Source organism: Psammomys obesus, unplaced genomic scaffold (assembly GCF_907164565.1).
Source record: "Psammomys obesus unplaced genomic scaffold, mPsaObe1.curated_primary_1811, whole genome shotgun sequence".
Taxonomy (NCBI): domain Eukaryota; kingdom Metazoa; phylum Chordata; class Mammalia; order Rodentia; family Muridae; genus Psammomys; species Psammomys obesus.
The window spans coordinates 5,451,045-5,523,133 of NW_026594083.1; the positions used below are offsets into that span (position 1 = coordinate 5,451,045).

At 38.6% G+C, this 72,089-nt stretch overlaps 2 pseudogenes; one reads left to right on the forward strand and one right to left on the reverse strand.

Moving 5' to 3' along the window:
• The first annotated feature begins 9,788 nt into the window (after window positions 1-9,788).
• LOC129684630 (alpha-enolase-like) lies at window positions 9,789-10,861 on the forward strand (annotated as a pseudogene).
• A 58,841-nt stretch (window positions 10,862-69,702) lies between these two features.
• The window catches only part of LOC129684631 (stress-induced-phosphoprotein 1-like), an 8,178-nt pseudogene continuing 5,791 nt past the window's right edge, over window positions 69,703-72,089 (reverse strand).

Consider the following 72,089-nt stretch of genomic DNA (forward strand, 5'->3'; position numbering starts at 1 on the left):
TATATATATATATATATATATATATATATATATGGAGGTGAGAATGGGGCTATATAGAAATTAGTATCCAGAGGATGAGTTTTAGAGTTTTAAATTTTTTATTCTCTGCTTTAAGATAACATTATAAATCTGTGCTGATGCTACATATTTTCTGTCTCAGTTCTTCTAATACATTTGTACATCCTCAGTTCTAATCTTGCCCATCTAGCATTAAACCGTTTTGTAAAATTTTGAGTAGCTATTTAAGCAGAATCCTGACCACAACACAGGGTAACTTAGACAGTAAACAATTCAGGAATAAAATTTAATTTGTTATTGTGTCCTATCACTCTGAATTACTTCACAGATCACTCATTATTGTGAGATGCATTAACTCTTCTTTAGTTGGCATTGTATATAGAGCATGCAGAAAAGCAACATTTTAGATGCAAGGACTTTATGAAATTGACATTGGAAAGACCAAAAATACAAATGAATTACCTTATCACAGCCCCTGCTGTGAGACTCACTGATGAATACACATTTAAACACGGGTGTGTTTTTTTTTTCTGCTTTATGAACAGTGAAAGGATTTTTACAGTATTTAAATACATTCTCATAACCAATTACAGAAATCTAAATGGGAAACCAGTCTCCTCTAGGTTGTAAGATGGCAATCAGCAGCTTTATACAGAAGTTGGACATAACTAATTCAATCTAACCTCTATTCCAGCCCTGGCTTTGAGGAAGAAAAGGTGATAATACTTCTGGAACCAAAATTACTATCACAATTCTGAAGAAGTGATGATATTAGCCAATCATATTTAAATCATGACTCTACAACAAGGATTAGCCCATTCATGCTCTGTGTTCTGCTTTATCAGACTCTGGCACCTGTTTTAGAAGAAAGTCATGAGATAGTTCTGTCCTGTTAGACACAAGACAGAGGCTGCTACCCATCAGTAGCCAAAAAAAAAAAAAAAAGGTGCGCTATTAACTTCACCCTCTCTTTCTTCTTATAAATGCAAGTTAAAAGTTCATGACATCCCGTGAAGTCAGGACTATGTTCACTTCTGACACTAATGTCAAGTGTGGAGGATGCAAAGATCAACCTCAAAACTGAAAAGACATCATGTTCAGTGATGGATGATTAAATCACAGATGGAAATCAACAGAGACCGAGGGGAACTGGAGGAGGTCTGGGAGACACCACATAGGCAACTTGCAGTTGCCTGAGTCCAGTGCAGTGGTACAGACAATGCCTGTTTCTTCCACTACCTACGAGTAACCAAAGCTATTGGGTAATGCCAATCAGATACATTTAGCATCCCCTGTGTCTTGTGTCCTGAGTTTAATTGGGGCTCAGTTCTGTGAATACTACTGATTTAGCACATGGGTGTTCTCTTTCTCCAGCTCTTGCAGTGGCAAACTAATAACATGTTTCCCATGAATCTCCTCTACAAATCACTGGCATACATGATCTGGCCTGGTACAAGACCTCCAGATGGACAAAAATACATATCTAAATTAGCACAATCCAAAGGCTTAAAAGTTACGTTCAAGGTACCCAGGGAAAAAGCCCAATCTGTTTTTTTTTTTTTAACATATTTATTTATTTATTTATTTATTTATTTATTTATTTATTTATTTATTTATTTTATTTTTTTATTATTTTTTTTTCTTTTTAGTTACATTTTGTTAACTCTGTGTCCCAGCTGTATCCCGCTCCCTCTTTCCCTCCCCAACCCCTCACTCCCTCCCTGGTCTCCTCCCTGCCCCTTTCCAAGTCCACTGGTAGGGGAGGACCTCCTCCCCTTTCATCTGACCCTGTTTTATCAGGTATCTTCAGGGCTGGCTGCAAAGTCCTCCTCTGTGGCCTAACAGACTGCTCCTCCCCGGCGGGGGGGGGGGGCGTCAAACAGCCTGCCCTTGAAATCCTGTTAGAAATAGTCCGTGTTCCCCTTACTTTGGAAAACTACTTGGTTACTGAGCTACCATGGGCCACATCCGAGCAGAAGTTCTAGGTTATATCCATAGATGGTCCTTGGTTGAGTGTCAGTCTCAGAAAAGACCCTGTGCCCAGATATGTTTGGTCCTTGTAGAGCTCCTATCCTTTCCACATCATACTAACTTCTCTTCTTTCATATGATTCCCTGCACTCTGCCGAGGGTTTGGTTATGAGTCTTAGTGTCTGCTTTGAAACACTGCTAGGTAGAGTCTTTCAGATGCCTTTTGTGGTAGACTCCTGTCATAAGTTCAATGCACATCCCATTTGTCTTTCTAAATGAGGATTAATCACCTTCACCTGTGTCCACTTTCTTGATTATCTTCTTTAGGTGTGTAGATTTCATTATGTTTATCATATCTTGTAGGTCTATATAAGCGAGTATATACCAAGTTTGTCTTTCTCCTTCTGGGATACTTCACCCAGAATGATCTTTTCTAGATCCCACCACTTGCCTGCAAATTTCATGATTTCCTCCTTTTTGATTGCTGAGTAGTATTCCATTGTGTAAAAATACCACAATTTCTGTATCCATTCCTCCGTTGATGGACATCTGGGTTGTTTCCAAGTTCTGGCTATTACAAATAAAGCTGCTACGAACATGGTTGAACAAATGTCCTTGTTGTGTACTTGAGCAAATTTTGGGTATATACCTAGGAGTGGTATAGCTGGGTCTTGAGGTAGCACTACTCCTAGTTGTCTGAGAAAGCGCCAGATTGACTTCCAAAGTGGTTGAACCAGTTTACGTTCCCACCAGCAATGGAGGAGGGTTCCCTTTTCTCCACAACCTCTCCAGCATGTGCTATCACTTGAGTTTTTCATCTTGGCCATTCTGATGGGTGTAAGGTGAAATCTCAGGGTCGTTTTGATTTGCATTTCCCTAATGGCTAATGAGGTTGAGCATTTCTTTAAGTGCTTCTCTGCCATTCGATGTTCCTCTTTCGAGAATTCTCTGTTTAGCTCTGTTCCCCATTTTTTAATTGGATTACTTGGTTTGTTGCTTTTCTGCTTCTTTAGTTCTTTATATATACTGGATATTAGCCCTCTGTCAGATAAAGGGTTGGTGAAGATTCTTTCCCAATCTGTAGGCTGTCTATTTGTTTTGATGACAGTGTCTTTTGCTTTACAGAAGCTTTTCAGTTTCATGAGGTCCCATTTATTGATTGTTGCTCTTAGAGCCTGTGCTGTTGGTGTTCTGTTCAGGAAGTTGTCTCCTGTGCCAATGAGTTCTAGGCTGTTTCCCACTTTTTTTCCAACTGATTTAGAGTATCTGGTTTTATGTTGAGGTCCTTGATCCACTTGGACTTTAATTTTGTGCAGGGTGATAAATATGGATCTATTTTCATTTTTCTGCATGTAGACATCCAGTTGGTCCAGCACCATTTGTTGAAGATGCTGTCTTTTTTCCATTGAATGGATTTGGCTTCTTTGTCAAATATTGAGTATTCAAAGGTGTGTGGGTTTATTTCTGGGTCTTCTATGTGATTCCATTGATCCTCCTTTCTGTTTCTATGCCAATACCATACAGTTTTTATTACTGTTGCTCTGTAGTACAGCTTGAGATCGGGAATGGAGATACCTCCAGATGATCTGTTGTTGTACAGGATCGTTTTGGAGATTCTGGGTTTTTTGTTTCTCCATATGAAGCTGAGAATCTTTTTTTCAAGGTCTGTAAAGAATTGAGTTGGTATTTTGATGGGAATTGCATTGAATCTGTAGATTGCTTTTGGCAGGATGGCCATTTTCACAATGTTAATCCTACCAATCCATGAGCACGGGAGATCTTTCCATCTTCTGAGATCTTCTTCAATTTCTTTCTTCAGAGACTTGAAGTTTTTCTCAAACAGGTCTTTCACTTGCTTGGTTAGAGTCACACCAAGGTACTTTATGTTATTAGTGGCTATTGTGAAGGGTGTTGTTTCCCTAATTTCTTTCTCAGCCTTTTTGTCTTTGGTATACAAGAGGGCTTCTGATTTTTTTGAGTTGATTTTGTATCCTGCCACTTTGCTGAAGGTGTTAATCAGCTGAAGAAGTTCTCTGGTTGAATCTTTGGGGTCGCTCATGTATACTATCATATCATCTGCAAATAGTGACACTTTGACCTCTTCCTTTCCGATTTGTATCCCCTTGATCTCCTTTAGTTGTCTTATTGCTCTGGCTAGGACTTCAAGTACTATGTTGAAGAGGTAGGGAGAGAGTGGGCAGCCTTGTCTTGTCCCTGATTTCAGTGGGATTGATTTAAGTTTCTCTCCATTGAGTTTGATGTTGGCTATAGGCTTGCTGTATATTGCCTTTACTATCTTTAGGTATGTGCCTTGTATCCATGATCTCTCCAAGACTTTAAACATAAATGGGTGTTGGACTTTGTCAAATGCTTTTTCAGCATCTAAGGAGATGATCATGTGTTTTTTCTCCTTCATTTTGTTTATGTGGTGGATTACATTGATGGATTTCCGTATGTTGAACCACCCTTTCATTCCTGGGATGAAGCCTACTTGGTCATGGTGGATGATATCTTTGATGTGTTCTTGGATTCGGTTTGCAAGTATTTTATTGAGTATTTTTGCATCAATGTTCATAAGAGAGATAGGTCTGAAGTTCTCTTTTTTTTGTTGGATCTTTGTGTGGTTTAGTTATCAAAGTGACTATGGCTTCATAGAATGAGTTTGGTAGTGTTCCTTCTATTTCTATTTTGTGGAATAGTTTGAGGAGAATTGGTGTTAGTACTTCTTTGAAGGTCTTGTAGAATTCTGCGCTGAAGCCATCTGGTCCAGGGCTTTTTTTGGAGGGGAGACTGTTAATGACTGCTTCAATTTCCTTGGGAGATATAGGGCTATTCAGTCTTTCTACCTGATCTTGACTTAATTTTGGTAGATGGAATCTGTCAAGAAAGTTATCCATTTCATTTAGATTTTCAAATTTTGTGCCATATAGGCTTTTGTAGTATGACCTAATAATCGTTTGGATTTCCTCAGTGTCTGTAGTTATGTCCCCATTTTCCTTTCTGATTTTGCTGATTTGTATGGTTTCTCTCTGCTTTTTAGTTAGTTTGGCTAAGGGTTTGTCTATCTTGTTGATTTTCTCAAAGAACCAGCTTTTTGTTTCATTGATTCTTTGGATAATTTTATTTGTTTCTAATTGATTGATTTCTGCCCTTAGTTTGACTATTTGCCCAATCTGTTTTTAAGGAAAGATTAATTATATACTGTATACTAGCCGAGATAATTTTTTTTTCAGGCATGAACATCTTTAGATCCTTCAAATACCCTATCAATAGTTCCAGGACCTTAACTCTTGCTGACATCTGTCTAAGAAAATCTGACATCTGTGCAGCCACACATTCAGACAGAATTTGAAGACATGGCCAGGACTTCTACTACCCTCATTTTATCATATGATGGCACTGGATACAATTCTGAACAAAACTCCCTTTCCCTTCCATACCTCACCACCTGCCCTTGTTGCATCAGCTTCTTTGTTTAATGTACTATGCTGATTTTTGCTTGAATGTAAAAATTACTCTCTCCAGGACATGTTTTTACTGACTGGATTCCTTAGCTTGGGTTGTCTCAGGAGTAGAGCCTGAGGGAAGGATTGTATGCAGTAGTGCACTGGAGATAGAGATGATTCCATGACCAGAAGGGAGCTTGCAGGAGTGGAATTTGGATAAGAGGGGAATCCAACATGCAAATGTGTCTGTAGGTTTGCTACTATGCACGCCATGTACTGCTACTCTAGGGCGGTGGTTCTCAACCTTCCCGATGCTGCTACTCTTTAAAACAGTTCCACGAGTTGTGGTGACCCCCAACCATAAAATTATTTTCATCGTTACATCATGATTTTCATTTAGCTACTGTTTTGGATCATAATGTAAATATCTGAGTTTTCTGATGGTCTTTGGTGACCTTTGTGAAAAGGTATGACCCGCAAGTTGAAAAACACTGCTCTAGGGACTCTCGGGAAGTCCACGCAATCTTCTCAGCATTTCCCACTTGATATTATAGAGGGGTACTTGATATACTTGCTTACATACCGATTTGGTCCAGCATCCCATTATTGAAATTCTCTCTGATTACAATCTAACAACAAAGGAGATCTGTGGCATAAGTCAGACAGCGACTTAGAAAACTGAAGGTGTTGTGGAGCTCAAGGGACCTCAGCTACAACTGTCGTTTATACCAACTGTGGTTCTCAAGTGCTGGAGAATAACAACCACACCTGGAGGGCAGGTACCATTTCCTAGCTATTGTGAATAACACATCAATAAATATGGTTGTACAAATATCTCTGCGGTAGGAGATAAAGCCTTTTGTGTTCATGTCTATGAGTGGCATATTTTGGTCATAAGACAGTCTATTCTTTAGCTCTTTGAGAAACCTCCACAGTGATTTCCATAGAGGACTCACAAATTTGCATTCCCAATAGAGCTAAGTAAAAGCCCTTTCCACGGACACCCATAGCAATACTTGTTGTCATTTGTTTTCTCAATGAAGGCCATTCTGACAGAAGTGATGTAGATTCTCAAAGAAATTTTAATTTACGTTTTCCTGATAGCAAAGGGGATTGATATTTGTTGACCATTCGTGTTTCTTTTATTTTGTTTTTGTTTTGAGAACTATTTGTTCAGTTCATTGGCATAGTGTTAAGTGGTCTTGTTTCTTTAGTGTTTAGTTTTTGCTATTCCTTAGATATTCTAGATACTAGCACCCTCTGTGACATACAGCGGGAAAACATTTTCTCCCATCTTATAGGCAAGAAAGCAGAGTTTTGCAGTTTGAAGATTATGGTTTAACTTTATTCATTTATTAATTATAGGTTCTCTTAAGTCCATTTTGAAGTGTTAAAGTTTTAAAACACATGTTATTTTTTAAGGACAGTTTATACTCTCTCTTCTAATGTTTAATCAGCATATTCAAATTGGTCATTTCTCATTTTCCCTTAGTGCTTGTTAGCAAAGGTTGCCTTATAAACATAACACAGCATGCTTAGTCTTGGTGATTCAAGTCTCAGAAAAAGCATTTTCATTTGCTCCAGCATCCATGTGTCCACATTAAGTTGTTAAGTATTTATCAGAGCTGTCCAGACATTCTTCAAAGCAAATGTATTTAGTATATTGCTTTGTACTCTGTGGGCAGACAGCAACATAGTTTTTGACAGCTTATTTTCAACAGCTAAACAGGAAGACATTGTAAAACTGTCTAGAAGCATTTAGCCTAGTGTTAATGATCTGTTTTGACTTCCTTGTCTCCAGTGTCTGATGTTACGACTTCAGCTTCTGCCGCTGAAGATAAGATGACATTTGATAGCTGGGTTCATCCCATGGAAAGTTTAATTTAATTACAAGGGGATTTGATTTTCTAGATTAAAAGGTCAAGTATTATAAAATTCATTTTTGGTGAGAAGATTTGAGAAGACTGCATAGAGCAAAGTTCATAGGCTCAGGCAAGACCAGGATGCTTCAGAGATGACTGGAATTGAAGCACCAGGGACTGGTCTCATTAGACAAGTAACGACACATACAAGTACATCCAAGGAGTTACACAGGCTGCTTACAATCACTAATGGCAGTACTAGTGTTTTTTTAAAAATATTTTTTCCATCAGGATTTTCTGAGGGGAGAAACAGGATTTATCCAGATATTGCTAGAACCATCTAAATTTGCAAACAGCACAATATTCTGTAGGATTCTGCAAATGCTCCCAGCTAACACAGGGATGTGTTTCCAGTTTCTCATCTTCTCACAGATTTACCTGTAGCAACACAACACAAAATATGCTGATATTTTAGTAAGATGGTGCATTCAGACAGAGAGAGAGAGAGAGAGAGAGAGAGAGAGAGAGAGAAAGAGTGCATTCCAGAAAGTACGGTTTGCTCTCAGCTCACTAAACAAGATGAGGGATGCTATGAACCAAAGCTTCACAGTGAGTTCATTGAAGAACATGAAGTACCTGAGTAATGGGGCCTCTGCCCATGGCACCAGGGTCGACTTGACCAGCTGACTTTAAAACATATGAAACAGCCAAGTGACAACCTTATACCAAAGAATAAAGAATTGCAGAGCTCCAGCTATTTAGAATTGAATTCAGGGCCCTGAGATTGTAATCCCTGCCTGCATGCAGGGGAAATGGGGATGTTGAATGCAAAGCAGAGAAACCAATAGACTCAAATTTTGGCTTAATTTCAAAGATGAAAGGATAAGCTACGATAAAAAAGGACTCAAATATTCCTGGCTAGAGCTGCTGAAAAGGGAGGGGGGCACCTCCTTAGATAATATGAGGTGAAGAATGTGAGGGACAGCTGGTGTTTCAGATCCATTTCTTTAGGGAAAAATAAAACAATCTTTTATCTTATCTTTAGGGCTATACTTGTACCAGTGTCTATTTTTCTTCCCACAAGTTTTCAGTGGGTGATGAGATGGTCCAGCAGGCCATGCCAGTGAAACCTGATGCTTCCTTCACTCACCCCACCCCTACTTAAAAAAAATATTAATGACAAACATCACTGGAGAAAGGGAATGCATAGATGCCATCTGCTTGGGTGTTTGCAACATATTGGATCCAGCTCCTCACAAAATCTAACTTGAAAATTTAATATAAATGGATTTGGGCAGAAGCAGCTCGAGACTGTAAACAAAGGGTAATGACAAATGTCGGTGCGTTTGGAGAGAGGTAGTTGGGTTTTCCATAGGAGGACTGCATTCGGTAGACCTCCCTCCGTGAGTCAGGATTTGAGTTCATTTTTGGCCAGAACATGTATCATCTACAACGTAATAAAGATCTAACGCTCACAGCAGGCTCTGAATAAGAAGGGTGCTAAACATTAATAAAGGCAGAATTGCATCTCACCAAAAGAATGGCAGAATCTGCAAGCCCCCTTTTCCCTATGGTTTCACTTTCTGAATTTTTAGACACTTTCGGTTAACTGTAGTCTGAAAGTACTGCATGGAAAATTCCAGAAAGAAAACATTCATAATTTTCAAAGTGCACACTGTTTTGTGCAGCGTGGCACAGTCTTGTGCCATGGCAGTTGTCTGGTTCCTTGTGTTACATGGCAATTTTATTAAAGCATATTGTTATAATTGTACTACTCTGTTATTAGTTGTTAGCCTTTTATCTTGACTATTTTAGAAATGTCATCATAAGTACAGATGCATATTAAATCAACATACGCACAGCATCTATAAATTCAATACTGTTTCTATTTTCAAGCATTTGAAAAGGGAAGACTGTTGTTCACAACACGAAACTAACTAAAAAGTTGCTGATACAAGTAATAAAAATAATACTGAGACATTCTTCCAAAATCCCAATGTTTGAAAGACATAGATAAAAATTTTACATATTCTCAAATTGGAGTTCTTTCACCTCCTTGGTCTTCTTTAGGTGCCCGATGCTTATGTGAACACAAAGAGAAGCACAACTTAAAACAACCAATGTCCCATCTTTCAAAAGCTTCACAGAAATATTTTACTCTCAACTCTGCAGGTCTTTTGGGTCCATATCTTTGGATTTGGGTGATGCGCATGTAGCTTTGCTGGCTGAGAACCACAAACAGAAAAATTCAGAAGGGTTTGCAGTCAGGAAAACAAAACAAAAATCTAAGAAAAAAAGAAAAGAAAAGACTATAAGCGTGGAAGATCGATCTATCTATCTATCTATCTATCTATCTATCTATCTATCTATCATCTATCTATATTTGCACTTGTAACTTATAACTGAGTACCTTTTAGTGTAAAGAATAAAATTTTCTCATGATTCCAATTTCTTAATTTCAGCTCTCATCGATGTCTGCAGAAACTTCTTTCTTTCCTGCACAACGATCCGATGGCCAGAAATTCACCATGTCTATTCCCAAGTTCCGGACCAGGGAGATTGTTGCCTCTCGTTGTGATCCCACCGTTGACGTTGACCTACACTGCAGAAGGTCTCTTCCCAGCTGCGATGCCTCCACGGACATCCACGAGGCCCTAGAACTCCGCGACAACAGTAAGGCGCGCTACGTGGCGAAGGGTGTCTCAAGGGCTGTGGAGCACGTTAATAAAACTATCGCACCTGCTCTAGTTAGCAAGAAACTGAACGTTGTGGAGCAAAAGATCAACAAGCTGATGATCGAGATGGACGGAAGTGCACATACACCTAAATTTGGTGCAAACGCCATCTTGGGAGTGTCCCTGGCTGTCTGCAAAGCTGTGCAAAACGGGGTGCCCCTTTCGTTCACATCACTGACTTGGTAGGCAACCCTGAAGTTATACCGCAGGTACCAGCTTTCAACGTGATCAACGACGGTTCTCAGGTTGGCAATAAGCTAGCCATGCAAGAGTTCATGATCCTCCCTGTGGGGGCTAACTGTTTCCAGGAAGCCATGCGCATTGGAGCTGAGCTTCACCACAACCTGAAGAATGTCATCAAGGAGAAGTGCGGCTAGGATGCCACCAATGTAGGGGATTAGGGCAGATTTGCACATAACGCCCTGGGGAAAAGGAAGCGCTGGAGCTGCCGAAGACCACGATTGCCGAGGCCGGCTACACGGAGCAGGTCGCCATTGGCATGCACATGGCTGCCTCTGAGTTCTATAGGTCTGGAAAGTATGACCTGGACTTCAAGTCTTCTGATTACCCCAGCAGGTACAGGTTCCAGGTGTGAGGCTGACCTGTACAAGACCTCCATCCGGGAGTTTTCGGTTGTGTCCATTGAAGATCCCTTTGATCAGGACGACTAAGAAGCACGGCAGAAGTTCACAGCTAGCGCAGGCATCCAGGTGGCTGGAGATGATCTCACACTGACCAACCCTAAGTGCATTGCCAAGAAGGTGGGCGAGCAGAGCTGGGCAGCAAGGCCAAGTTTGCTGGCAGGTCCTTCAGAAACCCTGGTGAAGTAAAGTCTGGGCTGGAGGTCCCTGGAGCCAGCAGCTACTTAGATCCTCCCGTCCCTGACATCAAGGCTGTTCAAAGCCCAGTGCTTGCCCTTTCCATGTCATTGGTTCCTTAGACTCCCCAAGTCATGCCCCGACCACCTGGAGCCCTGCTCGAAAACCCAGCTTTGTAATCATGTGATTGGTCTGAATCATTGTTGCTATCACCTCATATCCCAGCTAGTGTCTGGAGCCCTCATAACTCCAGAGTAATATTTAGGGTGGCCACAGGCTAGACCCCCAGTGGTTCTAAGCCACAGTAACCCAAAAGAGCACGCTTAAGACAAAACAAAACAACAATCATGTCTTAATTTTACATTGACTGCACCTTTGTCCTAAACGGGATCTACTGAAGTCTGCTTTGGTTGTTGAGAGGAAACTGTTACAGTGTGAGAACAGAGAAATAAAAACAAAGCACATTTCTTTATCTCAAACAGTTCTGCTTACAGATCCACTCTCAGCCTCTTTGACTCTGGACCTTCCCAGTTGGGATAAGAACTGAACCTCACAGGGAAACAAGAGTCCACTGTCATGGTGATGTGGCCATGGCCTTGGCCATGTCTATCCAGATGCCTCACATGATTGTGAGCCCACAACACCCAGTAGAATCTTTCACTTCCAGCATGCTTCCATCATGCCTGAGGTCTCACTTCACCACCGTCCTTCCAGCCAAGCTGGACCTCACTCAGCAGAGACACAAAATACTTCCCCAGCCATCTGTTTGAGAATTCTGAGACAGCTGGCTGGCCTGGGACACAGTCTCTTCCTCTTGATAATAACCTTTGTCAACCACTCTCCTCTCTCTGTCTCTCTCTCCTACCTCTGTCTCCATCTGTTTGTCTGTCTGTGTCTTTGTGTGAGTGTGTGTGTGTGTGTGTGTGTGTGTGTGTGTATGTGAAAGAGAGAGACAGAAAGAGAGAGAGAGAGAGAGGTGAACAACGTTCCAACCCAGAGTCTTTCAAAACTTTGGGGCCACTTAATCCCACAGAGCTATTCATTGCTGCCAATCTTGGCGTCCCCTCAAAACGCACACTGTTGCGGCCGCCTGTCCTCTCACGTCCTCAAAGGCACACTCATCTGGTTCCTCTGCTATGACTCATCTTCCTATTCCCTCTGGGTTCTGCTGCCAGGCTCCTGGCCTTCCCTTGTGCAACTCACTGTGTGTCCTGTCCTTGTGTACGTGCGACACCTGCTGAGAAACAACCCACCCTTTAAGACTCATCTAAGCATATATAGTCAGACATGCTGGGATGGGTTAGCAGGGGAGGGACTCCCCTTTTCTTAGGGGCAGGGGAAGAGAGCTGGGAGAAGAGTGAGGGCAGGAGGTACCAGGAGTAGAAAATGTAGGATGCTTCAATTAGAATATAAAGTGAATAAATAAATAACTAAATACATTTTTTTTAAAGAGACTCATCTTAATGGTCATCCTCTTCTCTGCAGAGCAGAAATCAGCTGTTCCTAGGAGCCTGGCTCTTAAGTGCACGTTCCTTTGCATTTTTACATCCTTCACATTGAAAATGTGACTATAAATTGTCAGTTCATGGGATAAAGCAGTTATCACATCTCTTCACAGGAGTAAAGAACTCTTTGGCTTGAACAGCTCCTGCTACTGGAGTGTCATCAATCTGAGGTGGAACTGTGGTTTGTAACCAATGGTATATCTTCAGTGAATAGAACAGTGACTCCTAACAGATAGAGGGCTCCCTTAGATATGAGCGTCTTTACTGACAGCAGCTTCTTGTATCCAGCAATGTATTTTCCTTAATCACCGCACAGTTTTTCCTATAGTTCTAGCAAGAGCTTTTATTACTGAGTCTGTAAAACTCCCTGTTCACTCAGCACTGCCCTCGGAGTTGTGGTCTTTTACACTGGCACTACTCATCTTCACATCGCCTTCCACCTAGAACTTAAGGTCGGTCTCGATGGAGTTGCCGGCTCTGACTCAAGTCTTCTGTATACAAGAAAACTGCAGCAGTAGCTGAAACTTGACCAGCCATTCATTTCCTTCTCTGCTTCAATGGCTCTTCCCGGGGACGAAGGCATAACCAACTGAGCTACCCGGACAATTACAGTAGGATTTCTTATTCATTTGTTTGTAATCTATTTGTGTGTGCATGTTTGTGTTAGTGTATGCATGCACATGTGTGCGGAGGCATGTGCTTGTGTGTGTGTGTTGGTTGTTCCCTTTCATTACCCCCTGCCTGTCTCTTTGATGCAGACAGTCTTCTTGACTACTGTATCCTCATCTAGCCTAACACTAGCGATCTCTCAGCATCAGCCTTTCTTGGAGATGGGTTCTCAGGTATTGCAGGGTTGTTATTGGGTTCTTACAGCACCTACAACAAGTGCTGTAAGCCTCTGGTCCACCTCCTCCAGAATACTCTATGTTATTCTTTACCTAGGAGCTTGTCCTCAGGCCTTTAAACTTTGTTCTCTGATTCAAATATCATGATAAAAATGCTTACTCAAAGATCAGATTGTTTTAAAGGAAAAGGAATCAACTAAAAAGAAAAGAATTTGTTTTTAATTTTATTTTTTCAAAATAATTGAAATGTGAGTATCTATTTTTTCTTTGCTTCTAGCTTGGTCAAAATGAAAAAGAACAAGTTCCTACTAAAATAGGATAACTCAAAGTAATCTTTATATGTCATAAATATATACATTTTAAACATAATCTTTACCTGCTTATCACAAGAGATTGAGATTGATGCTTTTTATGGAATTTTTCCTCCCACAAACTTCCTAATTCTTGGCAAATACTTTCTACTACTTTATATCAGCCTTCATATTTATGAAGTCTTATTTTTTTAAAAGCTGCTTTTCTTATATGGTAAAAAAAAAAAAGTCTCTGCATGGAGCGTAGTTGTGGTATGTAAAAAGCCAGAAGTCTTAAATTTCTCTACAGCATCTAACCTTAGATGAGATGCACATTATCTTAATTCTTTTTCCTCTAGTGATATACCTGGTCGGTATATCAAAATGCTTCCTCTTCCTTCATTACTCCATGTACCTTGCTTGGTCAGACACAGACGAAAGCATCCTAAGATAGGAATTGTTGCATCAAAAGTTGGAAAATGTTACTAGTGATTAAGGCTTGAGAATCGTGAGCATTATGCAATGCTCATTCATGTACATGTATGAATGTATGTGTACGTTCTTGTACATGTATGGTGCTCAGAGCCAGTCTTGGCAGGCTCAGAGAGTGCAGGCAGTACACAGCTGCACCCAACTGAGACCTAAGGAGAGAAAATCCATTTAGGAAGAAACAAGTCGCGGTAGCAGAAGTGGACATTTCCAGGAAAGGTAAGTACTCAAGGAGCACTTCCAAGCAGCAGTCACCTGGAGGGCTGAGAAGGGAAATGAGGAATAGTGGAAGATGTGAATGTGGACAGCCTAATGACTGCGGTGAAGCCAACACAGTCCTCAGCCAAAAATGGCTTGACTTAACCGCTTTGGACTTTACCGTGGTGACAGAGCCACGCACACTAGAAGAAGGTGTCCTGTCCTTCCATGTTTCCCTAGTCTGGCAATATGAAGTCCATTGTGATTCTCAGAAGGTGAGCGAGCAGTGGTGGTGACCTGTCGTTTCCTGTACTCCCCAGTGTTCTGTGAGCTTTAGGCTCAGTTAGGAGAGTCAATGGACTTTTCACTCACCGTATCTCCCATTCATGATAGATGTTTCTGGAAATAACCCCTCAACCGGTAAGGCATAATGTCTTTTTCTGGCCAGTTCCCACTAACAGTCATGAAATTCTGAAATATCTCTCTCAGAAGTAAACACAGAGGCTTACTTTAGTGTAATGTAATATAAAAGACATGCTTCCATTTTCTGTATTTATACAACAGCTACCACATATCTTCTGTGAAGGGCCAGAGAATATGTTTTATATTTTCAAGATGTAGTTTCTGTCAATTCTGCTATTAGAACATAGATGCATATAGTCATGGACAATGTGCAAAAGAGTATGATTATGTTTCAGTAAAACTTTATTTACAGCAGACAAGAAAATTGCTAGTTCCTGATTTTGAGTTAGATAATAATAAATACCATCCTTTACAATGATTAAAATCTCAATCTTAATTTTGGCAATGTCTTTAATTTTACATAAATTTACATTTTAAGCATATTTTAGAAGAGGATCTGACTTAAGATTTTTTTATAATGTCTTATTTAATAGTAAAGGGAATGGAACTTGATTCATTTACAGCCTTACTTGACAATACTGATCCAGCATGACTCTTCTACTTCAAATCTACAATTGGATATGGATGCTCGTAAGAACAGCAACAGAAAGGATGAGTTGGGAAGAATTTCTCCTGAGATAAAGAAAATGAGGGAGTGCTTTTTCTGGTCATCTGTTTTATCTTGCACTGTGGCCAAAGTAGGAGGCACTTACTCCTTTCTGTGCATGGTTTCCAGTAAGAAACCCCTCTAATCCCATCATTCTAAGCTCAAGATATTAAGTAAACCTGCAGAGAGACACACAATCCATGAAGAAGTTCAAGAAGCCAAATGATCAATTATTTGCCAAACAGGGGATATTGCTTATTTGCTTGCAGTCCTTTAAAGAAAACCAGAATAATTAACAAGGGAAGGCCAGGGGAGAAATTGAAAAGGTCTCAGAGTGTATCAAGCATCTGCAGAACAATTTAATTTTCTCAGTCAAGACGTAGCAAATGGTAATGAATAAATCATGTTCTTATTTGTTAATATGTTCCATCAGGTCGCTTATTTTGAATGAAAACAAAGGCTCTGCTGCCAATGTTTTCTTAATTTGGTGGCTATAAATTTTTCAGAGTCACCACTTATCATTAATACTTTGTTTACACTTTTTGCATTTCAAGAGCTAAAAAGGCAAATCAGGTCAAGTTGGTAAACAGGTCAGTTTACTGAGAATTTATTGAGTGCCTACTGTGTGTTTGGTAATTATCAAGGGGACAGAGGTATATCAGAAAACAATTCAAACTTTGCCAAAGCATAGTCTAATATGTAGCTTACCTTAAGCTGTTACTTTTAAAGGCTTATTGTATTTGACACATTTGAACACATTTGTTATCAACCAAATCAAGTCCAACTCCTACTATCTTGAAAGAAAATTCATTTTCATAGTTTCTGTAAGTCAGAAGGGGACAGTGTTTAGCTGCATGTTTCTGAGCCCGGAGCAATCCAGGCATCCATGTGGACTATAGTCACTCACCAGGTGACACTTTGTTTGTAGTTCTCCTTTGGCCTTTGTTCTCAAAACTTTAAAGATTAACACCAGATATCACTACCTGTTGTGTAGGCTTCTCAGTAAGGCTACTCACAAATACTCGGTAATTGTTCTCAGGTAACTTGTTTGCAAATTTATAACTGAAGTTTGATTATAACAAATTTTAGTTCAGTAGAACTTGTAACTCTCTATGTTTAGAAACATACATCACATATTCCCAACACTATTCCATGTTCATTTTCTGAACACCCCAATAGAACAGCCATATTAATTTTTCAGCATTTTAATAGGTATAATGAAGTCATCTTTTAATTATTGTTTTTGTGGAACAAAACTAAACTAAAAAGCAATAAAAGTCAGCAGTAAAAGATATTTTTCTCCTTAAAACTTGAAAATACTTTTCAAAGTGGAAAAGATACAAGCAAATATTTAGTATTGGATGCCTACATGTTTCTTCATGATTTTTTTAAAAATAGAAAAGCATATGTGTATTCATTCTTACACCTTAACAATTTTACACCTTAAGAATTTTTCATGTTGTGCCAAAATGTGTATGACTTACATTTATAACCATTTACCTCTGTGAAATTCAGTAAGTTATGAACAGTCACATAATTGCAGTCAATTACCGAAATGTTTTATGATCTTATGATCTGCAGAATAAAACCCTGCATTTGTTAAACAGCTCCCAGATGTGTCTTCCTCAGCCCCAACACCACCATTCTCATGCCTCTCTGAATTTGAGTACTATGCTCCTCAAGTAAGTAGGCTCTCTAAGTGTTTTTCTTCTCCTGACCAACTTTTTCTCTTGGCACAATATCCTCCAGGCTTATCAGCTTTGCAGTATATGCCACCATTCTATCATGCTCTGTTGTGTTTACCTACACAGGTGCTGACAGACACTTGGTGCTGTCCACAGCTAGAAACAGTTCTGTCATGAACATAAATGTGCAAGGAGTTTTTTTGAGTCACTGGTCTCATTGCTTTTGGATATGAATCATTGAAAACTGGAATTTCTGGATCACTTTTTGAGTCTGATGAGAGGCCTGTACTTTTCCCCAGCTTTTGTTTCATTTCACATTCCCACCAGCAAGGGAGAACTCAACACTTTTTAACTTTGTTCTGGGAACAGTTCATTTCTCCTCACAATGGCTCATGCTGGGGAGGTGGTATGGGGAGATGATCGAGTTCTTAAGAGATGTGATTTCTCAGAGGTCCTTATGTCCTTGATATCATTGTCCGCAAAAATAATTCTGGCCTCTTGACTTGACTTCTAATGAATGTAAGTTATTAAAGCCTGAGCTTAATGTCTAATTTTGCTCTGCGTTCCAGACTGAGATGTAATTCTCACTACCACATGCTCTAACGTGTGCTACTGAAACTTTGCTGGAGCTGGTACTGCCCTGCTTTCATTTCTAGTATAAAAACTGTGAGCCAAACTAATCTCTCTCTTTTTAAATAAGTAAACTGGGGTGTTTTGTTACAGTAATAAAAATAAATTAATAGAATATTAGTTAAATTATTACGTTCCTTAATGGTACCCAAACTGTCAGGTATGAGATTGACAATTCATTGTGGTGTTGGTTTACCTTTTCCTAGGATTTTTCATGTGTTTGGGGGATTCTCTTGAGAAACGCATTCAAAACTTTTTCTGCTTTAAATCAGGTAATCTATTTGGGTTGCTAATTATAGAACTTCTATGTATAGAATAAATTTTCAAAATTTTCTCCCGTTCTATCAGTTGTGTTTTTATTCTGTTGACTGTGTTCTCTCTGAATAGATAATTCAAAATTTAATACATTGAAAATATTTTAGTACTATCAATTACAAAGTAAGTTGTTGCTCTAATTTCAGCTAGGAATTTAGCAATATTGTGGATGTCAATGTTAGATTCTGAATTGAGGTTTATTTATTCTATTTTGTTGGTCTTACAGGGTCCCCAAAAGTTAGATTACAGATTATAGTTTGCTCTTGCATATGCATAGTGTCCTAAAAGATAGAAGAAGGCAATTCCCAGTAGTCTAGATAGGTCCATATGAATCCCGTGACATATGAGACAGGCCGAAGCACTCCGAGGTGTGAACACATGGCACATGCAATTGCCTTCTGTACATTTACTTGTATGGATTTATATTTCAGTTAGATGTTAACCTAGTTATTTCATATTTTCTGAATTAGATATGAGGGCTTTGCATTTGACTGAGTATGGATTTTCAAAAGGCACGGATCATGCAAAGTGCGAGGCCAGAACGACCACTGTTTATATTTACTTCATGGAATATCAGTGATTAAAACAAAAACCAATGTGCCTCAACATTGTGACCAATCGCTTGAAGAAGAATATTTATCAAATTTAGAGACCAGGGCAAATGGAAAAGATGTGTTCAAGAGTACACACAAGAGCTTTGTCTGTGATTTTTTCTTTTCTGTGTAGGTTTGTTTGAAGTACATCTAAACTCTTTCTGAATCTAATTTCTTAAGTCCTTGACCTTGGCTTTTTTATCTTCTTTGAATCTTTTTTTGTATTTTGCCTCTACCAGCTTGATTCTGCCTGCATCATCCTATTCCTTTCTTTCTGAATTCAAGTGTTGAATAATTATTAGAACTCACTATGTGCCAAGAACATTATAGTCAAAACAAACAAACTATTCTTGCTCCAGTGGAGCTGACAGGCTAATAGGGGATAAAAAGGCAAAAATAGAAAAGCACAATGGAATGTGACAAGTATTATGCAAATGAAATATTAATTGCTATAGAAGCAGAAAGAAGAACCTGCAAACCAGCTCTATTTTATCAAGTAATGTTCCCCAATAGTAGCTTCATCTGAGCCTTTAGGGTTGTATCATTTATCCAGGGAAGATATATTGAGAGAGGAAGCAGGAGGAGATTGTGAAAATCAACACAATTCAAGCCTTTTGAAGGCTTGAAGGGTAGAGGTAGAGAAGAGGGTGATAAATTAGATGAAAAGAGGTATTTGACTGTGTAAGTGAAATTCAGTGTGGTTGAAACAGAAAAATCCAAAAGAAATAACAAACAAACAAACAAGTTTAAAACAAAGGACACTGTAAGGTTTACTAAAGAGTTTACTCTTCACCCTCCATATATTACAAATGCTGTTGAAAAACTTTAAGTACAATAACAACCCAAACAACATTTATTGTTTAGGAAAACTATTACAGTGTGGGCATTAAGTTGAGAGGAGATCTTAATGTAGAACAAAAAATTGCCAGCTGTTAAAAATCAAATGATGAAGTGAATGAATAAATAGTACATGAAAATATGAGGGATGAGTTACACTGTATCTCAGCACCGTGAGGTAAAAGCAGGGAGCAGACAAGGGAGATACTCAGATGCCTAGTAATGAAGGAATAAGTGGGTAGGAAACAGAACCTCATATGTGGACTTCTGACTTTGACAGATCCATATGTCTTATAGAATGAAGAATTTCTGTATATTACATTGGGGAAAGAATTGTCCACATGAAGATGGATTCATGTGCGATCAAGATTTAGAAGATTATTAAAGCTATGATACAAAATATAAGTAAGATTTCATAGAAGATATGTGTAATTAAATTAAAAAAATTCTTTAAAATAGGACCATGATAAATACCAAAATTTCGGAGTTTTACGGAGGAATCTGTGATTTCAACATCAGATGGGATAGAAAAAGAGTGTGGTGTTAATTAGCAAAACAGAGTCAACAATAGGAAGAGGATCTGGGAATTAAATAAAGAAAGAGTTAAATTAGTAGCAAGAAAATCTGCTTGCTTTGGCAAACACAGTTTCCATGGGTGGTAAGAGCAGATGCTAAATTAAAAAGGTTAAAGAGTGAGTGAAACTGAGAACTATAGGCAGTGAATACACAGAACCATTAAAAGTTATTTAGAGGCAGAGGAATAGTTAGAAAGTAGTGAGGCTGGGGGAGCTGACATGCTGAGAGACAAACCCGAGAACGTGACACACCAAGTATGTGTATGGACTGTTGAAAAGAAGAAAAATAAAGTCCGAAGACAAAGGAGAAGTGGTCCATTTTGGAGGTGAGACCAGAGCACAGACCTGCAGGCATAAAAGTGGGGTTCTCTCTGCCATTCAATATTCCTCTGTTGAGAATTCTCTGCTTTCCTCTGTACCCCATTTTTGAATTGGATCATTTGGTTTGTTGGTGTCTAATTTCTTGAGTTTCCACCCTTAGTCATGAGAGAAATGTAAATCAAAACAACTCTGAGATTCCATCTTACACCCATCAGAATGTCTAAGATCAAAAACTCGAGTGACGACACATGTTGGAGAGGATGTGAAGAAAGGGGAATCCTCCTCTATTGCTGATGGGAATGTAAACTTGTGCAACCACTCTGGAAATCAATCTGGTGCTTTCTCCAAAAATTGGGAATAGTGCTACCTCAAGATCCAGCTGTACCAGTTTTATTCATAATAGTCAGAACCTGGAAACAACCCAGATGTTCATCAACGGAGGAATGGATACATAAATTGTGATACATTTACACAACAGAATACTACTCAGCTAATAAATCCAAGGAAATCATGAAATTTGCAGGCAAATGGATAAAACTAGAATAGATCATCCTGAGTGAGGTAACCCAGAAACAGAAAGAGAGGTATAGTATAGATTCACCAATAAGCGGATATTCGCCGATTAATATAGAACAGCCATCTACCGACCTAAATAAGCTAAACACTAAGGAGGACCCTAGGGAAATTGCTTAAATCTCATTGAGAATGGCAATGAGATAGACACCAGAAGGGGTGGAAGAGAGGAAACAGGATTATCCTCTGAAAGGATTCACCCAACAGGGATGGAAGCAGATGCTGAGACTCAGGGCCAAACTTTGGGCAGACTGCAGAGAGTTTTATGGAAGAAGAAAGGGGTGGGGATAGAGGAACATGGAGGGGACAGGAGCCCCACAAGGAGACCAACAAGGCTAAAAGATCTGATCCCAAGGGGCCTGCAGAGACTGGTGCACCAACCAAGGACCATGCATGGAGAGGACCTAGACCCCCTGCTCAGATGTGGCCGATTGGCAGCTCAGTTTCCATATGGATAACTAAGTGAGGGGAGCAGGGACTGCCTCTATCATGAACTCAGCTGACTGCTCTTTGATAACTTACCCCTAATGATTCAGTCTTGCCAGTCCATGGAGGAAGAGTATCTAGGCAGTTCTGATGGGACTTAGCAGTCCACTGAAAAGGGAGATCCTCCTTCCCTTCCCTCTGAACCTAGTCTATCAGATCTCATCAGGAGTGGCTGCATTATCTTCTTCTGTGGCCTGGTAAGGCTGTTCCCCCCTCAGGGGGAGGTGATCAAAGAGCAGGCCAATCAGTTCATGTCAAAGACAGTCCCTGTCCCCATTACTATGGAGGTCACTTGGATACTGAACTGCCATAGGCTACCTCTGTGCAGGGGTTCCAGGCCATCTCCATGCACAAAACTAAAGTCCAAGTGGATCAAAGACCTCAACATAAAACTAGACACATTAAATCGGTTAGAAGAAAAAGTGGGGAAGAGCCTTGAACTCATTGGCACAGGAGACAACTTCCTGAACAGAACACCAAAACAATAAATGGGACCTCATGAAACTGAAAAGCTTCTGTAAAGCAAAGGACATTGCCATCAAAACAAAACGACAGCCTACAGATTGGGAAAGAATCTAGTTACTGCATCTTTAGCCTTAGCTTTCGGCTGCAGCAGGGAGGCAGAGATGAGAGGATCCTGAGGGATTGCTGGCCAGCCAGTCTAGCTGAAACGGCAAACTCCTGTGAGAGACTCTATCTCAAACATAAAGCAGATGGCCAATGGGATAGATGGCATAGCAGGTAGAAGGTGCTTGCTGATCAAGCCTGGTAACCTGAGTTTGATTTTCAGAATCCATGTAAAAGTAGAAGAGAATTTCAATCAAGGTGCCCTCTGACATGAGTGCTGTAACATACAAACACTTAAACATATAAATAAACACACGTAAGTACTTAAATGAAACACTGGGGAAAACAAAAGAAATTTATGAGATTAAAATCCCCTTTATGTTCATGAACTCACAGAATTTGTGGTTGCCTGTACAAGACCTGTGCAAGATCAAGAATGGAAGGGGAGTGGTCTTAAAAGCCTTCTCCCCTACATGCGGAGCTATGGACTGTTGATGGATTCTAGGTCAGTTTTCTTTGTGGGTGTGGCCCCTTGTAGGTCAAATGTTCTCCAATAGTTAGCAGCACATCCAGAAGTACACAAGAAGAAAAATTCTTGGTTCATGGGTTATGATTTTTTTAAAAAAAAAAATGAGATATGAAGCATGAAACTGTGAGGAGTAGGGAAATGGGGAATGGATTGGAGGAGAGTTAGAAGGAGTTCACAGTGAATACAATACTGCATTCAAACACCGTAGGAAATTTTCAGAAAAGGTAAATACAATTATTTTTAAGAAGAAAGAGGATTCAAAGCCTTAGAAAGACAGAAGGATTCAAAAGAAGTTCTGAAATCAAAGTCAGCTTAACTTCCTTATACAAAGGCAATGTTTATTTTGGCTCACAGTTTTCAGTCTGTGGTCAGTGGACTCTGTCACTTAGGGCTGTAGTGAGGTAGGGAACTGTGGCAGGAGCATTGTCAAAGAAGTTACTATTCCATAGCAGAAGGGAAGGAGAGAGTGTCTTTAGATGGGACCAGACCTGTCCTAATTGGACTCTGGAGGTCATTCACCCAAACTATAATAAAACAGTATAAGACTTACTAAAGGATCTGCAGCATAAATATTTTTATACTTTCATATGAAATGATAGATACTAATCCAACATTCATACACATTTAAAGGTTCTATAATGTTAAATGAAATTAAATACATTCATATAAGAAGAAGTAATTTGTTATTATTTTCAATAGGAAAGGACTGTCAAATGACTAAAAACTTGTCAATATTTCATCTCCTTTCAGAGGAGAGCTACATGCCTCTTAGGCACACATGTAGCACGGGCCGAGTGGTCCTCGTCCAATCTAATTCTCGTAATTCTCTACTAATTTCTGTGGGAACCTTTTGCCTTATAGTAGAAAAAAACATCAAATATATGCAGGTGAAAATCAATGCTTCTCTTACAAAACAGAAATTTCTTTTATCGGCATCTTGCCTGTATGTGGGTTGCATTATCTTCTCATATCAAATACTTTCTCTGGGTCACCAGGAGAAGAAAGCATGAATAATGACATAATGAAAAAGAAAAGAGCCCTAGGAGATATGCAGCATCATTGATTTTTAGTCAGATGCAATATTTACATCCCATTTTCTGCCCATTCATTCTAAGCAAGCACAGTTCTTCCTGGTAATCAGTGTCCTCGTAGTCAAGTGCTTGGCAAGGTTTCCTTAGAGCTGGGCTGTTCCTTTTCTCCTCTTCCAAATAATAGAGCATTGATTCTCTAAGGCACGTCAAGAAACTATTACAGATTTCAAGACTAAACCAATAGTGGGGACAATAAATGTAAGATTATTTTAGTGATTTATTCTCAAATTTGAGATAATCTGATATTCTTCTGACAAATAAGAGGCCTAGTTAGCTTACTGTTAAATCATCTTCGGCTGGAGGCCCAGGGTGGCCCTGTGGTACTAGAACACTCTGGGGTGCACTTGATCCCAGCGCTGTCAGCCCTCTTATTTCTAGTCATTGCAAGGCTGTGCAGTTGGCTTGATCTGTCCTTCCTTGCTAGCCCTCCTCTCATTTGGCAGCCATCCTTCTGCATGTATAGCTGTGGTGATTTGGAAGCTTTCCCTTTTCCCTCTCCCTCTGAACAACTTGTTATCCTCCTAATTAAAGCACCTCTTTCATTAGCTTATGATGAACTGTGCAGGGTACTGTGGGGGCACTTCGTATTAACAGGCCTATTAATGGCAATCTCTTTAGCATAAACAAGGCTCTCTAAGCACCAATCTTTCTCTCCCTGCTTCTTTGACTGGTGCTAGCTCCTTAGCCTACTTCCTTTCTATTTCTTTTAAAAAATATGTTATTGTTGTTATTGTTCATAGAATCCACAGTGTTCCTATATTTATAGTCACTTTCCACTAGAGAAATGAGGCATGGAAAAAATGACACCATTAAACTGTGAGTATTTGTTTGTACTTTTCTTCATTCAACTAGAATGTATTGCACCAATCAAACACGGAAAAAAAAAAGAGAATCTTCTTCTAATTTTATGTTACATTCATAAGAACAAAGAAAAAAATGAAAGTTAAAATGCAAAAATATCCTTAAACGTGGTTTGTAGACAATGTTGTATTTGTTCATTTAAAATTATTTACTGAGCATATATGTTTTTACCACTTAAGATAAGCACTGAACAAAACTGATAAACTTTTACTCTAGAGGATTTCTAAAGAGTATATTATTAATTCAGAATAGTACGCACAGTTCATTTATATAATTTTAGAATCAACATAGTAAAAACACTTATTTTTTAAAATAACACTAGTACACTAGGGTTCTCCGTGAATTGTAGCAATCTTACTTGAAATATAAGATACTTATTACATTCTGGTGTAGCTAGCTTCATACTGGTGAACAATTATAATTCAACAATATTGTTTGGAATTTATTCTTGTTTTAATTCCTGCAATATAATTCTAGGCATTTAGGACAGCAAATCATATTAATATACACTCAACTTTGAGCATGGCATAATCATTATTTTTATCCTAAAATTTTATGCTTTTCAAGGGCTAGTTCTTGAGCAAGTATATATTAAGAAAGACTTCCTTACAAGCAAAACAAAGCCACAAATTAAATCCTAGTGGCTACGCTCACATGTGAGGTTATTTTATTATGCCTATTAGATAACCACTATTCCATATTTTACCAACAGGAGCACAAGAACATTATGCAAATGAAAATGTTATTTCTGATCAGATAGGTGTTTGAGGCAGCCAAGTTTTTATATCAGGGATTGTGTTCTTCTGGCCACCTAGGGAAATAAGGAGCCAGAAAAAATCTGGCTTAGGCTGGAAGAAGACTAAGATACTAATATTTATTTATGAAAGCATCGTATATTCTGTTCTTCCAGGAATGACTGCAGTAACAATTTCACTGCAGTGTACACCAGGAGAAACTAGTAGCTGGGATGTTTTGCTGCACAGTTTATCCGCAACCCACAACTGGAGAAATATTAAGGCATTTCTGTGATTTCTAAAAAATTAAGCAATTTTACTATAGTTCTTTGCATTGTTTAGTCAAACTATATTTTCACAGACCAACAGGTTTTTTTTATATAAGCAAAAATTTTAGTAGGCTAAAGAACATTTTTGGTGATTAATTTGGACTCTGGATAGACCCAGATTAATGGTCTTCAGATACGTTCAAAACAGAGGCACTAAGGTTCTTTAACAATACTTTTCATCTTCCGAAGGAGATTTATTCATGTGAGTATCTGCAGTGAGTTCACTGTTGTCTGGAAAAGAAGGCCTGCATTTTCTTTTAGAGCTATACAATCAAATGACCCATCAAATTAATTAATGGGATTTTTAATCTAGTGCAGCTAGCATGCTAATTAACTTGTCAAGTATATATGCAAAGTCTCAACACAAGTTATTTTTAAAAGTCTCTGCAAGTGTGTATGTATAATCACAAATGCATGAAACAGCTTCGAAACACAAGGCACAATGCTTTAGGAGAAACTCTGCCCGGCTTCATGGAGCAAAAGAAACTAACACGTGATGGGGAAGGTGCTACATGAAAAAAGGATACTTTTTTGTTAAGTATTGTGTGTGTGTGTGTGTGTGTGTGTGTGTGTGTGTGCGCGCGCGTTGAGTGCTGTGCAAAAGGCATATATTAACTATTCAAAATTAAATTTTTGCACAGACATATTTTTTAAAAGGAAGAAAGAGAAGTAGAAGGAAAATGGAAGGGTGGAAAGTAGTTAAAAGGAAGGAAGATTTAAAAAAAAAACAGAAAAAAATCCTACTTAATACAAAACATCCCTGTGGTGGACTCCTTCTTTTCCTAAAAGCACCCCGGTCTTGGAAACCTTTCTTTTCCTATCTTATGCTCACAAAATCTGGTCTATATCAAATGCTTCTTGGTTCTGCCATGGCCGATGTCCACAAAATTCTGTCATCTGGTATCATCCCAACATAAGCTGTCTCCAACTGACCCACTTCATCTGACTCCCCTTCCATCTCCAGCTTCCATGAAACAAAGCTCCCTGCCTTCCTCTCTCAGGCGACTCTCATTTCTTCCTAACCTTCCACTGGAAAAAGCTATCTGTACGCAACCACTTGCTTTCTTTCAATAGTGTGTGCTGATTGTTGTTCAACATGTTGTCAACACTACCTCAAACATGCTATGGTCCTGCTCTGTATACGCTGACTAGCTGAAAAAGATGGTCAACATGACTCCTTGAGTCTACCTTTCTGTTTCCCAAATGTCAAGTCATGCTTTACTTGGGGAACTGATCTCTTGTGAGATTGCCTACCAATGTTTTAATTATATCTAGAACAGTAATATGTGCTTAAATGCAGAGAGAATAATTAGTGATCTCTGTGTCAATATACTTCTGATTTTATTTAATCTTTGCCCCTACTAATCACACGTGTGCACAGGAAACTTCAATCACTCTGATATTTCATCTACAAAGACTTTCTGTGTCTTTAACATATATGGATTTTTTAAGTCATAATGATTCCTACCATGACAATGACTGACATTACTTCGATAGTAGTAAAATTCATTTTAACATTTTAGTAATTATATATATGCCTAAAAATGAAATCACTTGGATATATTTAAATTAATTAGTGCATCATCCTATGTAACGTGCATTTTCCTTGACAGTAACAGGCCTGGGTTGGGCGAAGATTAGCAGTCTGCATTCTCGCAGATAGCTAAGCACTGTCAAACCTAACGTGTATTAAGAGAATCTTCAGAACGCTGTTTTGAACATCGTGGCTGTGCCACTACAGTTGTTACACTGTTGACCCAAACCGTCTTCTGGAAGCAGTTATTTCTGATCATATGTGCTTCAAAAGAAAACATTATCCTTTGTACTTGATTTATCATAGATAGGTTTATTGGCTCTATAGTACGAACTGTTCCAGTTTTATTGTGCTGAGTATGATCACAATAATAATCTTTTTAACAAATGTGTAAATTGTTTTACATAGCTTACAACACTTTGTTGAGTTCAGTATTGGTTCAACAAAGGGACTTTAAAAAGAAGAAACTTGTAGTCAATAAATGTAATTATGCATAACTGGCTTCTTGGGATGTGTTGCAAACAGCAGTTTCTTCTATGTAATATGCAATAGGGTGTCTGTCAGAAATGTTTGTGTTTATCCCAGGAATATTAACTGGTTATTAATTAAATGAAAGTTCTCTGGGAGTTGAAATAATAATTTTTCTTGGAGAGGTAAAATCATAGATTATTCAGTAAAGAAAATATTTGGTTCTATTCTCAAAAAAATGTACATTTATTCCAAAAGAATGAGTACATTTAAGCAGAAAACAAAAGCAATAATACATGCAGCTTCAAAATGATTTAAACCTTTTGGTTAGTCATGTTCTTTTTAGAGAATCTTTTAAGAACGTGTTAATGCTGACAATTAATCTTTGAAGGAGATAAATAGAAACAAATCCTGCTGCTTCAATGAGCTAATCATTTCTAAAGAAAATAAAACTGAGTTGTCATGCTTGCTTTGTGGAGTTTCTGTCCTGAAGAAAGTGTATCGATATTAGTAGCCACCGGAGAAAGCTAATTATTTTCATACTTTGCTAATAAGTTTCATCCTCACATAGATACAGTGCCCAAAGTAAATGACTTCCTGCATTTATCTGCAAAATACGCACGAGTAACATGACAAAGCAGAAAGTTTTCAGAGAAATTACAAAGGTACTGGCTATGGCTGACAGATTATCCTGTCAAAATGTTAGAATACAAATAAAATGTGAGAAAGTCACATTCACACATTATTTGTCTATGTTTGCAGGTCCAACAAGACTCATGTATTCAGACTAAATCTGACCATAATTAGCAGTATTATAAGAGTGAAATATAAAATCCAGAAATCTACTGGATGACATTTATTTTAGCACAGAATCATTTAGACAGTGTTAGTAATACATTCCGACCCTTAAAGGAAAAAAACCTGCCAAGAAAAGAAAGAAAACAAACAAGAAAGAAAGAGTGCCCCTGAATTCTGATTAACCTTCACTTTAATCCAAATGTCCTTTGCTCTCCATATATAGACATCAAATCCTTCATCCCAAGTTAATATGCATCTAGAATTACCTATTGACTCTATATTGATATTTCATTAGGAATTTGTCATAAGTTGAAATTTGTGCCTAGAAGTTATTTGGGCTTCTTGAATTTTTAAATATTTCTAGATATCATCATAATTTACAATAAAATTGGAATATTTTATTAGTTTACACATAAGTGTCAATTTGATGCTTTTTGGTATAATTAAAAGGAAATGAATCAAATTGGCTGTAAGTCTTATTTTCTTAAGCCAACAAAAATAAATGAAATATGTTTTTATAAAATTGAGGATATATCACAATAGAAAGTCATTGTCTATAACTAATGATACATTACAATAAAAAGAAATAGTTTGCGCTCAAGAAAGAGCAGAGTAGGCCAATAGTCGCAGATATGTACCCAATCTTCTGACCTCCTTGATTCACATGTATGGGGTAGTTTTCTAGACCAACTATTGGGCTTCCTTGATATTAGAAATCTAACCTGTGTGGGCTTAAATGTATGTATGTACACAAGAACATGAGTATGTGCACACATCACAGTTATACTCATCAAATATCCCTTTCTGAGTCTGACTGGATTTTTATAGAAATATCCATCTAGGTCAAAATGTCTACATGAAAATAAAATCATATGCAGCCCCATACTGAATGAAGTTTGAGTTGTACAGAATGCTGACACCTGAACTAACTCTCTTGGGTATTTCTCTTTCATACTGTGTTATGATAATAATCTTTTTGTTGTTCTCCATCTTCATTGTGCATATGCTTACATGAAGCTGAGCAAGAATGGACCATTGTTTCTAACTTAGAGCAGTGGATTAATAAAAAAAATAAAATATAGCTTTAGAAATATTATCTTTCTCCAAGGCAGGAAAAATTGTTCTGGCATAAATTCAAGAGCCGCATTTGCTCGGCTTTTGCCTTAAAGTAGAACTGACAGGTATGAGTTAGGGAAATAATCACAGGGAAGGATGTAGAGGGAAATAAACCCAGAGAGGAGACATATAATACCTAGGAATTACAACTTTGTGTGGTCAGCACTTTTATTTGCAGAGGAATTCTGACTATGTATTATCTATATGGAAATACAGAAGGTAGCAAGTCCATGTAAAATATTTATAAATTTCTGTCAAGCGCAAGTACATATTTATATTTGATGTCTATTGTTTCTATCACGGCATGATCAAAGCACTTTAGAGAAATTAAAAATACAAGTTAGTTCTAATGGTCGTTATAACAAACCTAATCTTATGAAAAAAATTAACCCTTTAATGAAATATAATTTTGGTATGACTGTCTTTACTAAATTAAGGATGGGAGTTACTAGTAAAATACTGTTTGTTATCTTTCAGGTTCAGTTGGCAAGTGATATTTAATTTCTTTTTCATAGAATTCAACTAAATTAATAACGAAAGAAAAAAAAAACATATGAAAAGCCCCAATCAGCAATGGTTACCAAATAAGGCAGTAAAAAATTTGAAATTTAATAAAGCAACCTCTACGGGAGAAGGAAGAAGTACTGTAACTTGCTGAGTTTGGATGAGTAGTCTGTGGTGGTCCTGGGAGGTCCTAGGAGTTTAAGGAGGCAAAGCTTGCAGAAAGATGTTAGGTCACAGGGAAAATCGCCCTTGAAGAGTGTCTTAGTTAGGATTAATATTGTTGTGATGAAACACCATGACCAACAGCAACTTGGCAGAAAGGATTTGTTTGACTTATATATCCTGACTCACAATTCATTCAGGGAAGCCATGGCAGAAATGCAAACCAGGCAGGAACCTGAAGGCAGGAGCTAATGCAGAGGCTGTGGAGGAGTGGTGCGTACTGGCTTCATCTCTGTGACTCAGTCTCAGAGACTCAGTCTGCTTTCTTATAGAACTAAAGTACACCAACTCAAGGTGGTACCAAGCACAGTAGGCTGCACCTTCTAACACCATTCGCTAATTTAGCCTTGCCTTCCATCGAATCTTATGGAGGTGTTTTCTCAGTCGAGGTTCCTTCCTCTCAGATGACTGAAGCTTGCATCAAGTTGACATAAAACTGGCCAACACAAAGGGGGATCTTCTGCCGCTGGTTCTGTTCCTCTGTTTCCTGGACATTATAAGATGAGGAATTGCCTGCAGAGAGCATTCCCTTCTAGGGTGTACTGCTTCACAAAGGCCCAAAAGCAACAGAGCTGAACAACCATACACTAAAACCTTGGAAAACATGAACTAAAATACACCATTTCCCTTTATTAATTGATTGTTGTAGGCATTTTATGAAAGTGGTAGAAAACTACCGGGATAGACCCCATCCCCAGAAAGAGACTACGGATATTCCCTAATTTCATTACAGGTGACAGCACCAAAATCAACTCTTAGCATTTTCACAGGACTGCAGATTGGTGGAAACCACTCAGGGAGAGAGGTGGGTAAGGTCAAAGGAAATGAAGGATGAGATACTGCTGGAAGACTCTACTAATTAAGGTCGCAGTCCACGGTGTCCAGACAGCTCTCCTGAGCTCGATGCAGAAAGCAGGACTCCCTTTCTCAGTAAGGGACTTCTTTCTGTCTTCCTGAATTCATCTGGAGAATGTCTCTAAGTAGGACCTCTACCCCTGAGGGGAGTCATGTAAGTCATGGCAAACCTGCAGGTTCAACTTCCTTTCTCAAGTTTAGAACCTGCTAGACAAGTATCTGAAATTCCTGGAATTTAAATAAAGCATTCCCACTCCAAAACAACAGTGTGTACCTACCTGGGAACCCTTCACCCATCCCTGAATAAAGTTGAGTTGTCTCACAGAAGCTGATCCCAGAAGTCAATCTGTCATACTCATGGATGTCTGTCTCCTGGGGGAGGGGAAGACCATAGGATTCCTCTGGTAAAACAAAGGTCCCAGCATTGACCGAGGAAAATAAAAATAAACAAAGAAGCAACAATAACAACAGCAAAGATACCATATATCCCCTACCCAGTGAAGAGAATCCTAAGATACAGCAAAATGGAGAGGAGGAGATAGTAGTCTATAAATCACTTCACTTATATTGTCTGAGCTTCTACACCATATGGTCATGTCTTCTCTGCCTTACCTGTTAGAATTTCCTCAAACTCCAGAAAGTTAACTAAGAAATATTAACTTGTGCATTTTAGCTTGAAAGTATGAAATGTATCTCAGAAAACGCATCATAGCGTCAGGCACAGCACAATGAAGCAAAAGAATAGCCTCAACAATATGAACGGATAGATTCCATCCATATCATATCTACGACTGTCACTTCAACTCAAACTCTACTGTGCTCTTTCACGTTAAAGTGCTCCTTCTTACCCAGAAACCTCAATCTGCCATAGCCACAAAACAGTCTCTCCAACTCTAAGCTTTCTCTAACCTATCAGCCTTACTAGTGTCAACTTTCTTTCTCTCCAGGATAGAGCAAGAATTCCAATCACGTTTTACCAACCACTGTTATTTTCCTACTGGCTTCTGTGATACCACTCTCTCTGCTTATCACATTTAACATTTATCACAAATGTTAAACAACACATTTTTTTCACAGTTCTAGAGCTCAGAAGTCAAACATCAGTTGCACTGGCCTGTGCTTCCTGTGTTCATGTGACTGTCTCAGGAAGAGAAGCAACTCCTTTGCCTGTCTTGGCTTCTGAGGGCCCATTGCATCCTCCAGCTTGTGGCTGCTCACTCCCAATTTGTAGCATGCCAGTTTCTGATCCTATCACTTTGCTGTCTCCTCTTGCCGTTTGCTTTACATGGCACACCACATTTCATCAAGCCTATCCAGATGATCTGGGATAATCTTATTCGTATCGTAGTTTTAAAACTATTCATTCCAACCTGTAAAGAAACTCTCCTGTGCTAAATTTAAGACAACAATCTCTGATCTCAGATACTATATGTGGACATAAACTCCTGGCTAGAGAGGTGGATTCTAGCCTGTACTTTTTCTCAGAGTTCTAATGATGCTGTACTGAAGGATTTCAAATCTATTTCTGCAGTGGAGATTGTTTTGCTAACCCAGATCTAATTATCTTTTTCCTTAATTTAGTATCTCACAAAATATTCATATAATCACCAATCCAGGGTTTAGCATTTTATCTAAATAAAGTTATATTTTCTTTTCTAATATGCTTAAAATTTTTCCTCAACTGGAATTAGTTTTACCATTAATGAAGGCCCTCTCCTAATTTTGACTGTTTACTCAGTACACATTCTCTGATGTTCTTTCACTGAGTTAATGCTGTGCTTTCATATCACTTTAAGCCATTCCATCTGTAGTTCTTAACACATTGTATTTTTACACAGAATTTGATAAAAGTTCATTGGTATTACTGTTTTATTCATGTTTCTTCCACTAAACCATAAGTCTGCAAAAAAAAAAGAGGTATGTGTACTCCTATAATTTTATTAACTTTACACATATCCTAAGTATAGGCAGCATTCAAAAGTATTTGTTAAATATGTCTATTATTATTATTATTATTATTATTATTATTATTATTATTATTATTTTTGCCAAGTTGCACTGGGCTTCAAATAAGTAAGAAATCTATTTTATGGCTCCCATTATTTTATGAACTTCTCTTTCACTGTATTTGGCTTGTTGTTTTCATTATCAAGAAAGTAATTTAGACTATTTTTTAATGTTATTTTAGTAATATTCAAGATGATTTAAGATACCTGAAACAATTTTGTGAGGTTTTAATATGCTAGTAGGTAAGCAAAAACTGCTTTTTCCTCCTGATTTTCTTTACTTTTTCCTGATTTTCCTCCTGAAGGGAACATGCAGAAAGGGCTTCACACGCAGCCTGGTGATCGTGGATCCTTAACTACTTTCCATGGTTTGAAGGTAAGGATCATGACAAGCAAATACTCTAGCAAACCTTACACTCAGTGGACCAAATCCTTAATCTCAATGAGGTCAAACTGATAGGAACTGTGGCTGTGACGACCTGAAGTGGTAGTTTGGAACATTTCTTTTTTCTTGTTTTTAAGGTCACCTGTTTTCATGACAAGAAACTAGGAAGGGAATGGTGCTCTTCATGAGCACCTTACCCTCTGAGAATCCCATAATTTGACATAAGATAGTCTCATTCGATTGTGTCACCAGCATTAATAGCAAAAAAGTGTTCCTCCCTTTTCATTGTTTATTGGGACAAATTTGTTTAAATCACACACCAGATAGCTTTTACACAATTATATTTTACTTCCTACAGTTTTCAAGGCTGGAAATTCCCAGATAAAAGTGCCACGAGGGTCAGTGACTGACGATATTTCCACTTCATCTAAAGTTCCTTTGAATAAGTCCTTAAGTGGTCCAAGCTCCCTTACACTGGTTGTGTGGGTCACATATGCTGCTACTGGAGTCTGAGCCTTCATTACGCAACCACGTCTTTGTGTCATCCCCTGCTAACAGCAAACTGAAGGGCAAGATTGCAATAGGTGAATTTGGAGAGACCACCAATTCTCACATCACAGTGTGCTACCTAGCTTTCACAGCTTTAGCACAATTTATTAATTAAGAACACACACACACACACACACACAAAAGTAACACTACAGATCATAATCACGTAAGAATGGACGCACTGAGAATTTTGATTTCCTATTTCCTTTCAGCCTTCCCACTAAATACATTTAACAAATGATCATCACATCATTGTCCTTTTTACCTTCTAGTAAAACAGTGATATTTTACATTTTACTCTAAGATCCTTTGACATTTTCCAATGATAAATCTGTCTTATTTCAGTGAGAAAATTCCCAAATTTTCTCACTGAAATATGTATATATATATATACACACACATATATATATGTATATATATATGTGTATATATATATATATATATATATATATATATATATATATATATATATGTATTGCAGTTGGGTTGATTTTAGTCTTTGTTTTTGAGTCTTGTAGCCAGGCTGACAATGAAATTTTACTACTTCTTCCTGAATTTCTAGGGACCTGGGAATATAGGTATGGGCCACCACACCACAGCGATACCATTTGTTTTCAATTTCTTGTCCAGACTGAGAGCTTCTGAAGAAGTTTAACTAACAATAGCAACATCACACATTTTTTTTTTACTTTACAAATCAGAATTAATAAATGATGCCTTTACTTGATTAAATCTTATAGCCAATTAATGGCAAATAGTTACTCTAAAATTACTCAGACTCCATTATTTGAAAGAAACTTGTGCATGTGATAGCATAATTCAATATTTATGAAGACTTTTCTCTATGACTAAAGAGACACCTGTTAATGGATTTCTAAAAATGAAATTCAGTAATTATCACTTCACTGATTATGTATTTCAGAATTTCATCAGCTGGGTGCTTTGTCATTTCTAGTTCAGAACTGGAGGAGGGTGAGGAAAGCCTGTTCTCACTGCTGTTTTCACAGCAGAGGCTAACACCTTGAATATGCTTCTAAACATGTGAGGGTGCAATGATGGCTGTTTCTTCTTCTTTCAGGGAGGAAAAAAAAATCACGTATTTAAATTATCTATGCAAATATCATCTCTCTCTCTCTTTTTTTTTTTCCTAATTCTATTTCAGCTCTTCCCTGACCCATTGCTGTCACCTCATGGTGTTACAAGTATTGATAAATGTGATAATGAGTAATGACATCTATTCATGGAGAATGTGTAAGGTCTGAGGTTACAGAGTTTATCATTAAGAAAATGTGTCTCTAGCAGAGTCGGGCACCTTGACTTAATCAGATTGGCTCCAGTTCTGTAAACAAATGCATTTTCCTTAATTTTTACAATGTCTTCTTTCTACTTTCACCTACCCACCTTCCATTTTGGTCCCCTTAATGACACAGGTCTTCTTCTCATGGTGGTTGAAGTCTAAAGCCATGTTTTCACCCTCATGTGTCTCATTTTTGCCCATGCAAAATATGTAATGCCCAGATAAAATACAAATGTGGGGCTTTCTGATATTTTAATCCCAGAGAAGCTTTGTATATACAGTACTGAGTACCTGCTTTTAAAGTGAATTCTTACCCACAGAACAAATGATCATTGAGAAACCAGAGGAGCAAAGTGCATGTGGAGAACAAAAATGTGCTTTCTTGTGTGCTGAGAGAGACTGGCTGTGTAATGATCACCCAGCCTCCCAAAAGCAGGAGTGTGCGCTGTTTACAGCTCTGTCACATCAGGATTTCACAGCTTCATCCTTAAAGTATCCGCAGATGTTACCTGAAGTCTGTCAGGTCAAACCCTGGGACAAATGACTGAGGTGCCTATTTAACACGTTAAAGTGGACCCGGCATCCAGCTCCTCCCAGCATCCCTCAGTCTATACCTATACCTACAGGACATGGCCGGCATAATTTGCCTTCCAGCAGAAACTCTTTAGCATAGGGATTGGGTTTTCCTTCCCCAAGAGGTTCTTCTCGATAAAATCCAGCCATTTTGGTAACCCACATCTTTTTTTTTTTTAAACCTTTTGCCTCGTTGGCTGCTGAACTTGCTTCCCTTCTCTCCCTTCTATCTCTCCTCACATGGCTTAGAACCATGTCCATTCTGAACTCTCTGAGATGTCTCTGCCTCTGACTATGCTCTCCCTTTTATCTACAATAAGCGTTCTCCCCCACCATACCTAAGAGCAGTCACGCACTTCCTTATAATTCTTTTCTTTTTCTTTCAAACTCTAAGTAAAATATTGCTGTCTGTGTAAACAATGTATGAAAAATGACCCACCATAAGAATTGGCCCATTTTGAACCTGTACAAATACAATTTTATCAGCAATTTGCTTAGGAAAAAAAAAAACATGTTAAACCCTTGAATATCATTCCTTCATCTACTATTCTTATAAGTAAATACTAATATGGCAATTGAATACTAATACTTTCATTGGTTTTATTATAGCATAGAAGTGCAATTTTTTAAAAATAATACATATTTATGGATTTATATTATTATTATAATTCATTGTCTAATTTTCAGCTTTTAACACATTTCTTTCTTTCTTTCTTTCTTTCTTTCTTTCTTTATTTATATACTTATGTATATGGGTACTTTGTATGTTCATCTGCACACCAGAAGGTGTGAGCCGTCACGTGGGTGCTAGGAATTGAACTCAGAACTTTCAGAAGAGCAGTGAGTGCTGTTAACCACTGAGCCATCTCTCCAGCCCCCTAATTTTCAGCTTTATATAAACCACTTGCCATTATATTCAAACAAATGTTAAGGTGACTCATATTTATTCAAATGCTCATTTCTACAAAGAGCATGAAGACACCTATCATCAGTATTCACCTGTTCCCAAGAACATTTGAGGCCACAGAACCCCATCCAGCTTTGCCTTTCTCTTGCTCACCTCAGGATATATCAGCTCTTACCTGCTTTATATTTCAGATTCTTAAGTTCCCCAACAATTAGATAAACTACATGCCTCACATGATATCCACCCAGACATATATTGCTTTTGGAAAAAAAGATGATTAAAAGTAGCAACAACTTACAGTCGTGGTACGAATGTTGGCAGGCCAGCATGTAAGAAAGAGTTAAAGAAGCAGAAAAGCAACAAACCAAGTAATCCCATTAAAAAATGGGGAATGGAGATAAACAGAGAATTCTCGAAAGAGGAACATCAAATGGCAGAGAAACACTTAGAGAAATGCTCAACCTCATTAGCCATTAGGAAAATGCAAATCAAAACAACCCTGAGATTTCACCTTACACCCATCAGAATGGCCAAGATGAAAAACTCAAGGGACAACACATGCTGGAGAGGTTGTGGAGAAAAAGGAACCCTCCTACATTGCTGGTGGGAATGTAAACTGGTACAACCACTCTGGAAGTCAATCTGGTGCTTTCTCAGACAATTAGGAGTAGTGCTACCTCAAGACCCAGCTATACCACTCCTAGGTATATACCCAAAATTTGCTCAAGTACACAACAAGGACATTTGTTCAACCATGTTTGTAGCAGCTTTATTTGTAATAGCCAGAACTTGAAAACAACCCAGATGTCCAGCAACAGAGGAATGGATACAGAAATTGTGGTATTTTTACACAATGGAATACTACTCAGCAATCAAAAGGGAGGAAATCATGAAATTTGCTGGCAAATGGTGGGATCTAGAAAAGATCATTCTGAGTGAAGTATCCCAGAAGGAGAAAGACAAACTTGGTATATACTCACTTATATAGACCTACAAGATATGATAAACAGAATGAAATCTACACACCTAAAGAAGATAATCAAGTAAGTGGACATGGGTGAAGATGATCAATCCTCATTTAGAAAGACAAATGGGATGTGCATTGAATGTATGACAGGAGTCTACCGCAAAAGGCATCTGAAAGACTCTACCTAGCAGTGTTTCAAAGCAGACACTAAGACTCATAAGCAAACCATGGCAGAGTGCAGGGAATCATATGAAAGAAGGGAAGTTAGTATGATATGGAAAGGATAGGAGCTCTACAAGGACCAAATATATCCGGGCACAGGGCCTTTTCTGAGACTGACACTCAACCAAGGACCATCTATGGATATAACATAGAACTTCTGCTGGGATGTGGCCCGTGGTAGCTCAGTAACCAAGTAGTTTTCCAAAGCAAGGGGAACAAGGACTATTTCTAACAGGATCTCAAGGGCAGGCTCTTTGTCCTCCCCCCCCCCAGGGGAGGAGCAATCCTATTAGGCCACAGAGGAGGACTTTGCAGCCAGCCTTGAAGATACCTGATAAAACAGGGTCAAATGAAAGGGGAGGAGGTCCTCCCCTATCAGTAGACTCGGAAAGGGGCAGGGAGGAGACCAGGGAGAGAGTTGGGGAGGGGGAGGGAATGAGGGAGCGGGATACAGCTGGGACACAGAGTTAACAAATTGTAACTAAAAATAAAAATAAAATTAAAAAAAAAAGAGATATCTAGAATCTTTGAGTCCTTACTTTGCTTCTAGGATTAGTCAATGAAATTGGGTTTCTACTTATTTGTAAATAAAGGTCTACACAGAGGTCTAGCTATTTGGGACCACTGCCTCTAACTCAGTGACCACTGCTCAATAAACAAGTTTATTTTCTGTAAAAACTGTACCAGACATAGTCTCTTAGATCTACATAAATTTATTTCCTTTCTGTTGTTTTGTTTTCACTTAAGCTATCAGCTATTCCTTTTAAACTTCCACCTAAACTGTTTTTAACCATGTTATTAGTGTGGGCTCCTGACAAGTACATTTCAGCTGAAACCACATTGATAAATTTCTTATCTCTATTTCCATCTCATGTTAGAGTAAAATTTCAGCCTCAGGTAACCATCTTGGATTCCTTGATGCTTACCAGGAAATACACAGCAATTTCAGCAAGTATTTACCTAAATAAGTCTGCGGCTATTTCAGAAGCTCGTTGTTTAGTGATCTCTTTGATCCTCTTCCTAAAAATACCTCTCAGATAGGTTTTCAGTTCAGTCATTGTATCCAAAATGTGAGTTCCTTCCTAAATAGTCATCCCTTCTTTGGATGAGGAGAATGTGAGGAGGGTGTGTCCATCACTTCTGAGCTGACGGATTTATTTCACTGTTTGATGAATGTAAAGGAATGGCAACTGCTGAGTATCTAACCAAAAATTAACAAAGAATTTTGGAACAGAATATGAAAATTAAATTACTTTTTTTGATTATTTTTATTACAATTTATTCACTTTGTATACCAGCTGTAGCCCCCTGCCTTATCCCCTTCCCAATCCAGCCCTCCCTCTCTCTTTTCTTCCCATTCCCCTCCCCCAGTCCACTGATAATGGAAGTCCTACTCCCCTTCCATCTGACCCTAGTCTCATCAGGACTGTCTGCATTGCCTTGCTCTGTGAGCTGCTAAGGCTTCTCCCCTCCCCTCAGGGGGAGGTGATCAAAGAGACAGTGTTCCCCTTACTAGGGCCCACTCTTGGAGCCTGAGCTACCAAGGTCTACATCTGTGCAAGTGTTTTATGTTAGCTCCATGAATGGTCCTTGGTTGTAGTATTAGTCTCAGAAAAGAACCCTGGATCCAGAACTTTTGGTTCTGTTTCTCCCCTTGTGGATCTCCTGCGCCCTCCAAGTCTTTTACCTCCCCCTCTTTCATAAGATTCCCTGCACTCTGCCCAAACTTTGGCTATGAGTCTCAGCATCTGCTTTAATACCCTGCTGGGTAGACTCTTTCAGAGGCCCTCTGTGGTAGGCTCCTATTCTGTTTCCTGTTTTCTCCCTCTTCCAAAGTCTATCGAGTTTGCCTTTCTGAATGAGGATTGAGCATCTTACCCAAGGTCTTCTTTCCTTTTTTTTTTTTATTTTTGCAGACCTATGTCTAATTTATTTTTAAATGTTTTGTTTTTACATTTACAGTGTTTATGGGGGTACATGCTTGCCACAAGTGTGGAGGCCAGAGGACAACTCTGGAGAGTCAGCTCTCCTTCCATGATTAGGGTCACAGGTTTGGAACTCAGCTTGTTGGGCTTGTGTCAAGCACCGTTACCCTCTACCATCAGCCTCCCTCTATCCATTTAGATGTTTGCAATGGTAAAAGTAAGTTAGGAAACGGGGCTGGCAAGTCTCTCACTTATAATCCTAGCACTGTGGAGGCTGATGCAGAAGAATCAAATGTTCAAACCAAGTCTGGGCAATATAAGGAAGACCTTGTCTTCAAAAACACACTGAAGTCCTCAGCACTGGATTCTCACAGCATAGGTGCTGGTAGGAAAGTGCAGGTGCTCAGGATGTAGATGGAACAATGGTTGCCTAGAATGCATGATGCGCTGGGTTTGAATCCCAGAAACACCTCCATCACCACCACCACCACCAAAACAAAAGCAAAAAAAAAGTGCGTCCTTAATATAATCCTAGATCACACAAGCAGAGTGTCAGGACTGATATCAACATCATTACCTCCCACCTGCCATTCTTATAACCTGTATTTTTCTGAAATGCAAAGGTGGGAGTGTCGCTGTCTAGAAAGATGGGGCCACTGAAGAAGCTACCTAGTTTCTTTTTGAGATAGGATCTTCTTATGAAGCCCTGGCTGTCCTGGAACTCAATGTGTAGACCAAGCAGGCCTTGAAGAGAGATCTGCCTGACTCTGCCCCCCAAGTACTGAGATTAAAGGCATGTGCCACCATGCCCTTTACTACACCTTGCTTCTTATTCCCTTTGCTCAAGCACACAATGTATCCTGCCTCTGAAATGTCCCCACCCACACTCAAAGGCCTTTTTATATGGTCCTTCCCCATTCTTGCACTTAATCACACATATTAGTTAAAGCACTAGAGCTTTATTACAAAAGGAGTTGACTGCTAGAGAGGGCCCTCTCCAGTCTTTCTCTGTGTCCTCCCCATATATATATTTCTTGATTAGCTTCTTTAGATGTACAGATTTTAGTATGATTATCCTATATTATATGTCTAATATCCTCTTATAAGTGAGTATATACCATGTGTGTCTTTCTGCTTCTGGGATACCTCACTCAAGATGATCTTTTCCAGTTCCCACCATTTGCCTGCCAATTTCATGATTTCCTTGTTTCTTATTGCTGAGTAATATTCCATTGTGTAAATATACCACATTTTCTATATCCATTCCTCAAATGAGTGACTATTGTTTCCATATTCTGGCTATTACAAATAAAGCTGCTACAACCATGGTTGAGCAAATGTCCTTGTTATATACTTGAGCATATTTTAGATATATGCCTAGGAGTGGTATAGCTGGATCTTGAGGTAGCAGTATTCCTAATTTTCTGAGAAAGCACCAGATTGACTTCCAAAGTAGTTGTACAACTTTACATTCCCACCAGCAATGGAGCAGGGTTACAGACTGTGAAAAGATCTTTATCAACCCTATATCTGACAGAGGACTAATATCCAGAATATATAAAGAACACAAGAAGTTAAGCAATAACAAACCAAGTAAACCAATTAAAATACGGCATACAGAGCTAAACAGAGAATTCTGGGTAGAGGAATATTGAATGGCAGAAAAACACTTAAAGAAATGCTCAATGTCTTTAGTCATCAGGTAAATGTAAATCAAACAACGCTGAGATTTCACCTTACACCCATCAGAATGGCTAAGATCAAAAACTCAAGGACAACACATGCTGGAGAGGATGTGGAGAAAATAAAATTCTTAGACTAAAAATATTTTTCTTTGAATAAATCAAATGATTAAACATTATTTTAATTGCTTATAGAGTTTGAAAAGCACTGTTTTTATTACATGCAATTACCTCCACCCACTTCATATTATAAGCCATTCAGAGGCTTTATGCAAAAACTGAATGTGGCATATCTGTAAAATTAGCAACTTGCCATAATATATATTAGGAATTAGATAAAATTATCCTATATATTATAAGTAAACCAAAAATGAAATCTTCTCATAAATTATGTAATATTCGCTTAACTTACTCACTTGTTTATGTAATCGATATAATTCATATTTCTGCTTAAACACTAGCTTAAGTCTATCTCTGCCTATGGCATTTTATTATGAGAAGCAGGTACCCTAGAATAAATATGTAGACATTTGAATTCTGCATACATAAAAAATATCTTACATAAAACATTGGAATACTCCAAAATTTACAACTTTCTAAATAATAAATTAATATACTGAAGAATAAAATGTGAAGCTAGAAGTTTCCCAAAACTTAATTCTGATATTTTATATATGCAGAAATAAAATCCAACTTCTATCAAAAGAGATTTATAGAAGATTACTAAAAGAAAGAGACACTGAAAACCAGGTACTTGAGACAAATTTAATTAATCAAAATTTTCATGTGGAAAATTTTCAAATGGCTTCTTGCCCCTGGTGCCAGAGGAGTGATAAATTTACTTGGCCGGTGACTTTACAGTCAGAGAAAATACAATAGCACTTCATGGATTTCAAATGCATGAAAAGGTAGCCTGTTCTTGAGTTTTAAGTCTGATATACACTAGGTTTATTGCAGGAGATAATGGCACCATTACTCTTTAAAATATATGTATATCTATTTAAATTTTCTTAGTCCCCCTTCTGTGTGTTTTTGTCTGAATGTATGTTTGTGCCCTATTGTGCTCTTAAGTGCTGAGCCATTTCTCCAGCCTCATGGCATTCTCTACATCATACTAAGTTCGTGTGATGTTACTTTATACTAGAAATCTCAAGTTCCCTGTACAGTAGTCCAAAATTTCTTGTGATCTATCTTACAGATGTTTCCTAAGGACTAGAGTGACATCTTTCTTCTCTTGGCCAGTGGAGTTACATTAAAACCATACCATGTTGTAGTGTTGGCATCACAGAACTCATCGGGACTCCAAGCCATTAACAGTCCCCATCACCCAGAGTGGTTAAAATCACCCCTTGACATTACTGATGCTTCCAATAAAACATAAGATAATAGAATTCTTTCAAAAAGGCATTCCAGATGTAAGCTATACACCCCAACATGTGTAGTTAACAAAGCAACACAAAAAATGGAGCTGCATAGACACGTAGGATGGAGTGATACCCAAATTTAGAAAATAGATTGCCCAAATCTACTGCCAAAGCAGTGATGTGCCAGGAAGTAACATTGCTTAAGGAAAGAAAAAAAAAAAACTGACAGGCAGAGTGAATGGAATTTTATGTAAGAAGTGGGAAATAGTAAGAGCTGGAGAGGACAGGAACTCCACAAGGAGAGCAACAGAACAAGAAAATTTGAACACAGGGAACTTCCCAGAGACTCATACTCCAACCAAGGACTATTCGTGGAGATAACCTAGAACCCTGACAATGCAGCCACTTCTGATGAGAACTGGTAGACTAAGATCAGAAAGAAGGAGAGGAGGACCTCCCCTATCAGTGAACATGGGGAGGGGCATGCATGCAGAAAGGAGGGGGGAGGGTGGGACTGGGAGGGGAGGAGGGAGGGGCTTATGAGGGGATACAAAATGAATAAAGTGTAATTAATAAAAGTTAAATTAAAAAAGACATCAAAATCAGAGAGAAGCCCACTGTAAATGTAAAGAGCAATGTGGATGCTGACTGGTGAGCTTGATGGATTTCTTTATGGAAGTATTGGCCAGCTATGTACAGCCTCAGTGGTAAAATGCCTAAAGTGTCCTAAGAGAAGACAAAATCTGGCAGAAAAACTGAAAGCTTGAAAAAAAAATAGAAAGGTGCTATCCTAACCTCTGTCCTGGTCTTCATCTTTTTGCCCCACTGTGGAGAATACCAGAGTAGACAAAGAAAACATAAGTGGGAAGGCATGAGATCAGTGGAGACAAAGAAGCCATGGTGTGCCATAGTGAGTAATGCTAGGCAAAGTCCAACATCATAGTGTGACCTTTAGAAGAACAATGAAGCTAGGACTGTGTAGCTCAGTGGTGGATCAGTTGCCTACCAAGAGCAGGGGTTATATCACAAATAAAAGTAATAATATGAATACATTACAACATGTTATGTATAATATCTAAACTTAATCCAAGATCTAGTTGCACTAAAAGGAGATAAACAACAGAAAATTATGAACGTACACACAGAGCAATAAAAATATTCTATAGTAAATGTCTTGTAATTTAACAAAGCAACTCAACATTAACTCTGAGCAACTGGGATACATGTAAGCTGTATATTATACTCAAAAGAAGCTTTTAACAACATTCAAAGACATACAGAGTTATGGGACCAATAGAATAAGTAAGATGAAATATCAGAACTGCTCAGCAAATGGAAAATACCAAGAGGAAAAGAAAGACAAACACAAAAATTATACAATTTAAAAGCTAAAAATATAAGAAATATCCGATGGAAGATCTAATCTAGAGCTTTATATGAAAAGCAGAAGGGAGTTTTACATTAAACGTGAATGGGGCATACAAAAATCAAAACACAAAAGTTGTTAGACCTGATAGGATAGTCTTGGTTGTCAACTTGACTTTATCTGGAATCAACTAAAACCCAAGCAGCTGACCACACCTGTGGGAGCTTCTCTTGGATCATTTCAGATGGGAAGACAAAAACCTAAATCTGGATCATTTGAGACCAGAAGGCATTGAAAGACTCCTTTGAAGTTCTATGTGAGTTTCCAAGTGGGGAAGGCAACCGATAGTTCTACCCAGCTGTGCTGATTGGACCTTAGAAGATACGGCTAAGGATGCAATAACCGCTCTCATGCCTTGGTGGTGAACAACGCTGTCTGATTGGACTTAGGGCCTTCTCAACAGGAAGGGAATCATGCCTGATATTGCAAAGGAGTCCAACATCCCAGAGATAATAAGGTTATGGATCTTAGAAGACAAGCTTATACCATCAGTTTATTAAACCAATTATAATTTATAATTCCTACTACATTTTAAAAACAAAGACTCATATCCACAGAAAGTGAAGCTCTCACTCTTCCTCACAGAAACTTCTATTTTCAACAGATGTAGGCCATTACAAAACTCCACAACTAGTCAAAGTTCAGAGACCAACTATTTATAGGATGCCCAACTCAATGGATCCATCTACAACACAACCCCTGCACCTAAGGCTTAGGGAACACAACGGAAGAGGGGAAAGAAAGATTGCATGAGAAGAGGACCAGGAAATATGGCTGTGAGAATATGATTTGCCCATGATACCTCAATGATATGACTGCCTAAATAAAACCCAAACAATGATCCCAGGAGCAGGCATATTAATGTATAAGGGGAAGTGTCATGAGGCCCTACTCCTATACGAAGAACCACAGGCCACTACTAAATGGGTAGACACCCTAACTGGTAAACCGGTACCAATTTGTCAGCTCTGAAGTCATATTACATACAAATGATACTATATGGGCTAAGCGTATTGTATTTGTATAGTTATGAATTTATATGTGTATATATGTAGCAATTAAAGAAAAAGAGGTTATGGATTTGAGAGGGAGCAAAGAGAGTAATGATAGAAGGGCTGGGAGAAGGAAAAAGAAGGGGAGAAATGATATAAATATATTTTGATTTCAAAAATCAGAAAATGGAAATAGAAAAAAAGAGATGCCTTTAGCATAAAAAGTATAAAATTATATACTCTTGTTTTGACCTTTTTTTCATCAGGTTTGTCTTATTGAAGTGTATGAGGTCTTTATATATTTAAAGCATCAGTAGTTTATTTTGAAATTATTGCTTTTCTTCTTTTTTTCTTCACTTGCCAACTGAAAATACAAAAGTTTAATACTATAATTGTATGGGTGTGCTTATCAATCTTTTTTTAACCCCTCTGAGCACATGTATTTCTAAACGTAAATGTATACCACCACTGATAAGCATCCAAGAAATGCAAATTAAAGCTAGAGTTTGCTTCCATACATGCTACTTGATTAACTAAAAGTCAAAGGACTGGAATACTAAGTGTTGGAGAACATTTGAAGTACTTCTAATGCACATATATTACAAAGTTGCACAGTCATTTCCAAAAGCTCTTCAGCAACTTATGATGATAGCAGTGTGAAATCTGCTTTTCTCAGCAACCCTCCCATGCCTAGAAAATTGTTTGGATGTAAGTAATTTTTTCACATTTTAAAAATTTATTTATATTTTTGTAAATTACAGTTTATTCACTTTGTATCCCCACTGTAACCCCCTCCCTCATTCCCTCCCAATCCCACTTTCTGTCCCTCATCTCCTCCCATGCCTCTCCCAGTCCACTGATAGGGGAGGTCCTCCTCCCCTTCCGTCTGACCCTAGTCTATCAAGTCTCATCAGGACTGGCTGCATTGTTGTCCTCTGTGGCCTGGCAAGGCTGTTCCTCCCTCTGGGGGAGGTGATCAAAGAGCCAGCAACTGAGTTCATGTCAGAGACAGTTCCTGTTCTCATTACTAAGGAACCTACTTGGACACTGAGCTGCCATGGGCTACATCTGTACAGGGGTTCTAGGGTTTCTAGGTTATCTCCATGCATGGTCCTTGGTTGGAGTATCAATCTCTGAAAAGACCCCTGTGCCTGGAATTTAGTCAAGTAAAGCACTCATGTCCATTTAGTGTTTGATAACAAATCATATTTAGAAACTTCAATTATAGTAGCAAAATCTGGAAATAAATATTTATTAATTTGTGTGTGTGTGTAAAAAAGTTATGGTATAGTCAAATTAAGAAACAGTATTTAGCAACGAGAAGTAATAACATATATATCCAACATCAGAAATGAACCTCAAAACTATTATACAAAATGAAAAGAGGTCACATCACAAAACTATAGACTATTTAATTTCAATTACATGGAGCTATATGAATCCATTTATGTGGAATTAGGTAAGGGGAAACTCTAATGACTTGAAGCTGGTTGTGATTATTTTTCAGGCTCTTCACAATTTAGTCAATTTCTCATTTTTTTCAATTTCAAGTAATTACACTATGGCAGATGTTTTTTCAAAATTCAAATTGCGTACATAAAACCACCATGAGTTTTGCTGTATTTAAATAACTCTTGGATCTGAAGCAAAATGACTTTGAAAAATCTTTAGAGCAGATGAACTTGATTTTTGATACCTGTCAAAGAAAAAGAAACTTTGAACAGAAACCTTAAGGATTAAAAAGTTTCATCTAACAACTTTATACATGTTTTCTCATTCTTACTGGGGGATAATTAAAATACAAAACACAAATCCAAACAGTTTTACACGTGAATTCACATTGTTATCAGTAAGATCTTCAAAGGAAAGAAGACACTGCAAAATCTAAGGAATTCCAGCCAAAAGTTTCCATATTTCTGTTGGGTAAATGTGAAAAAGAGATTGCATAGACCATAGCCCTACTCTAGCAGCAAAATACCCCAATATTTGTAGTGTTTTGACTACCAAAACCACTCAAGTAGGTACTGAGTTGTACTGGGTGTTATCACATTTTACTTCTCTTGTATGTAGCCAGAAGAGAGTACCAAAGTCTCAGACTCTCAGAAGAAATGTAGGAATTTTCCATAAAGTGCACAGCCTTTCCAGTAAATTGGCACAATAAGGTTCAGTGCGTCCACAAGTCTGGGTTTTTTCTGTTGCTATGATAAAAGACTGGCCAACACCAAGTTGTGGATTAAAGGATTCATGTGGCTTACAGGTTCTAGTCCATCATCAAGGAAACCCAAGGCAGAAGCCTGGAGACAAGAACTGAAGCATTCCCTGGAGGAATGTTGCTTACTGGCTTGCTTCTTCTGGCTTGCTGTCAAAGGGTGGCCCTGTCCACTGTGGGCTTGGCCATCTCGCTTCAATTGTCAAGGCAAATGTGACGAATGTGATTCCTCAGTTCAGATCCCCCATTTCCACGAGTCCCTAATTTGTCTCTAATTTTGTTGACAAAAACTACCATGATAATGTTTAAAACACATAGAATAGTCTTAGTATTTAAAAACATTAAAATTTTTCAATTTTAACCTTTATTCTCTCAGTCTATTTACCAATTTGCTGCACACATACACATATACACACACAAATAGACTCAATGCCGATGCTTTCGAACATAATCCATAAAAAATCATGCAAGAGATGAGCTCGCTCAATGTCACCATCTCTCCTGACACTGCAGTAGAGGTCTAGGCCCAGTGACCTAAGTGGAACAAGATTGATAAGCGACAAAACAAAACTGTAATTACTAGCATTTGATATGACTGTCTAAAAAGAAAATCAAATCTGGCTTCTACAAAACATTTGAATGTAACAAAAAGAGTTATAGACCTAAATGCATTTGCTTCTTCTATGTTATGTCTGTCTACTTTATGACAGAAAAACATCTGAAATATTTTGTGATGTTTTTTTCAAAAACAAAATTACGTAAAAATAAACTACCAAAACCTGCAGATTTTGCTAGATTAGAAAGCAGGGGCAGGTGGATCTCTGTGAGTTTGAGGTTAGCCTGGTGTACAGAGCAAGTTTCAGGATGGCCAGGGGCTACAGCAGGGCAACCCTGTCTTGAAAAACAAACAAAAATCCTTGTACAAAATGAGGTTAAAACAAACTCGCCATGCACGGAATCTCTGTACATCAGGAATAAACACTGAAATCTTGCAGTCATACTTATCAAATGTGTCCATTACAAAGGGGACCTCCCAATCAATAACATCTCCCCAATTTTTACCTAACATGGGGGTTCTATGGTAATTCTTTGAAATTAGCTACAGACAGATTCCAGAAAAAGCTTGGATCATTGAAACAGGCTAACTTCACAGAGAAGTGATTGTGATCTGGATCACATTCTGGAGGCAATCCTTCTCCTGCCCTGGACGTGTGCTGTGATGAGACGGGAAACAGGAGTAAGCCAGTGGCTGGAATCTCTCCGTGGTGAAGCAAGCAATGCACTGCAGAAATTGGCCTGTGATTCTTAAAACTTGTGTCACCACTTGCTCCATACATCCTCTGTTCTCCCACAGAATTCTTATAAAGAATCTCACATGTCCTCAGAGACAGTGAATTACTAGTTTCCCCACGTACTCAGTACAAAACACCCAGTGTTCTATAACGACTGTCAGGGTCCAATAAGGACCCAGAGAAAACAGACCCATTATTGAACAAGGAGACTTTAATATAAAGAATTACCAACCGAGTATAGAACTGTGAACTGGGCGAATGAAAAGATAAAAAAAAAAAAAAAAAAAAACCCATGCTAGTGCCCTGGAGGCAGGAAACATTCGAAAGATGTCATTCTGATAGGAGGGGCAGAAACTATTCCAACAATGGTGTCCTTCAGAATGGAGACTCTGCTGTTCAAGGAGGAATTGTAGGCTTGTCTTGTCGCTGAACCTAGCTGTCTCCGGTTGGGGGAGAGGCTCTGAGGCTGAAGAGACGTAACCTCGAGGGATAGGTTCTATGGCGCGAAGGGTGCTATGCTTGACTCAAGGGGGAATAGTTAAAAGATTGCCTCCTGACCTTAGCTGCTGCTGTGGTAGGGAACAATGTGGCTGCCAGGATAACGCTTTGCCCAGGTGATTGCCAGGTAGACCTACTCAAGCAAATAGGAAGTCAACAGGAAACAAGCACAAAAAGGCAAGTCCTTTCTTCTCCTCCATTCTTACCGGAAGAACCTCACTGGAAGTTGGGTAACGACACAGAGAAAAGGTTGGCGAGCCACCAGCTTCAGCACTGTGAAGCAGTTACAAGAGAGCGGTGTGAGCAAGAGACAATAGCATGGAACCTGGCACAACCAGCCACAGAAAATTCTCCTGAAATAACTGAAAATTGATTTAAGATTACAGCAATACGGCGAGTAAATGGCTAATCTACCTTTGTCATTTAGTAGTTTACAGAGGTACCACGTGACCTCAGATAGCCTCACATTTTTAATAGGAAAAAAATCTAACAACTCAGATACAAAACTCTGCTCATTCTATGATGCAAGAAGATACATGGTGCATTCAGATGTCTGCCTTTGATTCTTTTTTGAGCAACTTTGAGCCAGGCTATGGTTCCCAAAGGGGGAAAGTAAGTGAGAAAGCAGCCTGGGAAGATGGCTCAGTTACAAAGTGCTTACTTACAAGCACAGGGCTGTGAGGTAGGATCTCCAGGACGCATATAAAAGGTGACACAGAAGAACATGCCTAGAATCCTAATGCTGGAGAGGAAACAGGCAGATCCCTGGGTTTGCAAATTAGTCTAAGTAACCTGGAGCTCTGAAACCAATGGGAGACCCTGCTAGCAAATGATATGGTGGGGGAATATTGAGTGGGATGCCTGATGTCAACTTCTGTACCCCATGCACTACCAAGAGAGAGAAAGAGAGAGAGGGGGAGAAGAGGGGAAAGAAAGAGAGTGGGAGAGAACAGAGAGGGAGAAGAGGGAAGAGATGCAATTGAAGATCCTCATGATAAGCTAATTAATCCAGACTTCTAAAGACAAATAGTTCACTTTTCTCTCCTGTGTGTATCTTAGATTCCATATACATATATATGACCTGAAAGATATGAATTATCTGAGAACAGAGGGGGTAATTGGAGAAGGAAAGGTGAGAAAGAAAAGTATGGGAGAAGATGGAGAAGACATGCTTAACATCCATTGTACTCATGTTTGGAAATGTCTCATCAACTCAATTCTCTCAGTATAATGAAGATTCACCAATAAAAAAGGAGATAATGTTTTACTCACTGGATTGTTCGGAATAAAAAGAGTAACGATGTCTAATATTGAAACAATTAAAAGGAAGTTATTATTCACATATATCACGGGTGGGAATATGAAGCTGGGAAGGCAACGTGACAGCACATGTCAACACTTATATTGTTTGTGCTCACCTTTTGGCCTTGTTATCTTGAGTTGAATTTGCAGAAATATTCACATGCACACAAAGAGGGTAGGCTAATGCTCACCGAGATGATGAAAATATTTCTATCTCTAGAACAGGAAGATTAAAGAAGCTGTGTTATTAGGGACTGTCTTGGGTAAGGTTGCTATTGTTGTGAAGATGATGGCAACTCTTATAAAGGAAACTATTTAATTAGGACTAACTTAGCAGTTTCAGAGGATTTAGCCCATTATCATCTTGGTGGGAGCATGGTAGCATGTAGGCAGACATGGTGCTGGAGAAGGAGCCCTGAGTTCTACGTCTTCATTCATAGGCAGCAGGAAAGAACTGTGTTGCACTGAGCCTGGGCTTAAGTATCTGAGACCTCAAAGTCCACCCAAGAAGGCCACAACTTCTGATGGTCCCACTCCTGTGTGGCCAAACATTCAGCCCACTCAGCCTATGGGGGCCGTTCCTATTCAAACTAGCACAGGGCCTGAGTTCGTTAAAAGTCAAATTCAATATCCTTATAAACCATAGACTGGTGCAAGCCAATCCCGATTCGATTCCTCTGTGTGTGTCATTTAGCCAGTTCAGATATCATGGGCATTTGCACTTGCTCAGCCCTGGGCTTGTGTGAGTCTTCCTTTAGATATTCTATGACTGATTCTTTCTCTCCAGGGTTCTACTGAGCACTGCAGACCCAGAAGAGGACTTCCCACGACACCCTGACCACAGCCCTCTTTAAATTTTATTTTTCTTCATGTGAGACCATAGATATTGCCATTTTCAGCAGCCTATTAAATATGAAGCTGCATATTCCTTCTGTTGTCCATCTCTTTCACTAAGCCAACCCTTTCATGGGAAAGAAATTCATCTATTAGTTATTAACAAATTCTATAAACCCAGAATGGTGACTTATTAAAAGAAACACATCTGATCAATTTACTAATTATTTAAAAGTATCTTTCATAAGGGCTGAGTGGTAGAAAGCTTAGCATTTTCAAGGGTTTTTGTTAGAGCCAGTACATAAAAGAGGGAAAAGAAATATGTGGAAGAACATCATTTTGCAACATAGATGGGAACACAAGCTCTGAGCTTGGAATATAGGTCACTGAGAATCAAATGTTTAGCATGCAGAAGGTCCTAGTTTTTATCTTTATCATAAAATATATGCAAATATACAGATACATTTAGCAAGAATAAAGAAAATGTGGTAATGTTTTTGCTAGCAATGTTTGTATTTATATATATGTCATATATATAATATAGGTATATACATACACATATATGCTCTGTATATGGCACATATATGTATATCTGTATATATTTATATAAAAATGTGTATGTTTTATACTCTAATGCATGTAAAACTATATAGAAACAAGTGACATTTTACATAAGAAGTAATGACCTCTGTGAAAGAGTGTTATGAGAAACAAAGAAAAGGAACTATGACATTTCAGTCACGTATTTATATATGCATTAAATGTTGCAGTGAGAGATTTATGGGCTTCTTATGAAATCAAAATTAAGAGAAAAGATGCAAATAGCCTGTGAAAACAAATGTCAATTAAAAAGTCTTGTTTACGAGAATTGCTAAAACAATCCTCTACAATAAAAGATCTTCTGGAGGTATCTCCATCCCGATCTCAAGCTGTACTAGAGAGCAACAGTAATAAAAACTGCATGGTACTGGCATAGAAACAGAATGGTGGATCAATGGAATCGAACAGAAGACCCAGAAATAAACCCACACACTTACGGACACTTGATTTTTGACAAAGATGCCAAAACCATACAATGGAAAAAAGATAGCATCTTCAACAAATGGTGCTGGTCCAACTGGATGTCTACATGTAGAAAAATGAAAATAGATCCATACTTATCATCCTGCACAAAACTGAAGTCCAAGTGGATCAAAGACCTCAACATAAAACCAGACACATTAAATCGGCTAGAAAAAGAAGTCGGGAATACCCTAGAACTCATTGGTACGGGAGAAAACTTCCTGAACAGAACACCAACAGCACAGGCTCTAAGAGCAACAATCAATAAATGGGACCTCATGAAATTGAAAAGCTTCTGTAAAGCAAAGGACACCGTCATCAAAACAAAGCGACTGCCTACAGATTGGGAAAGAATCACCACCAACCCTTTATCTGACAGAGGACTCATATCCAGTATATATAAAGAACCAAACAAGCTGAAAAGCAGCAAACCAAGTAATCCACTTAAAAAATGGGGAACAGAGCTAAAGAGAGAATTCTCTGTAGAGGAATATCGAATGGCAGAGAAGCACTTAAAGAAATGCTCAACCTCATTAGCCATCAGGGAAATGCAAATCAAAACAACCCTGGGATTTCACCTTACACCCATCAGAATGGCCAAGATGAAAAACTCAAGGGACAACACATGCTGGAGAAGCTGTGGAAAAAGGGGAACCCTTCTCCACTGCTGGTGGGAATGTAAACTGGTACAACCACTCTGGAAATCAATCTGGCGCTTTCTCAGACAACTAGGAATAGCGCTTCCTCAAGACCCAACTATACCACTCCTAGGCATATATCCAAAATTTGCTCAAGTACACAACAAGGACATTTGCTCAACCATGTTTGTAGCAGCTTTATTTGTAATAGCCAGAAGCTGGAAAGAGCCCAGATGCCCCTCAACTGAAGAATGGATGCAGAAACTGTGGTATATCTATACAATGGAGTATTACTCAGCAATGAAAAATAAGGAAATCATGAAATTTGCAGGTAAATGGTGGGACCTGGAAAGGATCATCCTGAGTGAGTTGTCCCAGAAGCAAAAAGACACGCATGATATATACTCACTCATATAAACATACAGCATAGAATAAACCCACTAAAATCTGTACATCTAAACAAACTAAGCAAAAGAGAGGACCCTAACTAAAATGTTCAATCCCCATCCTGAAAGGCAAAGAGGATGGACATCAGAAGAAAAAGAAAATAGGAAACAACCTCGGAACCTGCCACAGAGGGCCTCTGAAAGCCTCTGCAGTATTGACTGTCAAAGCAGTTGCTGATCCTGATGGCCAACAGATGGGCAGAGTGAATGGAATTTTATGTAAGAAGTGGGAAATAGTAAGAGCTGGAGGGGATGGGAACTCCACAAGGAGAGCAACAGAACAAGATAATTTGAACACAGGGAACTTCCCAGAGACTCATACTCCAACCAAGGACTATTCGTGGAGATAACCTAGAACCCCTGCACAGATGTAGCCCATGGCAGTTCAGTGTCCAAGTGGGTTACATAGGAATGGGAAGAGGGACTGACTCTGACATAATCTGATTGGCCTGCTCGTTGATCACCTCCCCCTGAGGGGGGAGCAGCCTTACCAGGCCACAGTAGAGGACAATGCAGCCACTTTTGATGAGAACTGATAGACTAAGATCAGAAAGGAGAGGAGAACCTCCCCTATCAGTGGACTTGGGGAGTGGCATGCATGCAGAAAGGGGAGGGAGGGTGGGATCGGGAGGGGAGGAGGGAGGGCCTTATGGGGGGATACAAAAATGAATAAAGTGTAATTAATAAAAAAAATAAAAAAATAAAAAAGTCTTGTTTAAAATAGAAAAAATAAAACAAAGCAGATGACATCCTTATATGCATTAACTCATGTAATAATTACAAGAGTCCTAAAGAACAATCAATATTTTCACATCAGGTCGGATTCTAATGCAAAAAAAAAAAAAAAGATTTACAGAAGTCACACAAAGTGAAACATCCTCTGGGTAGCAGAACTTGGAAAAGAAATACGAAGAAAAGCTTGTATGGCGATGAGATGGGGAATACAAGGCGTTCATTCGCCAGTGACCACATAGAAAACTGGATGCTGTAAAGAATGATGGAAGGTGTCACTTGCAGCTGTGAGAGACTGTACATTACAGAAGAATGAAAAGCGACAAAGAATTTTCACACCCTTTCATGGGGTGTTTAGCCGAGCATCCAATTCCTTGGCCAAATGGTTGAGCTATTTCTCAGTCCATGCATGTGTCCTGACAAACACACAGTGATATATGGTGACTTGAGAAGTGGCTCTGTTCTAAATCACAGAAATTTTACTTTTAAAATTTATATTTGATCTACAGAAGTAATAACCGTGTTAGAAGAGATCGTTCATTCACTGTCTTAAAAAAATACAAAACAAAACCTACTTGTGAAAGGACTCCTATAGAGAGGACTGCACAGGGCTGCACAGGACTGTAGACAGGGATGCTTTGTTCTGTTGGGAGGTGCTTCCAAACTTTAAGAGCAGTTGATACAACTTGAGCTGGTTGCTAAGGCGCACACTCCTGCAAGATCAGTGCAGATGGGGATCATGGTCACTCGCTTATGTGGGCGTCAGGGAATCAGTTCTGTGTCCATTGTGCTTTCAAGAAAATCAGAGATTGCGTGTTTATACTCAAAGGAAATGAAGACAGCAAGTAGCAAAAATAAAAACAAAATAAAATAAAATAAAAAGGAAGAGGAGAAGAAGAAGATGATGAATGAATGAATGGATGGATGGATGGATGGATGGATGGATGGATGAATGAATGAATGAAAAACATTGTCCAACAATGCATGAGTATTTTAGAAACATTTGAAGGAATCATAGGAATGGTATATGTGAGCAAGTTTTTGCTAGGAGCTGATGTCTTTATTTTTTGCTTTGTGTTTCCTTTTGTGTGCTTGCATGTACGGCCATTTATTGCTTTTTAGCCTGTTGTTAGGGTTAACCTAACTGAGTGAACTTCTGTTCCATTTTATCTAGAAGAGAACAGGGCCAGCTGGAAGCATGAAGGAGAAAATACAGCCCCTTGCATTACAATGAAATTATTCCTCTTTCTGGACTTTCTGACCCAACACTTCCAAGTATCACAACATACTCCACAATGTACCAGAGTTTATTCTCTTTAGAGATTCACCATGGCAGGAAGGTGAGATTATACATAACTGGTTCTTCCATTTGTTGCACCATTTATTTCCTGTAAGCTAATACAAAATGTGCCTGTAACCCTCTTGTCAGCTTTAGGGTTTAATTTGAGATGGAAATGGGATTAATCCTTGTAGCTACATTTTAATTACAAATGCTATTGTGTGCTCAGATAAGTGAACTCTAAAAATACTCCTGCAGCCTCACTGTAGGTGTTGCATTACTGAGAAACTAGTATGCCAATGGTCTTCAGACTGCCTGGTGGTTTTTCTGCTTGAGAGAGTGAAATGTGTTGGTTTTGACACAGGATTAAACCTGAGCATGTATGATTACAACTGTCTACATGATAAAGCTTGGCTTTCAAAATTCAAAGGGTCCACAAAGCAGAAAACTGCTCTTTTACAAATAGAAGTGAGGAGAAATGAAAAATAAAGTATCACATCTCATTTGTAGACTTTGTTCCTTCCTTTGAAAATACCTAAAAGAGTGGGTCATGCTGTTCTATTAAAGCATAATCCCTTTCACACAGACGGGAGTACATGATTTAAGAGTGTGCTCATCACGATCGCCATGCCTTTTATGCTGGGAGCTGTTGAAATATGAATACACCACTAATTCTTTGCAACTACTAGACTACAAATCAAATATGCCACTTAGCAGAAGACCCTTATTCTTCACTTCTGCTCCTTACTAAAGATTACCAGGTATCTGTGGGAATGACAAGAAAACAGAAAATTGTGAGGAAAATGGTTTGACCTTTCATTCCCCCTAAAGCAAAATCTATGTTTGAAGTTGTCTTTGTAATGAAATCAACAACTAGTCAAAAGGTGAAAATTTTTAGTCAAACAATTTTATGCAGTTTATATGTACCTTTCTTCCAGTTGTTTTATATTCAAAAAGTCATTAAGAAATGCAATGAGTTTGGGTCAAAGAGATGGCTCAGTATATAAATGTGCTTGCCACCTGGCTTAAAGACCTGAGTTTAAATATGACAACAAACATGGTAGAAAGAAAGAACTGACTCAAAGTCAGCCCCACACACTAAATATTTTTAATGTGCTTATAATTTTTTATTAAATACAATGATCTTACAAAGAGATAGAATGTTAAGAAATTTTTTTCTAGAGAAAACGTAAGTTTAGAGGTATCTTGAAGAAATATTAACACAGCCCAATCATAGCAGCAATCCTCATGCACTAGATATCTGCTGTGTCCTGGCTCCTCAGAGTACATTGTGTCTGGCTGGGTAACAGGGAAAATATGTTGGCTTTAGTTAGAATTTGGCCATTGGTCACAAGTATAAATTTCAGAAGCATGATGGTGAAAGACAGACTTCAGTGTCCTGATGAGCAGTGTTACTTGTTGCAGGGTCCAGACAAATCTCACCGAAACAAGCTGAAATGTGACTATTGAGAAAACATAATTTGCAAGACAGGAAAGAACTGAAGCACATATAAACGAAGCCTTGAAAGTAGGAAAGAAAGAGGTGGGAGCCCACTGACCAAGAAGCAGCAAGAGATGAGGTCTGTGATCCAGTTCTATCAAACTCTACTAGACATTTATCTCTGGATAACTCAGCATCTCTTCCTCCAAACCTGCTTTTCTGCTGCTTTCTCTCTCAACAAAAGGCACCATTACCTTTCTTACTGTCCCAAGGCAAAAATCTATATCTAATGCTGAGTCCTGACCTTTCTTTGCCTCTCAGCTTATCACTGAGCTACATCCACATTTTGAAGATTATGTTTTATTCCTCATAAAGAGCTTTCCTGACTACACAGGATCTGAGTATTCCAGTCCTGATGCCCTGTATGCTAACAATGTAACTGTGTAACAGTGTTCCCCTTAAGAGGTGAAGCCTAGTGATGGGTAACACATCAAAAGAGATTAATGCATTTCTCAGGGGACTCTGGTTAGTTCCCTGGATATCCTGTTATTATGCATAGAGAAATCTCAAAGATCATCCTGGCTGACTATCTCATCTTGTGATTCCTTCTACCCACACTTCCTTCCATCATATTGTGATTCCATTCATCATGACATAGCCAGAAGACTCTCACAAGCCAGAACTATGCTGTCAGACATCTAGAACTTTTGGCTAAATAAATCCTTTCTTCTTTACAAACCACTCAGCATTGGGTATTTTCTTATGGCATCAAAAACAGACCTGCACCAAACTAAGACCCTATAACTTCAATTTTGATTGAGAGATTTCATAGAAATAAAATCTATATAAAGAAAGAAGTAATTTGGAAGTTGAAGCAACTGAAAGAAATAACAAGAAGAGAAGCCGGCTGCTAGCTACTCCTAGGGTGTGAGGCAACCAAAACATGTGGCGTAGCTAGACTCAGCAATGTACAGGCATCAGTTCATTGGGGAAAAACAAGACCTGTTTGACAATTCCTGTGGTGTATTCCATAATACACACCACAGATATCAAGCCATCAGCTCACTAAATCAAAATTTGGAAAAAGGTGCGCACATTCAGGAGCTATGGCAAGAAGGCACCAACTTCCAGAGGTGCTGTCTGAGCAGAGGCTAGCCAAAGCTGGCCAAACTCCACCTGGGCCCGACACATGCAGCCCCGAAGCTCAGATCTCCCAAGAACAAAGCTAGAGAAAGACAAGGAAGAAAGCCGTGGACGGGTGAATCAAAGACAACCACACCTGAAGCTCACGAAGCAATCCTGCCTCCACTGCCATTCTGAGAGCGCGGGGACCACTGCATCACCTGGAGGCTGGCATTCATTAAGCATCAATAAATATTTTACAGAATCAATGAATGATTTATTAGCAAATGTAGTGTCAGCGTTTAATAATCAGAAAATCTGTGTTGCTTTGTGTATATATGACTATCACGTCGCATTTATTGATATAGTGGCACTTCAACTTAGCAAAAGTACATGTACCATGTGGCTTGTCATTTTTTAAAATAGTTTGAATGTGTACTTCATTCCTGTGATCCCAGCGCATGCAGTTCATTGGGGAAAACTGAAAGCTTTTGCTTGATTTAATGACTCATAATTTAAGAAACAACTCTCAATTGCTTAAACATGGATATTCTAAGAATTATCAAAAACACGACGTATTCTATGAGTATCTCTCTCCATCTGAACATTGACTATAGCTCCTTCAAATCCAAATATTAAAATGTTTGTCTTTATCACTAGCTCCTGACCATACACAAACTATTGAATTTGCACCTGTTCCTTGTCTGGCCCATCTTCTTTGTCTAGCCACATGTACTACAGTCATTCACTCATGGGACTTCCATGCACAGTAGAATTTCCCGTGGATTTTCTAGTGCCTCCTCTTCATTGCCTTTGTTCAAAAATATGAATAAAAATATTGATACATAAATAGGGTCTAAGAGAAATAAATTTATTAGTAAAAATTAGGGACAGATGTTAATTAGTCACGAAATCACTGCAGTCAGAAAAGAATTAGCATGAACGCTGTCACCTTTCACTTGTTTAGAGGTGGCAGAGCTTTTTAAAGGGTGAATGTAGGGCTGAGGGAAGGAGAGCAGGAGGTTAATAGAGTCTAGGGAGAAAAGTCTTAGAAGTGTGTTTGTTGGGGGGGGGGCATGAAACAATGAAGATGGAGAGGGTTGGGAAGTGGTTAGGCCAGGCTCTAACTGAAGTTAAATTCCTATATTCTCACTGAGGCTGGGCAGGGCAGGAACGCTGTCTCTATATTGTGTCGGGGGCACAGTCAATTCTCTTTGTAATACTTAGTTTTTCTTGGTCAAGTGCTTAAAATGTGGGGTAGCGTTATCTTAGGCCTTGGACTGTTAGAAACTGGGTTAATATATTTGTCCAAGTCTTGATAGGCCAACATTGAAGGCTAGTCAGAAGGAGGATTCTAGCCTTGCTAATGAAAGCAGCAGATTCACAGCCAGTACAAGCTATGCCCAAAGTGTAAGTCCTCTAGGAAAAGGGACTATATTTGGTACACTTTGAACAAAGTCATGTGAATTATTCTCCAATTTCACTGCCACTTAAGAGTGAGAAAAATGGTGGGTGAGGTCTTCCTCATATTCAAGCAAATAAAATGATGCATATTAACTAAGGAGATTTTTTTAAATATTTGATTTTTATTATGATCATGTACTGGAAATTTTAAAGAACATCACTGATATTTAAAGAAAATTCATACTCTTTCCCCAAGTCTTTTGGTGACCTTAATTCTACACAATTTCTCTAACTATTGTAAAAGTTTAATAGTAACTAGTAAGCTTTATATTTGTCCATTTTTATTATTTATTTCTTAACAAATATTTACAGCAAGTTAATCTGGGGAATGTCCAGTTGTACAGCTGGCCTTTAACACTGTGGACTCAGCAGTTGTTTTCATTTTTAAATAACTTTGTGATGGTTTGAAACACATTTGAATTTACTCTGGGTACTGTATATGGAGCACACTGTTTATTTAAGCAGCAAATTCAGAATATACCAGAACAGCAGAGTGAAGTGGCTTCAACTCTGTCATTCTGCACTGCTGCTCGTAATCTATAGCTGTGTTTGAAACAAACAAACAAACAAACAAAAAATCGGAAATGGTGTGACCACAAATTAAAGTGTTTTTACTTGCTTAGTACAAATTGTAGTTCATCCATATTAAAGAGCGTCTTTAAAATTTAAATGTATTCTTTTTAAATTAGTAATCATTTAACACAACAAATCTAGAAAACAAAACATCTTACGTAGCTGTTGTTTAATTTATACATTTTTACAAACATTATGGGTTACTAAACTACTTAATATTAGAAAATTATTTGTAGAAGATATATTAGAATTAATGGCCAAATAACAAAATCTAAGCTTTTAAATAACAGCTTGTAATTTTTTGTAAAATTAAAACAAAAGCAACTGAATTGTTTTTTATCCATATTTTTTTCAGATTGTCATGACATATACATTCTGTCTGTGGGAGAAATATTTTTTTTTGTTTGCTTTTTTCCTGCTGTTGTTATTCCAAGTTATTTTTTTCACCTGATGATTGTTACTGAAGAATAATTTCACTTTATAGGAAGCTGTTACTAAAACTGAGAGAGACGGAAGTTATGGTGGGTAAGAAGAAGGAAGGCAGAATACACAAGAGAGAAGTCAGAAGAGACAGACAGAGAAAAGGGGTGAGGGACTGAGAATAAGACAGACCAACACAGTCAATGGAGACATGAAAACCCAGACACTTGGATCTTACAACTTCATTTGCCAAGTTTAGGGTTTTTGCGCTTTACCTGTAAGCCTCCCATGATATATCTAGAGAAAGTTAAGTCACTCAGCATTGACTTACTATAGTCTCTCAAGAAACTTTTCTACAATTATTTTGTAGATCATTTTCAGCAAGTAGTGTTCTTAATATGATAGTAAAACAAAGTACAAATTAAATAAGACTGGTTAGCCCATATTCTAGTGTTCATATCCTTCTGAAAAAAATAAAAGTAGATTAACAACCCTTTGGAAAATGAGCAAAAGATACAAAAATAAACCTAAAACAGGTATTTAAATTTTATTAAATCATAGTAAGAACACAACACACAGGAGAGTGGCAGAAACCTAAAAGGGTGGCTACATGCTCTCTTGTAGAGCTCACAGGACACAGGCTTCATATTAAGCATGTCTAGCAAAGTAAGGATTATTTTGAGGGTCCACTGGGGAAGGGTATAAGGTTCATGGGGTCCAATGAAAGCATATATTTGTGATCATGGTTACTTGTAAATAGCTGTAGTGGAAATGTTTAAACTTTGGTATCTGCCGGTGTTTTAGAATAAAACTTGCTGTGTGCCCTGGAGCGTAAGGAGTACGGAAACTTGCCGCAGGCTGTATGTAGAGCAGGAAATAAATGCAATAAACATGAAAGAATGAAGGTTCGTTACAAGCATATGATTTTGAGATGGCCATTGTACAAGACTGCCCCAATGAAAGACTTTTCTGAGAATATATGAGGAAGGAATTTAGTAGCAGATATCAACATTCCTAGATCCCCAGAGCAGTGATTGGTACTTAAAGCCACATACTCTTGGTGACCTGTGAAAGAAGTGGTGCTTGTCCAAAAGATGCTGCATCTCTGCGGCTAGACACAGACACGATGCAGAGGAATTGGACATGGTGTGTAAGAGCTGTGTGCTCCTCCTGCAAGTGAATGACCATCAATACAGTTAAGCGTAGAAGTTGGTTGACTGTCTGTGAGGAAATGAAAAAGGTGGTAACCAGTAGCAATTTTCATTCCGAATATCCCATGTTCCAAATAGGTAATCTTGTGATTACTAATCCCATCAGGAAATTTAATTTCTTCAGAACAAAATAGCATATACTAAAGCTAGAAAAATATGGTATAGATACTAAGTATTTGAATGTATGTCAGTCTATAAGAATAAAACATTTATAAATGATCTTCAGGATTTGAGAACTGAATCTTTAATATTTAAGTTATTAAAGGTGTATCACATTTAACTAATTAAATATACTAATGAATACAAAGCACATCATCTATACATATAATAGAATATAATCTGTAGTTATAAATGTAATTTATGAAAAGCTTGATCAATTAGTTGATTGGCCAACTAAATTTCTTCCGAATCTTAATTTCCCCATTCCAAATAATACAACATTCACGAATTCCAGAAACTGTACTGTTTGAGGAGCCATTACTGCGCCTACCACAAAGATGCTGTGGGCCTATAGTATACTGAAAAGCAGAATGTGGAGGGGGATGCAGTATCTGACTGGTGTGGAGGGGAGGAGGTAAACCCCAAAAGAGCTCCAAAAAGCACACTTCTCCTGAGAATAGCTAGTGATTTCTGTGAGAGGGTGACATGTAAGGGCACCTGTGGACCTAAGCAGAGCCCCCCAGCAACAAAATGGATAAAAAGAAAATTATGTTGGTTGTCACAAACTGAGGACAAGGGACTTTGCCTGTCCTTGTGTAATAAGGTAAAGAATGGATGAATGGATAGATAGATAGATAGATAGATAGATAGATAGATAGATAGATAGATGGAACAATTTTCAACAATGTCACTGAATGAATGTCTTTCTAGTCAGATGACTGAGAACTCAGGTATCAGTTAAAAAAAAAAAGACACTAGCATTTTCTTATTCCCAGCTAAACTTGCAGATATTGACACTTAAGGTATTATTCTAGACTGTAGACATTCCACAACTCCGTTTCCTTCTCTTCTTCCTCTGTCTTCCTAACACTGTGACATTCCTACTGACAAGCATGCTTCAGCAGTTTTGACCTGGCATTAAGATCTTCTCAGATGGTAGCACATGCCAGCTACTTATACTTTTCTTTTTTTTTTTTTTTTTCATTTGAGGATATTTATTTATTTATTTTTTCTTTTTTTTTAAATTTTATTTTTTTTTATCAGTTACATTTTATTATCTCTGTATCCCAGCCATGTCCTGATCCCTCATTCTCTCCCAGTCCCTCCCTCCCTCCCTCATCTCCACCATGCCCCTTGCCAAGTCCACTAATAGGGGGACCTCCTCCCTATTCCTCTGATCCTGTTTTATCAGGTATCTTCAGTACTGGCTGCAAAGCCCTCCTCCGTGGCCTAACAGGACTGCTCCTCCCTTGGGGGGTGGGGAGGCCAAAGAGCCAGTCATTGAGTTCCTGTTAGAAACAGTCCTTGTTCCCCTCACTATGGGAAACCAATTGGTTACTGGGCTACCACAGGCTACATCTGAGCAGAGGTTCTAGGTTACATTCATACATGGTCCTTGGTTGCATGTCAGTCTCAGAAAAGACCCTGTGCCCAGATATATTTGGTCCTTGTGGAGCTCCTATCTTTTCCTCATCAGACTAACTCCCCTTCTTTCTTATGATTCCCTGTACTCTGCCAAAGGTTTGGTCATGAGTCTTTGCTTTGAAGACACTGCTAGTTAGAGTCTTTCAAATGCACTCAGTAGACTTTCTAACTCTATTACCAAGTATTAGCTTTTACATGTTATTATTTCCAGCGTAATTATAATAATGTCTGTTCCTGTTACTGAATATTTTTATGATGTTTTCTGCCTTGAAAAGCTTTTCCCACCATCTCTATAGTTTTAAATCCACAGCCAAGGACATTTGCCAAAGTTATTTTTTTATTATTATTATTTTGCCAAACTTTCACTTTTGATTCTTCTGAGAGCTTTTCCAGTGATATTGCCTTTTAAATCTCTGTAAAATTATTACATTTTCCTCTGAATTTCCCTGTGTTTTCAAAATTTATCTGACTCATTTCACTTCTCCGAATATGATTCTACATGTACACACTGAGAATAAAAATGTCTGTTCTGCTAGTCCCACCCCTCACTTGGGCAGCATGAAAGAGCTGGTCCCAAGGGCATGAGAGTGGGAGAGCTGGTCCCTTTCCTTGCCAGCTACAGCACTTAGGTGAGCTAGCTAGGGTAGTGCTGGAGAGCTGGGCCTGCTGGTGTGCGTGTAGGAAATGGCATGAGCCTGGGGAAAGTGGGAGGTGGCCCTCGTGGTGTGAGTGCAGCTGACCTACTCAGCCACCACCCAAGCCCAGATCCAGGGCTATGAGTTGGCCTACACCAACATCTACACCATCTATGAACTCGATGGAGCACATGAAGGAGCTGGTCCTGAAGATCCAAAACTGCAAGATCTCCATGAGACAGAGCAACAACAGGATAGCTGAGAAGTTTCCCAGTGAGGATCCAGTATTAAAAGTGAAACAGGAGCCAGAGGCCTAGAAGCAAACCAATGATTCTTTAAAATGAACCTTTACAAATAAAGCTGTTTGGACAAAAGGGTATGCCATGTAACAAACCATGATACACTGCAGCTTCCATGGCAAGATAAAATTTTTGGTGGGGTTATTTGTTTTTGTTTGTTTGCTTTTGTTTTGGAAGGTTGCAAGGGCAGTGGGTGGATATGGAGGGATGAGGAAATGAATGGGATTAGGGTGCATGATGTGAAATTCACAAAGAATCAATAAAATGTTTTTTTAAAAAGTCTGCTCTACAACATTTGAGAAATGAGTGATTGTATATGTGTTTACACATACCACACACATATTATACGCATTTGTGCGTAATATGTGCATACGTGTTTGAATACACATGTACCATCTTTCAGTTCTCACACCTTATGAAGTAGATATTTTTCACTACAGATATTTTAGCCTTAAAATATTTAGGCTGAATAATTTTGAGAAAATGGTAGAAGCAACAAAATCCCACTAAGGGCCTTTGCATACCCTTTCCCCCTGAGCCAAGACGTAAAACCCAAAAAGGTTTCTAACTTTCGCCTGAGGCAGGTAGTTGGGCCCTCGAGAGAGAGGCACACTTCCTGTAGCTGGCAGGAAGAAATTATGCTTATATGTGAAAATGCCAGGACACAGAAAAGGCTATGAGTGAGTAGGTCTGGTAAGCTTCTCCATTCCTTGTCTTTAAACCTATGCTCTTCCAAGCATGTTCCTCTCCTGTTTCCCCTCTTCATTAAATCTCCCATGAAGAAGTACACAGGTTGACTGCTGTGGCACACTCCTTTAACTCCAACTCTTGGAAAGAAGAGGCAGGTAGATTTCTGTGAGTTTGAGGCCACCTAGTCTACATAACAGGATAGCCAGTGTTAAATAGTGAGACCCTGTTTCAAAACAAACAAACAAACAAACAAACAAAGCACACAGGTTTATGCATTTGAAGGGTATTCATTTTAGGGGTGGGACTGTCTTTATTTCCTTAATAAGCCTGCTTTGTAATATAAAACTAAATGTAGCTATATGTATATTTTTATACACACCATCATCATTCAACTCATATTAATTGTTTGGTGCACACAGTTGGGTCATTCCATCTGTTTTAATCTGCTAAGGGGGTGAAGTAACAAGACAGTCTTCAAAATAGGGTTCAATTTACTAGGAGCTTGTGGCATTCTTGATCTGCACTGTCTTCCCTTCTGCCCGGAGCCCTTCCCCTTTGAATTGCCATTGAAGACCAGTAGAGTACTTAGTTCAAAGTGTGTTTTGTGCAGCAGCGGGCAATTGTGTCGGTCTGTTCCATGACCTTAGGAATCTCAGTCACCACAGGATCCAAGTCCTCTCTTCAGACACTGGCACACCTTTGAAAATCACACTAGTTAATTTTAAATCCTGCTTGGTTATTTCCTTTGTCATTCATTCCCCAATACACTTTCTTATGATTTTTCAGATATATGTGTATTTTTTCCTTTTCTAAAGAAAAGAGAGTCCTCTAGTGGCTCCAGTAAGTTTCTGTTTTACAGCCCTCAAAAGAGAAGAGTCTGTAGAGGGAGGCCTTTTAATTTCTAAGAGCTATGAGAGTTGATTATCAGGGAGGAGAAAGGGATGATCAGCAACACTAAAAGATACAGGGAAATATGACATGATGGCATGCATCCAAGACTTCTCGTTCCTACGCTGGCAGCAGTAGGAACCGCTTCATAAAATCAAGGGATTTTATGAAGCCTTAGAGAGTTGTAGATTCTAACCACTGATTTACCAGGAGCTTTCTGATTATCATTAATGATTTATTACCATTTCCTCATTCCTGTTATCTCAGCTCATTTCTCACCTATGGGCACTGCCTTTGGACAATGCAGGTCCCTCTTCCACACCTGGCAGATCCACATACGGCCTTCCCATGCATAATTCTAAGTGGAGGTAGCTGGGGGAGAAGGAGCTGGTTATCAATATGTTTGTATTAAAATAAATAGAGTCAAGAAAATACATGTGCTTCTCTGGTTTTCTGCTTTCTTTCTCATTAAACTGAGAAGAGGATCATCAGGTCATTTTTCTCTCTTTAATTCTAATAAAGAACCTGGAGCGATCAAAAACTGATTGTGCATAGTCAAGACCAATTAAAGGGAGACTTCTTGCAACCTACAATTATTAATAATTTTTTTAAAAAATGATGCCAGAAAAAAATGATGCCAGAGATTTAAATGGATAAATAAATGTCTGCCTGTATTCCAGTAACAATTAGACTAGTAACTCCACTGTAGACATTTTCTCAAAGGAGCTAATGTATCTATTTTTGGAGTCATGCACAGTTCAACCTAAGCATGTGCCTCTGACACACTGGCCAGGTAGGAGGCTTTAAGGATGGGTCAGAGTCCTAAATCCTATGTCTAGTGCCTAAAGTGGCACCACAAAATGGAAAATAAAATTTGCCAGTGTTCTTGGGGCCTCTGTGAAGTAACAGAACCATTCCAAGTGCCCTAGAAAGAAAGGAACTAAAAGACAGGAATGAAAATTATCACTTATCTAAAAATTGCAGTCACTGCTTACAGAGCATCGTTCTGACACTGTGGTGATGAATATGCTGAGAATCAAAGTGTTGAAATATGTACTGTCTTTCAATCCAAGTATACAACACAACGGTGGGTCATGTTCCACTTCAAACTATGGGTCCCCAGACAATCTACAGAACAAAATGCTTCTGTGCCACCATGTATTATGTCTTTCTGGAATTCTGACATTCCTTTTATTCATATTGAAAGAAGAAAAATAGATAAAAGAAAAAAAAATCAGGGACCAAAAGGAAAATGAATAATTCATGAGCATTCCAGAAAGTGTCACTTTGGCATACGGATTAAGTTAAGGAAACAAACAAAACAAAACAAAAACAAAACAGAAAACAAAATCACTGAAAAGCAATAGAAACAGGAACCCAGTCTACGTCCTATATCAAAGCAAACACAGCATCTGGTTTTGGTTTGGGTTTCTTTTCACTAAGGAAGACACTACTCTAGAGAGTCTCTTGCTTGCACAGGCCTGTAATCTTAGCACTTAAAAAGCTAAGACAAGTGGATTCCAAGTTGAAGATCTGTTTTGACTACAGAGATATCTTTCTCTTCCATCTCAGGAAAAGAAAGATTTTCAACAACTCTTAGAAATGGAGTTAAATCTGCCTAACACTGTGAACTAAAGAAACAAAATAAAACAAACAAACAACAACAAAACTTTGTCCTTTGTTTTCCATACTCTGGCCCCTTAGAAAGGGGAACAGGGGCTGTCTCTGACATGGATTTTGTTGCCCGCTTGCTCTTTGATCACTTCTCCACAGATGGGGAAGCCATGCCAGGCCACAGAGGAAAATGATCCAGGCAGTCCTGATGAGATTTGATAGGGTAGGGTCAGATGGTAGAGGAGGAAGACCTCCCCTGTCAGTTGACTAGCAGGGAGGGGGATGGAGAGGGAAGAGGGAGGAAGTGTGGGACCAGGAGGAGATGAGGGAAGGGTAACAGTTGGGATATAAAGTGAATGAATTGTAAAAAATTTAAAAAATATAATGAAAAAAGAAAGAAAGAAAAGAAAGAAAGAAAGAAAGAAAGAAAAGAAAGAAAGAAAGAAAGAAAGAAAGAAAGAAAGAAAGAAAGAAAGAAAGAAAGAAAGAAACAAAGAAAGAAAGAAAGAAAGAAAGAAAGAAAGAAAGAAAGGAAAAGGAAGGAGCCTTGTAACAGTTGTTTGCTTTCTAAAGTTGCGATTATAAAAAGCAACAGACTGAATGTCTTAACTGGTGAGTATTTATTCTCTCACAGTGGTAGGGACTAGAAGTCCAAGATCAACATGGTGCAAGTTTATCTTCACCTGAAGCGTCTCACTTTGATTGACAGAGGGCTGCTTACAGACTTTTACACAGCTGGATTTTGTTTGCTCTGTGTGCAGCAGCCATCACTGTGTCTGTTTCTCTCCTTGTACTTGCATGACTTATTTAGCCTTAAAAATTCTAAGTTCAATATAATCCCATTGGGGTTTGGAGATTTAAGATACAAATGTTGGAAAACATAGAATTCATTCCTTTACGAAGACCAGCCACCAAACAGGAACCATAAATGCATGTGAAACACACTATTAAAGGTTCCATTAAAAGAACAATGCCAAGGAAACAATGCCAAGAAAAGCCACAAGACCTGCAATTCACACATTTCTGGGGTGTGGATTTAAAGGAATGATTATGTAATGTGTCACTGTAACTGAGACACATATGAGAATAAAAAGACACACTAAAAATAATGAACAAATACTAACTGATATATGGCAGATATAATGCAGAAAAATCTCAGGGAAGGTCAGGAGCATAGTAGCAGGTAAGAAAGAGTGCAGAGAAGAAATGTCATCTAAGCTGAGATCCAAAGAATAGATGTAAAGAAAACATTATCTTAAGGGTCAATATGTTATTTAAAAGTTTTAATCATAAAAATGGTATAATTAGTAATATGACTTGTGAGGAGAAGAGAGTATACATTATTGAGCAGAAAAACACAATAAGCAAAATACTATAAGGTGGAGAAACAACAGCATTTGGAAGAAGGGCAAAAGTGTCCGAGACTTGAACAGCGCAGATGGGCCAAGCAAGAAGGAAGGTTAAGAAGGATTCGGAGATAATAGGCTTCCTTAAGCAGTTTGATCTTAGTGTTGATAGCAGATGTAGGCCAATAAAATTTTCCATCATAGAACCTGGCAAGATGGCTCAGCTGACAAAAGCATTTGCCTCACAAGCCTAATGACTTGAGCTGGACCCCTGAATCCAACTTTAGGAGAAAATGCATACTCCTGAAAGTTGTTCTCTGACCTCCACATGATTGCCATGGCACATGTATGGCTGCAGATACACACAAACACACAAACACACACACACTTTTTAATGCTTCCATCACAGAATAGTATAATATGTAACTTGGCTTGAATTTTTAAAGGACTACAATGAGATTAGATTGTGACAAACTACTATTTTTGGCTTTTTTTTCTCCACAATACTTCTCAATAGAAATTAAGGGGAAAAAATGAAAAATTTTATCTATAGGGGAGCAGCCCTACCAGGACACAGAAGAGGACAATGCAGCCACTTTTGACGAGAACTGATAGACTAAGATCAGAAAGGAGAGGAGAACCTCCCCTATCAGTGGACTTGGGGAGGGGCATGCATGCAGAAAGGGGAGGGAGGGAGGGGTCGGGAGGGGAGGAGGGAGGGGCTTACGGGGGGATACAAAATGAATAAAGTGTAATTAATAAAAAATTTTAAAAAAATTAAGCAAACTACCAGGAAGAATAAAACAAAAACAAAAACAATTATGGCATGTATGAAAATGTCACAGTGGGCCCAATATTCTGTATATTTAATGTATATCAATAAAAACTGAGGCGAGGACACTAGAATGATATCTACAATGGAACTGCTATCAAGAGCGCCCAGGTCAGAGAAGAACCGAGGTAAGTCAGCCTCTGCCTACACACCAGACAAAACTAACAGACTCCCAGCAGTAAAGCAGTTCAGCTCCTGTTGTCAACCTCCTCACATTCAGTATGTGAAGGAGCAAGGTGACAATACCCAAAGACCACCAGTTCCCAAAGAAAGGACTCTTTTGTTGCCAATGTCATAACTGTAACACGCTGTGTCATGTCAAATAAGTTTCGGTCTAAAAACCTGCAATAAAGGACAGTGAATTAACTACCATAAAGTACATACATGTTTCTTTGAAACTTAAGAAAAGAACCAAGAGTTTATTTGTGTTTGGTCTGTAAAATGGATCAGGAGAGGACAACACTAAGTGAGAGCCCTTTCTCCTCAAAAACAGTCTAGTTCAATGGTTCTCAACCTTTTCACAGGGGTCACACATCAGACATCCTGCATATAAGATATTTACATTATGATTCAATACAGCAGCAGAAGCACAGTTATAAAGTAGCAACAAAAATAATTTTATGGTTTGGGTGGTCACCACAACATGAAGAACTGTATTAAAGGTCCACAGCATCAAGAAGGGTGAGAACCGCGGCTATAGGGAGTGGGGAGCAAAGAAGAGAGGTAGAAGGGAAATTCCAGGAATTATGCAGCCCTGGAATCCAATTACAACCTTACCTCCACTAGCTGTAACCGTCCTTCCAGGCCTGAGTTTTCTCTCTTATGAAAATGAATGGTCCAGTCCACCAGGTGTGACATTTATTAAATAATTAAAAAGTAATAAATAGGAACATGCTAGGCTGCCAGCCTTTATGAGCAATATTCTGTGGCTTTTTCTATCATTTGGATCTTAAATGTCTATTCCAAAGCCCAAGGGTTGGTGTGGTATTGGAGTATCATGATGACAATACCCGCCATCCAAAGCTTATACAATAGAGGCTTGTCCACAGCATAGCACCATTAGAAGGTAATGGAACCTTCTTTTTAATGCAAAATGATTTTTTTTCTTTTTTTTATTTTATTTGTTTGTTTGGTTGGGTTTTTTTTTTTTTTTTTTTTTTTTTTTTTTTTTTTTTTTTTTTTTTTTGTGGCCTTGGCTGTCCGAGACTTGCTGTGTAGATTAGGCTGGCCTCTGGCATTTTTCATGCAAAAATAGCTCCCCCTTTTTGGCCAAGTGTAGATGCACCCTTTATGTAATTTAAATTCTTTAAATTCTTGTTATTGATGGTATAATAATCTACGTCCAGGATCTGACTAATAACTTGCTTCATTTTGAAACAAATTCTCAACCCCTAAACCTTCTAAATGCTTTTCTTCCTCGAGGCTCAAGTTGTGCTTATGCACAGGTGAGATAGAAGAAAGTAGAAAGAAGATGCACTGAGATTTAGAGTTCCCGAGGGGGTGGTAACCCTGAAGTTTCTACAATCTCACAGACCATTCGGAGATCTCTCTCCGCTCTTTAGCTAGCACAGAATCATCTAGGGCCTTGGCAATTTTAGTTGGGTGATTCAGAGTGTGGAGGGGGCTATATCTGTGTCATCGGGTTGCAGTCTGATGGAAAAGCTATGATAGGAGACAAGAACCCTCTCTGTAGCTCCCAGAAATTTGGGGGAGTCCCTTTATGGTTACCAGATGACATCAGAGAATTCAGGGCCTATTCTTGGAATTCTTAGTCTCATTAATTTAAAAAAAAAAAAAAGAAAGTTTAGGGACAGACTCAAAACAGCAGCTTGAGGGTAGGTATTTTGGTGCTTAAAAGAAAGACACACCAAGGCAGGCAAGCTGTAGATCTTAGAAGATGCCCAGAAGAGGAGAACGGAGAAGAGGAAAGAAGAAAAGTCCTTTGAGTTAAGCAGGCCTGGAGGTTAGCAACATGAGGGGGGGGGGCAGGAGTTTTAGAGAGAGTCCAAAGCCCCAAGATAGACTTACTTCCATTCTGACCAGCATATGAAAAAGATAGGAAGAAAGAAAAAAAAGAAAGAAAGAAAGAAAGGAAGGAAGGAAGGAAGGAAGGAAGGAAGGAAGGAAGGAAGGAAGGAAAAGAAAGAGAGAGAGAAAGAAAGAAAGAAAGAAAGAAAGAAAGAAGAAAGAAAGAAAGAAAGAAAGAAAGAAAGAAAGAAAGAAAGAAAGAAAGAAAGGCAGCAGCTTTCTGGCTAGACACAAAAAGATGAGCTGACCCATTGATTTGGGTCACAGGGACTGCCCTAGGGAGCAAGAATTCTGAGAAGGGAAAGAGCAGAATCTAAACTATGTAATGCTTGTCCCTCTTGTGTCCATCGCAAGGACTAAGGTCAGCCCACCTTCCTAAGAGTGGTCCTTCATCCTGAGGAGGGACTGACCTGCCCACGTGGACTGTTATGTCTCCACCTATGCCAGGATTTCATCTTCTTGAGCAGAAAGAACTAGTTTTCTTCTCATGGGTCTAACAGTTGTGCCACTTTCACACTGTTGCTAGCTAGCACAACTGTCCTGGTAG